This window comes from Ptychodera flava, chromosome 9 (genome assembly GCF_041260155.1).
Source record: "Ptychodera flava strain L36383 chromosome 9, AS_Pfla_20210202, whole genome shotgun sequence".
Classification (NCBI taxonomy): Eukaryota; Metazoa; Hemichordata; class Enteropneusta; family Ptychoderidae; genus Ptychodera; species Ptychodera flava.
Window position 1 is genome coordinate 11,545,097 of NC_091936.1, and position 72,089 is coordinate 11,617,185.

General features: G+C 36.8%; 3 protein-coding genes across 5 annotated transcripts in view; 1 reads left to right on the forward strand and 2 right to left on the reverse strand.

Moving 5' to 3' along the window:
* The window catches only part of LOC139139993 (ferroportin-like), a 9,212-nt gene extending 3,640 nt beyond the window's left edge, over positions 1–5,572 (reverse strand). Inside the window, exons 1-5 of the mRNA XM_070708973.1 lie at positions 4,949–5,572; positions 3,688–3,758; positions 3,196–3,355; positions 2,388–2,630; positions 1,094–1,306 (exon numbers count right to left, since the gene is read on the reverse strand). Of these exons, the coding sequence (XP_070565074.1) occupies positions 1,094–1,306; positions 2,388–2,630; positions 3,196–3,355; positions 3,688–3,758; positions 4,949–5,195 (934 nt within the window). The 5' untranslated portion in view covers positions 5,196–5,572. The remainder of the gene's footprint in view (positions 1–1,093; positions 1,307–2,387; positions 2,631–3,195; positions 3,356–3,687; positions 3,759–4,948) is intronic.
* A 12,820-nt stretch (positions 5,573–18,392) lies between these two features.
* LOC139139994 (ferroportin-like) lies at positions 18,393–30,410 on the reverse strand. Of its 3 annotated transcripts, none has more exons than XM_070708974.1 (7): positions 29,644–30,395; positions 28,561–28,643; positions 27,460–27,619; positions 26,011–26,253; positions 25,295–25,507; positions 20,293–21,075; positions 18,393–19,707 (listed from the first exon to the last, which is right to left on the reverse strand). In XM_070708974.1, exons 1-7 carry the CDS (start codon positions 29,864–29,866, stop codon positions 19,379–19,381), a joined length of 2,034 nt encoding a protein of 677 aa, XP_070565075.1. In that variant the 5' UTR covers positions 29,867–30,395; the 3' UTR covers positions 18,393–19,378. The 3 variants fall into 3 exon arrangements, with proteins under 3 accessions (XP_070565075.1, XP_070565076.1, XP_070565077.1); XM_070708975.1 differs by having other exon boundaries at positions 28,561–28,637; positions 29,644–30,389; XM_070708976.1 differs by lacking the exon at positions 26,011–26,253 and having other exon boundaries at positions 29,644–30,410.
* A 121-nt stretch (positions 30,411–30,531) lies between these two features.
* LOC139139995 (actin-related protein 2/3 complex subunit 2-like) lies at positions 30,532–46,995 on the forward strand. The gene is given in 10 exon segments (XM_070708978.1): positions 30,532–30,730; positions 34,351–34,385; positions 35,605–35,717; positions 39,456–39,645; positions 39,648–39,687; positions 40,111–40,204; positions 41,131–41,257; positions 43,061–43,161; positions 43,562–43,662; positions 44,315–46,995. Coding segments are annotated over 10 exon segments (900 nt in total). The 5' UTR covers positions 30,532–30,656; the 3' UTR covers positions 44,340–46,995.
* Positions 46,996–72,089: the final 25,094 nt, after the last annotated feature.

Genomic DNA, 72,089 nt, shown 5'->3' on the forward strand with positions numbered 1-72,089 from the left:
GTACCTCCTGATTGCCGGGTAGGTCTGAATCCTCTTTCAAGTGAGATAACCCCCACATACACAAGACCTATGAAAGGTCCTTCGCTTGACTTGATACCTGTACTCGGAATTCTCGTTTGCACCCCCAAACGGGGTAAACTTTGTAGTTGAGTTGGATTCTCCACACCGAGTGTAGCGCGCCATATACCCGGTTTGACACGGACGTTCATACAGACCACGGAACGGAACAGATGCAGAGATGCTTCTTGCTGCAGCGGGCATTGCTCTGCGAGCTGTAGATTTCTGTAGTTTGGGTTGTTGTCTTGTACTCCTGTCGGGCCTCTTGAAATGAAAGCTCTCGTCCTTGCTAGCGATGTCGAAAACTAGAGCCCGGTTGTTGATAGTCTGTTGGCGTATACATGCGTACACATGTGTACGTCTAGCTCTATGGCTCGAGCGATAACAGTCACTAGCCGAGCCCCATTCAACTGATTCAAGAAAACCATGAGCAAATGTGATCTCAATCCAGCGTGCAATTATTGTTCAATATTCAGCAGATGTTTAACTTAGATTAATTGACCTTTTATTGCGTGTTACATTTGGTTAGTTGGTATGCTTGTGACAGATCAGCCGCCATTTTAACAAGCGGCAATATCGCGCGCAAACATTACAATCAACCCGTTACATGTGCGGCGTTCTTGGATTTGTTTACAACAGAGGGGGACCCCCTCAGGAGGATGCGCAGCGCGACGACCACTGCGCTTTAAATATCACCTTCCTGGAAACTGTTTTCGGAGTCAGGTTCGATATTAATTGTTGACACACTCGGCCAGTATCTTCTCTGAATCTCTATGCTACAGACACACGTCTGGGTGTAATTGACTCTTTGAAACTATTTCTGCCTTGCTATGAAGTTGTTTATGTTTTGTCCTTCGCCGCTGGAAAAGCATGATATTCACAATAATAAATGCTCTTCTCCCTTTCCAGACGAAATAAAATAAGAACCGGACTGTATATGCACCGATTTTAAATTAACACTTTGACCGTCATGAATATTTTCTGTACAGGATAGTTTTACTTGCAAATCCCTCATACTAAAACGTTGTTGCCTTACCAGAAAATGTCTTCTGTTTCTTGAGGCTCAAAGCTGGAACCGCCGCAAAGATTTTCCACATAAGGAAATACTCCAGCAGTCCACCCAGCAACGCCCATACTGCAATGACGAGAGTGCCGGCCAACAGTGATCCAAAAGTCATTACCCAACCAATGAATATGGGTGCTGCGATGTCACTGACGAGGTCGATACGAAGCAGAATGGCGTTCAGACCTACAAAATTCGAAACAAGAAGTTTTTCCAGTCCGCTTGGATACGAAAAGAACACAGAATTTCACATTTGGCAGTTGTATCACACAAAAAGCATTATTTCACGGTGAGTTTCTCGACGAGTACTTTCATTAAAGTTGAGATACCAAAAAGAAGCAAAACATGCATGGCCGCGAACTCTTGTACACTATTCAAGTTGTACTGCTTTAAATTTGGTCAGAGCGATGACTTTACTCACAACACAAAAATGTTAAAATGATATTTTACTTAAAACAAAGGAGTGTCTGAGTAATCATCATAAATTTGGAATATATTTTTCTCAGACTCTTATCCATGTTAGAGCACTTTTATCCGAAATTGTATTACCACTTTTGCTGGAATGCTGTTTTGATCTTTCAACTTGCACTTGATGTACGCACTTCACGAAACAGAAATTAACACAGTAATTACTCCTTGTCTATCCTAACATCCTAGCCAATATATATTCCAATTTGACCACAACTCGTTACAAGATTGTTTGTGTATGCTAATTCCTTATGAATACAATTTACCTAAATAGTTGGGAGATGACGTATCAGATGTAGGGATATCAGCGATCGTAAACAACTTTGGCGATCGACACAGTTGCCCCAAGCACGTTACTGTTATAGAGTCATCTCCATTCATTCCAATGCCATTGCTCTGTATGTATTACGTATTAAATATGAGAGGCAAAAGATCTATTTATGATAACCATAACAGTGTGAGCTTTGTAGTGTCGAGAGGAACCAATGATATTCCGAATACCCCGAACAAAGACTTTTACTTTTCGAACTTCCGTAAAATAAATCCCTGACCAATTTGGCAGATTAGATTTTGTGAGGGTCAAAAGAATTCAAGCAAGATTTTTTGAGATCAAATAAGCACGACTTTTGATAGTGAAATGGAGCATGGGGTTTGGGAAAGGGCGATTGGAACGACAACATGCAAAAAGTTTAGAGACGTTTTTCAGAGTCTGAAAGGCATGCATTATTTGCCATACCAGTTGCTGTACTTTCCAGACAAAAAATACCACGAATAGGGTGAGAAAATCAACGATACTTACTAGCTAGTCTTGCCTTATCCGTTCCGGCCAACACTACAACCCAGTCTTTCTGAATTGATATTCTCTCAGCCTGGCCAGACAGGTGAGCTAGATCACCGAGTACAATGATCGCGAAAACGACCATCAAGAACAACGTTCCGTGCCACAGGACAACGAAGTCGCTCCCCAGGGAGATAAGCATCGTCAGTAACAAAGCACAGAGGATCAGGGAAGAGTTTTGCAGTAGCAACGACCTTCGAATAACTAACAAAATAGGAGGAACGTTGCGTTTAGATTATTTGTTCGAGGTTCCCGAATTTACAGCATTTCTGGAGGATCGTATTAATTTTAGTACTCAGTGTCTCTGCCCATCACTCCGTTGATCCAACCATCTATCTATCTATCTATCTATTTATCTATCTATCTGTCTGTCTGTCTGTCTGTCTCTCCATCTATCTACCTATCTCTCTATCTATCTGCCACCCGTCTGCCTGCCTTTCGTTCTGTTTGTTTTTTGAAATCGGAGCCGGAGAATAGGATACAAATTCAAACTTCGTACGTTGATATGGAAAATTGCTTATCTTGATTTAATCGTTGTAAAGTCGATTTACAACTGTAATTGTCGATGTCAACGTTTTAAAAAAGCAATTTCGCGTAACAATAAGCAAAGAAGAAAATTCAAGAGCAAATTTTTAAAAATCGAGACATGGTGATAAAGGATAAAACGTGATCTAGGCCAAAGATTAACTATATGACATGCATAGTCATTGCTTAAGGCCTCCTTACATAAAATGATGTCATTAAAGAAAGATGCATGAAAGTAATTCACCTTTTAGACGCTGGGTTTTGTCTACCCAATTTCCGATTGCTGGTCCCATTATTAGCGTAGAAGCACACAGCGTTAGACCGTAGAGGGCGATCACTCTCAGTGAATCCCTGTCAATTGCTACCAGGTAAAATCCTATCGCAAATGACCACATGCGATAACCCTGTAAGATGTTTGAAGACGGGTTGTCAAAATAATTTTCATGCGTTTATTTTCAAAGATCTTGGGTTCACATGAGAAACGCCAGATTCTGTGAGATTATGAAATACGAACATGCATTATCAGCTGCCTCAAAGAACACTTTATTTGAATTTTAGTGTGTTGTCACCAAGAGGTCGATATCTGGCAGTGCTCAGAGCATACAAACCTACATTGTAATCTTGCACATCTTTGCGGCGTCACGATTTCTGCATATCATTATAGACAGTAGATATCATCTTTGATATAATAGATGAACCACAAAAATCTACATAATTGGTTAGAGAGAGACCTTACCCAAGTTGATAGTAGTTGACAGCAATATATGAGGAAAGCTGGACTCTTGAAATAAATACAGCATCCTGTATCTGTTACAAATAGAAAGCATCAATGCCATAAGAACACCAATCAGTACAATAAAGTGATATTTCGATCATGACGTATGGATGATGGGTGGTTCTCTAAGAGTATGTAACGCACGTTCATGGGATACCTCTGACCCTTTTGAACGGCGGATCGTATCTGTCAGATCATAGATGTACAACATACATTGATACCAGGGTGTACAAAAAGTAAACTTCAAGCAAGAGTAACCTAAGATATCGTTTTGCCCATGTGATGATAATAACCTTTCATTTTAATATTTAACGGGTTTGTAAAGAAATAACCTTTGCCACTGTATTCTTTCCGCGATGTTTCGTCTGCACGAAAATCATGTTTCCTAGGGCATCCTTCAAACTGTCAAGTCAAGGATGTAAATGGTTATGGTTTGAAGTTCGGCAAAATGCCGCCGGTATTATTTACGACTACTCTGTTAATGGTTTATCAGGTGATATACTTAGACACGATTATTTTTAAAAAGGTCGCAGGATCAAACTATTTAGGTTACGCACGAAGTTGCGCACTCTCACGGCTTCATTCTTTAAAGGGCAGGTTTTATATCAGCTTTATCTCTTATCTACTTGGAGTAAGTGAACACAACTTTCAAACAGTCGATGTAAACACGCCATTGCGAGAAACAGGGATTGAGGACTGTGGATGCCCAACCAGGTGTGAGGTCGATGAATTATTAGTATTATTTAAATGACTAGCGTGACGCTAAAAATTCAAAGCCTGGCAAAACAAAACAGCAATTAAAAGGCACAAGTGACAACATGACTAACATATGAATGCAGGGTGTGTGCTCGGTCTGTGGGCTGTGTGAGCTTGCATACCCTTAGAGTTAAATAGGATGCCATTGAGCCTCAGGCCGGTGAATGAATGAATGCTTTTAGGTCATTCAATGGCCGTGGAAGCTGCCATGTGAACTTTGAGTCGGTGATCTATTTGCAAACTTCATTTTAACTCCTGTGTATCACCCAAATCAGATTATATCATAGGTATTCACAGATACGCTAATTCAAATACACATTCCATGTACTTGATAAACACATGGTACTTGGGTTGTCTAGGGGTATATGTCATGTGTGGTTAGCCAAGCGGTCATTACACTGCTCTCTTCGATCACTTCAGAGAGTCCTTGAACTTTACGATCATGGATTTATAAGAGTTGATTTACCTGGGAAAACTGTGTTTTTAGACTTTCTCTGAAATTGCAACTGCATATTATTCAGCAGGACTTCTGTGTCGGCATGGTTTGATGGCACTTCGCCCAGCGGCGTCGACTGCCGAAGATCCAAATCCAGTATATCGTCTTCGCTGTCCGAACCCAGACCCCCGTCTGCAGCGTAGTACTGGTCGCCCGTTGCTGTCACTATGGTTGCGCCTCCCTCCCGTGGACTGTAATGCCCGTGAGTGTCAGCCATTTTAAAACGAAAATCTGATCTGGCCAAGTCAGAAAACTGGAGACTGACCTTCGTCCTTCGTCACGAATTACACCTGCGACCAAGATTATCAACACTGGCCAGATTCAGCAACAGGGCTCCACTGGTTTCGCAGTCCAGAGGTGTTTACAAATGTTCCTACATGTCTCGTTCGGTATACAAACAACACTGATTTCTACACGCAACAGATCCGTTGTTTACAGACAGTCCCAATTAAAGTTATGCCGACGAAGTTTTGACCGATGAAGAGAAAAGAGGACGAATTTCTACCAACATGTTTTCGGTGTACATTAACCACACACTACTGTATTGTTTGCTCACTGGTCACGTGACTCGTCCAGGTATTGTTTGTAAAGTGATCTTTGATCACCCTGTTTTCTAACCTTTGGTCAGCGATCATCGCATTACTGTGTATATAATCTAAGTTAAAGTTCCACAGAATGATTAATACATCTCATATGCTACTAAATAAAAATACCTTTTCTCTCAAGGAAAGGGACGTCAAACACAAAAGACACTGTGATTGAGAAAAAACACAAAAAAACTGGACAGATGTGCAGCGTCTCGGAAGCTATTATCCAATATGATGGATGTATCTTACAGTTATAATTCAAAAATAAAAATTGACTCCCTAAGTTGCTGTAAATAATGACAATTGACCAATCAGAGATAACCTTCCGAGCACGCTGCACATCAGCAGAAAAATCTAAATTACTACAGTGACAACCTGTTGCTTTGTGTGTGTCATAGCGCCAACACACCACTGTAAAATTGATCGCAGATCGATCGGCACTCGACTGGCTTTTAAAAGTGCATATTGTTGAATTTCTTATATTTGTACAAAAAGTTCAAAACAAAGTAAAAAAGTAATTGTAAAAACTTTTGACTCTCAAACTTTAATTATTGGTTTTTGGTCTACAAGTAGTTGGGCTCATTGTCATTTTGAAGCTCATGGAACCTCTGGATTTTGTTTGTGAAAATCGAAATCTTAGTTTTCTCCATAGAATTAACACCGCGATGGCGGCCATTTTGAATTTCAAGAGTCGGTAAAGATTTGGTTATTTGTTTCTCTAGTACCACAGTTTGCACAATGACGACTTACCGTTATTCTCGCTTTCCAAGGGGACTGGTTTAATTCACATGTACGGAAAATCAGTTGAAGACTTTCAATTTCGAGGCGAGTACTATCTTCAATCTAAATTTCTTTGAAACTGTTTAATAGTATCGGGGACGCGAGGCCTTTACTCCCAATAATCAATGACCGAGAAAGAAACACATCGGGATCAATTTAATAAAAATGGAAGCATTCACCTTTTATCGAACTAACCTCTTTTCATCCCCTTCCCGAGATGACACTCTTATCCGACTGACTAAAAAGCAACCTATCTCTGAGTATATGATTGAAACGGATTCAAATATGCAAAATATGCAAATCTTTCTGAGAAATCACGGCACAAAGACGCCGTATGAATACTTTCTTTGCAATTCTAGTTATTGGATGGTTGTCTGACGAGTCAAAAATTATATTACCCCCACCAACAAAAAAACAAAAGACAAAACAAAAAAAATTAAACAAACAAATCCAAACCTCAAAACCATCGAAAATGGTATAGGTCTGAGTTGAATGATACCATCGTTTCTGTTAAAGTACTTTTTGGAGTTGACTTAAAATATTCCTAAAGGACAATTTTTTCCAAATTACTGGAAATACCTAAGTACAGCTATCGGCTATACCTTGACAACAATGATGCTAGCAACAAAATTCATACCACAACGGCAATAGATATCAAGTAATCAAATTGTCAAAAATGGAAATAATACAGTTAAGAGAAACCAACACTTGCTCCTTAAGGTCTGCTGTTTCCAAGAAAACCAATCGTAGCGTATAGAAGGAATTAGAATAAAGTCGAGGCGGAAGCGATTCCCCCCCCCCCCCCCCCCCCCCGGTATGACTTAGCTTGCCTTGTACTTCCTGATACTCAAGCGATTTCGGGTTTCCTCAAACCTTTAGTGATTGTGAAATTTTCGTCGTTTCCGTAACAGACTGTTCATACGCAATTCAACGCTCGTTCAGTTTGACTTTGAATTTGGAATTGAAGAGAATTTGTAGTACCTTTCAGAAGCTGTTCTTTATTGCAAAGAAGAATGACGTCAGTACCAGTCGATTTTCATTCATGATTGCTAATGACATTTCACCTGGGAAATCACATAGCCCTTGGTTGTAGACTGTTGTTTGTTGAATGCGCCAGCAAGTGATCAGTTGTGCTCAGTATGTCCAAGTGTTGCTCACTATCATGCTAGGTCTTGAAAAGCCAAACGTATATTTTTAAAAAGTGGTGAACAATCAGATAAGTTGAATATATTTCAATCTGCAATTATAAAAGAAAAGCAATGGAAGAAAATTTGATTAGAGCTGTCATTATCAGTTACATGAAAAATATACACTGTCCAATAACTTCCAGCCCCCCCCCCCCCCCCCTCGATGGGACAAAGTCTTTCACTTTTTGCAAGATATATTTTCATGCTACGTGAACAAAACTGGGATGCACCATGATTTTCAAATAAATACGCCAACTTTTGCTCAAACTTTCCCCAATAAAAATTTCAACCATTCTTTTAACAAATCGAGATCAGAAAGCAGGGATCACCGCGCAAATTTCGGTACTAGAGAAACAAATTACCTACAGCGCATTATAGTAACCCGTCCGATATTTGAAACTTCAAAATGGCCGCCCCATGATCCCTGTGTTAACTCAATGGGGAAAATAAGATTGTCGGTTGTCATTAAATTGAGTCAGTAATTTTTTTTGTTAATCCAAGGGCTAATAAATCACTCTAAATTTACAGGAATGGAGTAAAATACTTAGCGCAGTAGTCGGTATACCTATCTCGCTCATCAAACACTATCTGCACTACCAAGACAACGACTGTTATTCTATGATAGCGTTGTAGAGTACATTGACACTAATGTTTGGTTTTCTGTAAAGACCAATTGCCATCTTTATCTACACAATCACTGTCAAGGTGGGTATACAGCCAGTCATGAGGTTTTCACTGTCTAAAGTTGGTTTTATGGAAAATACAAGAAATATTTTTCCCGTAGAGTGTTTTTTTTTTTCGAATGTCAAACATAATTAATTTCAGGAAATTTACGTTATCGAATTCCAAACTCTGCGGGAATATCCCATACTTTTCTTGCCTATTATGAAAGACATTGGATCAAACTTTCCCAGGCGCGTATTATTACTGACTTTCTCCAAAATATTTCATTTCTCGTCCGTGTACCTGTTGTTATTCTATTCTGAGCATGCGTATATAATCCGGAGAATTCATTAGAATGCTAAAGAGTTATCATTGCACGTACTCGAAGGACATCTTTTAATTGTCAAAATAAAAGTTAGTTCGACATCAATTCCAAATTCATCGTCACAGCACGTTGGTCGTGTGTTATTGAATGCAAAATGTTGTTAATAAAATGCAGGTACCAAGAGAAGAGATTTTACAGCATTCAGAAACGATATTTAAAAAAGAGCATTCAGTCCTGTAGATTCAAGAGAGACGTGGATGGTCAAAATGGACTGAGTCACTGTCTAGCTGTGAAATAAATTTCAGCCAATAGACCACATTAAACTGAACAAAACAAAAAGCGCAAGCAGGCACAAACGGCATTAAACGTAGAACTAGAATTCAACAGATATGCCTATATCTGCCATGCAATAAATGAAAGTCGATGAAACACAACAATTTCCGATAAACATATACAGACATGTCGACGGACACAGCTTGCTGTAGAACCAACGATGTTACAATCATGATAGTTGTGATAAAAAACAAAACAAAACAAACGACAAACAAAAAGCGACTGGTTTAGACAACACGTACCTATAGGTTGAAAATATGAACTAGGATGTAAATTATTGGCTTTGACTGGTGGAGCTGGTCTGGCCATCCTTGTTTACTTTCCAAAGGCATATGGGAGAGACGAGATGCAAAGAAAAGCACACGATTCCGAGTTAGGGACGGCCAACTACGATGTTTGTCACGGTGGAAAGCTGTTCTTGGTGAGCAGGCTGGCAATACAATACAGTGTGATCCGGTCACTTTTCGGCGTTTGCCATTGAGTATGGGTAAAGCATATGGCAAAGAGGCGACGGTGGCTACTTTTGTCACGGTAACGGAGAATGGAAAGTGGCAATATTTATAGGGCCTATTGGTAGAGCGAAGAGGGAATAGAGGAAAACTTATGGGAGGGGGAATTTTCAAACCTTAGCAGAGAAGTCACGAACAGCTTTCAACTTTCCCCTCCAATTTTAAATTTGGATTAAGTATGTTAGATAAAAAAATTACATGCAAAACACCAATGATTACAAATTTCTAAAATTCAACTCGTTTTTAATCGCTTTTCAAGGAGGATTCAGTTTTGATGGCACATGACCCCGACCACGCAATATTTTGATTCCCATGAAACTTAACAAAACGTAACTGGCTTTTACACACCGTATTTCAGTAACAACAACAACAATTACAGCAGCAACAACAACAACAACAAACACCTACTTTTAACATGTTTAAAAACAGAGTATGCCGTCAATCCACTTTTCACCACCTGTCCACGGCAGTGGAGACAGCGCCTCTACTGTCTGTGACTGTATGCTTTATGAAGCTGTTGTCGCTGAGGGCGCTATAATGCATTTCCCTCAGAGCCTCGAAACTTAGGCCGCGCGTGCAAGTGGTGCTTTCGTGCTGATCTACCGAGTTTTCCAGGCTAGTTTGTTCGTTAAAGCCACAGGATTTCGTGATCGTTCAAAATGGAGTCAATGGCAAGTATTCTGGCATCTCTCAAACTTGAAAGTCTTATTGATACCTTCGACAAACATATGGTCACCCCTGATATTGTTCACTTGTTGTCCGCGCATGATTTCACCGAAATTGGTGTACACAGTCGGGCAGATATGATAGCTGTGCGAGATGCATGCAAGTTTGCGAGTGAAAATTCTACTACTCTCCGGGAAGGTTCCAGCTCTCAACGATTCTCTATACCACGAGATGTGTTAAAAAACCTACTGGACGAAGGATTTGCCGTGAGAGAAGTAGCATCCATTCTCAGTGTTTCCGAGAGTACCATCCATCGCAGAATGTGGGAATATGGGTTAGCAAAGATGAGTTTCCTGCGAATATCTGACGATGAGCTATATGAAATTGGCAGAGCTTTATCAAGGGAGTTTCCATTTTGCAATAAAATACACCTTGAGCGGGCTCTTCTTGAAAGGAGGGGCGCGCAAGTGCAAGGCTGGAGATTAAGAGATTGCGTAAACAGATTGAAACCTTACCAGATGAAGAGGCGGGAAAGGTCCACTGAACGTCAAGCAGGAAGTCTTCGAGGGAATTATTCACGTGATGTGAACGGGCCCAACCAACTCTGGCATGTTGCAACTGACTACAGTTGCTTAATTCGATGGCACTTGGTCGTTATTGGAGGGATCGATGGTTTTACGCAGTTACCTGTTATGATACAGTGTACCGATAACGTCAAACCGTCCACCCTTTTGGAGTGTTTTAAAGCCGCCGTGGAGGTACACGGCCTTCCAAGCAGAGTGAGATCGGATATGGGCATGGAGAATGGTGATATCGCCGATTTCATGATATCGAAGAGGGGGCCCGGCCGAGGGAGTATAATCACCGGTAAAGCCTGCCACAATAAGAGGACAGGGATACTGTGGAAAGAAGTGTACCCAGGTGTCATCCAATTTTACAACGAACTCTTTACTTTCATGGAGGAAGATATTGGTATTTTGGACCCACTTGATGAACTTCACGTCATAGCCCTTCACTATGTCTTCCTGCCGAAAATCAATGAGCAGCTTGTAGCCTGGAGGAGTGCATGGTCAAAGCAAAGACTCAGATTCACGAAATCGACACAGCTTCAACTGTTGGTCACAGGACAAGTGCAAGACCCCGTGGATGTTGAATTGAGCCGCAGCGACATACCACACTACGGTATTGATGGTTACGTTTATCACTTTGAAGGAAGAGACTCTACAAAGGTGCCTCTTCAACCCCTCTCAGTTGAACTTAGTGAAGCATGTCTGCAGGAACTTTCTGCCAAGATACCTCTGCCGTGGACCTCCACAAATTTTGGTATCGAATTGTATAAGCGAGCATTGGAGATCATCAAAACACATTTGCAAGAGAAGGAATGAGCAGTGAAGCCTGATGAAGTGGGAGGCATGATGAATTTGATATACATGCAGCATTTTTCCACAAAGATGTCCACCAAATATGTTGGCGATAGTATCCTATCTTTTCCATTGTTCATTTATTGCCTGTTGAGTGTCGACTCCTCTTGGTTAAAATTCCAAATCTCTCAGACTTGAATTTTGAATTGAGCCTCAAATACTGTATGGTATACGACTAGAAAATTTACCTGAACTCCAACTTTGTGGTATAGAATCCTCTGGTCACCACAAAAACCACATAAAATATATTATCATCAGCTTCGAATTCCTCAGTATTGTAATAACAGTTGGTATACGGAACCTCCACCTCTCTGCAGGTGTATAAATAAGTTAGCATGATAAATGCTCACACAAAATATCACTGAAATATTTCAGAGTGCCATTTTGAAACTTATCTCAGATTCTTTACTATAAGACAACCTTCCTAAGTTTGTATCTTTTGGGAAATGATAACAATAATCAGCCAGCCATGTTGTGTTATAAATGTCACTGTGTAGTTTGTATACTTCGGTCTTTCCAAACTTTACATATCAAAACACTCTCTGTAAATTTGACATGTACTTGTGAACTGTTGAAAGGGACCTTGTTGTTGTGAAAACAGAGTTTTAGTTTAAAGTGTTAACACTAGAAAATAGTAAAATGAAAGGAAGAATGCTCATGATTGCGATGTGGAAAATTCAAGATACAGCAACTTCATAATTCAAACCCAGTTTGCAAGACAAGACTTCTGCTTCTGCCATTGAGAGCTGAAAAAATATTAATCGTTTGTGTATTAAGGTAGTATGGACATCTAAAATGAAAGACAAACTTTTGCTCAAACTTTCTTGAATGAAACTTTCAAACAATCTCTTCCCAAATCAACAATAAAACTTAGGGGTCACCGTGCGACGTTTGGTATAGGGAAACAAACAGCCAAACATTTTGTGATATTTTAAATTCAAACTGGCAGCCATCCCTGTGTTAACTCTGTGGGGAAAAATTAAATATTGGATTTTTGAACAACTGAGATAGTGAAAGTTTTTCTTTCTGCAAGAGCTTTATAATGAGCCCCCACAAGACGTTTATCAGAAAAGAATTGTAGAAATTTAGAGACAGGATATCTGTCCTCGAGGCGCATTCTATCTTAATCCAAGTCTTCATGCTCTGAATGATCAGAATAAATAAAATAAATGGTTTATATAACCTAACCTAGCCTCTGTGACTCTTTATTTATTTTACACTCCATTACAAGGACGTATATCTCTCATACACACATGCTGTAATTAATTAGTCAACACAACTAATTATGCTAATCCGTGGACTTATCAGGGATTTTACGGGTTGGTCAACATCGCGAAAGATAGGAATGGTTACTAAAACATTAACATCACTATCTTTCCGATGTTGACCAACCTCTGATAAGTCCACGGATTAGCATAATTAGTTGTGTTGACTAATTAATTACAGCATGTGTGTATGAGAGATATACGTCCTTGTAATGGAGTGTAAAATAAATAAAGAGTCACAGAGGCTAGGTTAGGTTATATAAACCATTTATTTTATTTACTCCGATCAGTCAGAGCATGAAGAAAGGAGAGAAAATGATAGAGAAAACAGTGTGAAAATCCCAGTAATACTTTATGGGTCGCCTGTGCCCAGGCTAGAAATCAGTTGTCAATAATGACCTTTCCCATAGACAGTCGTCTTGCTTCTACTGTCTATGCTCTTCCACAAGAGTTTGGGAGTAAAACTAGAAACAACCACAAACACAACCAAAAATGCTAGCAAAGATAAGAGTTGCAGGTAAATGCAAGTTGACATGATAATTTTCAAATGATAACTATGAGCACACTACATGTATATTTACATATAACTACATACAAAGCTTATCTCACCAAGGTGTGTGCCTCCTTGAATTCAACTTTAGACATGCCTTCCTTGCAAGATATGTAACTATTCAACAATCTACTGATTGAACAACCTACCTCTTATATAATGGGAGGGGTCATCTGAACTGCACTCAAAGGTCGTGTGGGACCCACTCAACCATGGTATGTGAATTGGTATGTTGGAAAATTTAAATGTGGCCACTTCATTGATTTGATGCATCCAGATATTGTGCATGAAATACATTGTGTGCAAGTAAAAAAGTCACACAGGTGCAGTTCCAATGACCCCTTCCTTTAATAAGTCCAGTTGCCCACCTGTACGTCAGTCAAGCTATTGTGTGGTAAAGTCACACAGGTGCAGTTCCGATGACCCCTTCCTTTAATAAGTCCAGTTGCCCACCTGTACGTCAGTCAAGCTATTGTGTGGTAAAGTCACACAGGTGCAGTTCCAATGACCCCCCCCTTCCTTTATTAAGTCCAGTTACCCACCTGTACGTCAGTCAAGCTATTGTGTGGTAAAGTCACACAGGTGCAGTTCCAATGACCCCCCCCCTTCCTTTATTAAGTCCAGTTGCCCACCTGTACGTCAGTCAAGCTATTGTGTGGTAAAGTCACACAGGTGCAGTTCCAATGACCCCCCCTTCCTTTAATAAGTCCAATTGCCCACCTGTACGTCAGTCAAGCTATTGTGTGGTAAAGTCACACAGGTGCAGTTCCGATGACCCCTTCCTTTAATAAGTCCAGTTGCCCACCTGTCAGTCAAGCTACTATTCGGGTATTTCATCCAGTCCATCCATTCAACCAATACAGCATTCCCATCCACCCAGTCATCCACTATTGTTCCCACCTCTAGTTTGTTCTTCCTTCTTGCACTTATTGTTATACACAATCTGTTCACCAACCCAATCCCATCCAATCTAGCAAGCCATACACCATGCCAACCCACCACCCTCTATCTATTCACTTGTCTGTCCATCCCTTTGTCTATCCACTCCACAATTCAACAACCCAGTCGTGTACCCATACATCCATTTATCTGTACATCCTGAGTACGCCCATGTTGACAGAAGTTGTACAGTGTACAAATAGCGTACACAAAGAAGTTTTGACATCACTGTTCAGTCTATGAAATCTGTATGGACAGAAATGAGGCAGAAACATTGGCGATAGCAGTATTTTAGTCTTTTCATGAGAGTCTTATGTTTACACATATTGCATTCCTCTTATTTTGTAAATATTTTGATAGAATAGATCCATTGACTTTAGACTTTCTGTAAACAAGTTTTCTTTCATACATTGATGATTTGTCTTAAATTTATGCCCAGGCTATGTAGCTGACCTGTGGCAGGCATCACTAATATTTTCATGCTGATATGTATGTACGGACTCTCCCTGTTGCTACATCTGATATGTTGGCAGTCATCAAGTTTTATTTGTTTTTGAAGTTTGCTCATTATGTTGTTTTGTAGCTTGTTGCTCATCTGCAAAGTGGCAATATTTTGTCAGTTTCCTTTAACTTGCACAATCAGTGATGAAAAACAGCTGTTGATAAATACTTATTAGACATCCACATAGAGTGATTATAATCATGATAGTACATATATTTACATAAGATTAAATTTTAAGAATTTTGTTATTTTGTATATTATTAGTCTCGTTCAACTGCGATGTGTTACATTTAAGATAATGCCAGACTAGTAAGTGCGATAGTTAGGGGTAGGGGTTGGTGTTGAAAGGCTTCCATGGAAGGCTGATTTCACACACTTGGCCAATCTTCAGAAGAACTGTATACACCAGGCCGTTTACAATCATGTTCCCTTATGGCACCCCTGTATAGTTTCATTCAGCAACTGGACCCCCTAGGAGTATGTTTATTTGTAAAACTGTTCCTGTGGTCCTTGGGACGTACTTCAGCCTTGCTGCTTGTTTTTCGAAGTCTGATGAATTGTATCAGAAAATCGGTGCTTGTTATATTTTTAATGTAGGATAGTCAACTTTAGTGAAAATGTTATCACTGGCAGTGCAGTGACAGCTGATTGTCAGCATCACCAAATGATAACTTTGTAGTCCCCTATCCTTTGTATGATACACAGCATAAAGTCGTACTATCATACAAATATTACCAGTTTTGTTTCAGATATATATATATACATTACTTGTATTCAGTAGTTTTACAGGTTCTAATAGAAGAGTTACTTTTCTGTTCTTTGCCATAGCCAACTTATTTCCAGCTCTGGCTCATTGAGGGTGTCGTTTCACATAACACCTTATTTTGCTCATAATCACTTGTTTGCAAAGATTCGTTCAATTTTCATAATCTGTGTTTCCGCTGCCACTCTCAAATTTGTAAATCACTAATTTTTTAGATGATTTACTAATTTTTTTCATTGTTGATTCGTAAATATACGAATGCAAGGAAGCAGCTGTTGATTGAGAGCTGAAGGCCCCAACCTCAAATAGTTCTAAGCACATTATTTGAATTTGATTGAATGATATTCCGTATTGGAACGGTTAGTTTACTTATAATTTTCAAATTTACGAAAAGTTTCCATACCCAATTCGTAAATTTACTAAAAAATTTCAGAAGCCAGAGGAAACATAATGCGTTATGATTAAATGTTGGTCAGGTTCACCTTTTAGCATGACAAGCAGTTGTAAGTTTGCTGAGAAAGAAGTGTAAATTTATGCAAATCAATAGATTTCCTGGCTTCTTTTTTTTTCTGTGTTCACATTGCAAAAAATTAGCTCCTTTTCTGGCTCGGTCAAATTTTGTGAAATTTGCACATTATGTTCTTGAAATACTACATAAGAAAACAAGTATTTTGTTATGTAATAAAGTGCTTATATTTTGAATAAGAGTCATTTCAACTTTGCTTATCATGATTTTTAATCTCTGCAATCTCTTCCATTTAAGAATGAGATATGGTAAAACAAAATTTCGTCCTATGTATACTCGTTTCAAATGAGATACTATGTTTCATATTGTGTGAAGTTTTTGGCTTAATTTTTATCATTGATACCAAAAATGAGTTTTTTTATCGCAAATATGTACCCTCTTCATCCTTCCTGTAAACTGTTGCTACCATAGTAAGAAAATATATGGTATCAGGGGGTTTTCAGGTCATCTTTGATGAGAAATATTGCTTTGAAAAAACTTGGTGTTTATAAGTGCAACACTACCTGAAGAACTTTATCAATCAATCTGAAAAAAATATTTTGTTCGTGAATAAAGTATCAGGCAGAAACCACAAACTGCACATGTCAATGAAGAGGTACACTTTGCAATGATATGTACAAACATGGTCACTCCACTTTTGTGGAGTGACTCACAGTAAGTGAGGCTACCCACAATTCCCCTTGATCTGTTCACTCAGACATTTTTTGCTAAAGGCTTTTTCAATTTTATTAGTTTCTTAACAATTTTTAACTTACAATTTAAGTTCAGGATTATTTGTTAAAACTATGTTCCAAAATTATTGATTATGTTTAAAATTCAAGAGTAAATTGAATGAGAAGTCGATGTTTGGACGTACTAAAAATTGAAAACTTGTCAAGATAAAGTTATCAGCAACTAAGATGGTCTCATCATACCACCTGTCAGACATGCAAATTTCTTTTGTTAGGAACATTAAAAAAAATCAATACCCTTTCTTTTGCCAACACAGATGCAACTTATTCCCTTAGTTTCCTTGAAAATATTGTGTATGGCTGTCAAAAATCTATGTCGAAAAAATTACAAAATTGCTATCTCCTCCGCGGAAAAGGGTTTATCTTCTCAATATTCACAGTGAGAAATCAGAAAATTATGATTATCAGAACAATGTTGCCAGAATTTTGAAATATGGACCGAATTGTTCTGTGTACAGAAGAAATTTGCTTCAGTTCAGTGAGTGATCTCCGTGTGTACAGATCATGGAGAATTGTGGGTAGCCTCACTTACTGTGTGACTGTGGTGCAAACGGTGTCATTGACCTCCCTTGTATCCTTGTTGATCCAAAAATGCCTAGTACAAAATGGTGACACAGTTGAAATATTGTATCTAATTAAACCTACCCCAAGTCTGTGAGCATATAAATATCAAAACAGAGTAAACTGAAGGAATAAACTTCAGCAGACTATCACGTTAATGGAAATTGAAGCAACACACTTTGGGAAGCTGTTGCATAGATCGTAAAGGTGAATGCCAGCCAGTAGCTGCTGCTGAGAAAAGCCAAGTGTCTACATGGGGCACGCCTTGTATCTAACCTGTAATCTGACGTTGCTATTATCACTGACATCACTGCTAGTAGCTGCTGCTGAGAAAAGCCAAGTGTCTACATGGGGCACGCCTAGTATCTAACCTGTAATCTGACGTTGCTATTATCACTGACATCACTGCTAGTAGCTGCTGCTGAGAAAAGCCAAGTGTCTACATGGGGCACGCCTAGTATCTAACCTGTAATCTGACGTTGCTATTATCACTGACATCACAGCCAGTAGCTGCTGCTGAGAAAAGCCAAGTGTCTACATGGGGCATGCCTAGTATCTAACCTGCAGTCTGAAGTTGCTATTATCACTGACATCACAGCCAGTAGCTGCTGCTGAGAAAAGCCAAGTGTCTACATGGGGCACGCCTTGTATCTAACCTGTAATCTGACGTTGCTATTATCACTGACATCACTGCTAGTAGCTGCTGCTGAGAAAAGCCAAGTGTCTACATGGGGCACGCCTAGTATCTAACCTACAGTCTGAAGTTGCTATTATCACTGACATCACAGCCAGTAGCTGCTGCTAAGAAAAGCCAAGTGTCTACATGGGGCACGCCTAGTATCTGACGTTGCTATCATCACTGACATCACAGCCAGTAGCTGCTGCTAAGAAAAGCCAAGTGTCTACATGGGGCACGCCTAGTATCTAACCTGCAATCTGACGTTGCTATTATCTCTGACAAAATATCCTTTTTTCACAAAATTGCTACACTTCCATTCATCTGTTCAATTATCTATACACAGTTATACTCATTACCATTATATATTCTGCTCACTCACCTCTGACCCAGGTGTTCAGAACTTAAATATTACAAAAAAGACAATATGTATAGGAGAATTAGCGCATTTATTAGCCATTTCAGTCATGATATAGATACATCTCATGTATAAAAATATCTTTGGAATTAACAAAAAGTGCACAAATGACTAAAAATTGTACATCTCTCACAATACTTTTAAGGAACTGTTAAAAGTTTGGTTCACTTTTATAATTGTCATGGCATGCTTTTCACTAAACAAGTTTGCCGTTCCAACCCAAATGTTGGTTAAATTTGGTAGCGCCTGAAAATTTGGACTCAAATAATATGTCAAAGCACAAGAAAATGTTCACTCAATTGATAGTACCATTGTGATATTAATTTAGGTGGCTCCCACTGAAAGATCCCAATTCTGAAAACAGAGATTATCTAAAAATAATCATATACCGGTATGTAGATAAACAATTAACAATGAGATATGGTAATGTTTGACAGGACAATGCCACATGAAAATAAAAAATTCACAATGTACTGTACTCTAAATCTTTGCTCATTTATGAGATAAAATGCTTTTTGAACAATACTTCTTTGGTCTACAACTTAAGTGCTCATTTTGAAGCTCATTGAGTAAATAGAGTTGTAAATAACTTATTTTTGTGAAAATTGAAAATTTTATTTTCCCTAGAGAGTTAAGGATTGTGGCCATTTTGAATTTCAAATGTCTGTAAACATTAGGTAATTTGTTTCTATAGTACCCAATTCGTATGATGACCCAATTTTTATTCTTGATTTTAAAAAAGCCTGAATGGTTTAAAGTTCTCTTACAGGAATTTTTAGCAAAAGTTTAAGTCATTCAATTTCAAGGTACGTACCGGTACAACATTGATGCAAGGAAACGGTACATATATTGGTATATCTGACTGACTCATAGAAATTTTAAGAAATTCAAAAATTGACTCAAAGAGTTCAAATGTTTGAGAGTCGAAGGGCACTGGTTAGTGCATTCATCACTTACATCAAAATGTTATAAAGATGGAGCTATATGACCTTTGACATCTAGGCAACTGAAATACTCTTATCTTTGGGACTGCTGTTCTGCTTTCCAACGCCACCACATTGCTTCAGTTGATGCAGTGGTAAGATATGCCCTCTCACTCTGTAGCAGTAAACCCAGTACAGAACATCACCGGTGAAAACAAAGACAAAAGAAATGATGATCAGGAGTCCAAATGTTTCGGGTCGCGGAGCAACGATGACCAGCACGAAATGTAGCATTTCCATGAAACTATTGAGTGAGTTCTGTACTCCATTGAAGACTCCTCGCTGTGTCTCTCGGACATTCTCCTGAATGATCTGTGTCACTGTCAGATCAAACATCCATAAACCTAAAGATGGATAAATGATAAACTGGGTCAGTGGGAGTATCTTTGTAAAAAGCAAACAGTTTGTATGCAAATACGGTAGTCTTAAACCGTCACCGATTGGTCAAATGTAACTGCTAAACAAAATAATAGGACAATGAGAACATTTGCCACAATAAATGTATTGCAATACTAGCAAAAGTAACAAGAATGAGTTGTAAAATTACCACAGGCATTTAAAACAGTTTGAATGGATTTTGAAAATCATGTAGCATACATAGACAATTGGTAACTTTTTCTACTTGGCCAATCATTTCTTCATCAAATTTCAATGCAGGGTTTAGCTTGATATTACCTCAGCAGGATGTATGTCATAATCCTTTATTAGAACCTCTACTGACTGACATGATAATCCATGACTTTGATCAAATGGAATTATTTTATTCCAGAAATTTCTAGATCTAATTAAGATTTGATCTGTAACTGAAAACTGACAGTCAGAAGATCAATAAACGTATGCTTCAAGTACTCGGGTTCAAATCTAGTCAGCCCCAAAGCTGTTTGCTGCATAGTAAACTATTTCTGCAACCTAACAATTTGTGGACTTACCAAGTCTTGCACAGATGATTCCTGTAAAGAATATGGATATCGATATACGTGACACTGGAGTTTCATTAGGTAGGAGATCAGTAGGTAACTCAGTCATAATGTTCACAGTTCTTGACATATTTAAGGCCACTTCAGTGTAATTCTCAGTAAGTGCTAAATATGCTATTTCTGTGGATTTATTGAATGCAGTTCTCAGCGAATTGTCACTTTCGTCAAAAGGGATGCTTAACATCAGAGATGCACTGGTTGCCATGGTGGTTGTTGTCATGGTAGTATTTGTAGAGATTTTATCAGCATAGTGCAGATCAAAGGGGCTTCCCGGAGCCCAAATACTGACAATACAGAAGATGAGGCTGAGCAGTTGTTCTGTTATTGCCCACAGACCGGTTCTTTCAAGGCCTATCTTCTTTCTTAAAAATGGATACAGCAGAGTTCCTAGAATGCCAACCATAGAGCCAATACCACGGAATACTCCTATCATCCATTCTGGAATTCCCTGGGAATACCCATATCCGGTAGTTATATAATCAAATCCAATGACAGTCATGTAGAGGAATGCCATGCCCAGCCCTGCAAAACGTACTTGGTGATCCATATACACTTTCCATCCATTCACAAAGTCAAGAACAACACTGAACATTTGGTGAAGTACTTTCTTTTCCCTTTTAGACTTTTCCTTCAGATCTTTGTCACTGACACTTTCTTTTTCCTCTTCTGCAGGATCTTCATGAAGGCTGATAGTGTTAAGTTCATTATTATCCTCATCAGCCTGGTCTTCACTTTCTGTGTGATGCAACAGAAAATTGTGAGAATAGTTCTGGTGTTATACTGTGGGTATATCCACGTGTGCAGATCCAATGAGCATCCATGGTGATTTCTAAGCCACTCTCCTACACAAGAGTGTGTGTCCATGGATATAGGCTATGGGTACACAGAATCACATAGTACTATATATTACCTTTAGTTCTCTTTGTTTTGTACCATGGAAGGTTGCCAGTCCAATAAGTTTTTCTGTTGTACATATTGGCAATAATGTGAAGCATCCCCTAATATTACATATGTACCACAGTTTACTTGCATCGAAGCGCGCGCGTACTACCGGTATTTGCAGTGCAGTGCAATACCAAAAACATTATGCCATTCCTTTATGTTACTGAGTATTTACCAATTTTGATCCGGAACTATTTTTGTTTGTAAACACAAAAAATATCGTCGACAAGATTTCATTTCACTTTGGTTCGATGCTCGTTGTTGTAAAATGCATGGCATTACCGATTACAAACTACGACAAAGAAAATTGCATGTACTTATTATAGTGTGAGGATTATTTTTATTATCCGGAAGAGCAGTTTGTTTGTCAGCGAAGCAAAAACATTGACAACGGGTGACGTCCGTTTCTGGCTCCATGGATACACGGTGGCCGCCGTACCACGGAAGCCATCATACATCGAAACACAAGTAACTGTGGGCGCAGCTTAGCCAATTAAACAGTTAACATTTTCAGAGACGTTTTTGCCTGTAGTTTTCTCACCGGACATTCCCTGTTTACAATATTAGAAAGTCACTTTTGCATGCAGTTTATTCTTTGCTTGTGTGTCCTGCACGCTATTGATAACAGTGAGCGCCTTGTGTGCCACGGTGAACACTGAAATTTGATCGTTCAACAAGTTACGTTTGCCGTATCTTACTCTTAAATTTCCCGTAAAAATCTTCAAAGTGTTAAAATGAAAAAATCAAAAGCGTTCCATGAAGTTCTCTTCGTTTGGCTATCTATGGCATGTTGCTACGTATGTGTGAGCGATCGCAAGCAGACTTTGAGCCCTCCGACGTTCCTCTTACGTCATCCTTGATAGACAAGTAAACAATAGTTTAGCCAATCAAAATAGAGGGTGTGGCAGTATTGACCAATGAAAAGTCATCGTTGATGACACAGTCCCCACTTGTTAATGGGTGCCTTGATTACAGGTCCTCAGAGAGGAAAGAGTCCTCTTCATTAGGTCTGTGATAAAAATACTTTTGAATAAATTTGCTTGATACTTGTCTGAGTTGTAGTTCAGGACATGAAAAAATCGTAATAAAATGGCCACATGGTGGCCATATTGGATCGAATCACAAAACAAATCAATGTGCATATGTATGACACAGGTCAATGTCCTTGTACCAACTTTGATTAAAATTGGTTGAAATATGCCTGACTTATGGCTTTGTACATGAAAAATCATAACAAAATGGCCGCACAGCAGCCATGTTGGATCGTATCACAAAACAAATTTACATGCATATGTATGACATTGGTCAATCTCCTTGTACCAACTTTGAATAAATTTGCTTGATACATGTCTGAGTTATGGTTCTGGACATGAAAAACGTAATAAACTGGCCACATGGCGGCCATATTGGATTGAATCACAAAACAAGTCAATGTGCATATGTATGACATTGGTCAATGTCCTTGTACCAAGTTTGAATAAAATTGGTTGAGATATGCCTGAGTTATGGCTCTGTACATGAAAAAATCATAACAAAATGGCCGCACGGCGGCCATATTGGATCATATCACAAAACAAATTGATGTGCATAGCTATGACATAGGTCATTGTCCTTGTATCAACTTTGAATAAAATCTGTAGAAACATGCCTGAGTAATGGCTCTGTACATGAAAAAATCGTAATAAAATGGCTGCCTGGCGGCCATATTGGATCGTATCACAAAACAAAGTGACGTGCATATGTATGACATAGGTCAATGTCCTTGTACCAATTTTGAATAAAATCGGTTGAGATATGCTGAGTTATGGCTCTGTACATGAAAAAATCGTAACAAAATGGCCGCACGGCGGCCATATTGGATCGTATCATAAAAAGGATTGACGTGCATATCTATGATATTGGTCAATGTCCTTGTACCAGCTTTGAATAAAATCAGTTGAAACATGCCTGAATTATGGCTCTGTACATGAAAAAATCGTAATAAAATGGCCGCCTGGCAGCCATATTGGATCGTATCACAAAACAAATCGACGTGCATCTGTACGACATATGAAGTAATCCTTGTACCAAGTTTGAATGAAATTGCTTCTGGCATCTCTGAGATATCTGCGTGAACGGACGGACGCACAGACGGACGCACGCACGCACGCACGCACGCACGCACACACGCACGGACATGACCAAACCTATAAGTCCCCCCGGACGGTGTCCGTGGGGACTAAAAAGTAAAAGCTGATTCGATGCCTCATTATAGTGATCTCAATATTATATAACTCCGCAGGGTCGCCCTGAAGCTTTGATAGACAAGTAGTACGCACAACTAATCGTCGATTCTCTCGATAAATGATGCAAATAAAAGATAGAACATATGTAATAATAACAGAACTCCATGGCCTGTGAGTGCAAGCCCGCCGTACTAGCGGTATTTGCACTCGTGCTGCGGTGACAAAAGTCTACATATACAACAAATGTCATATTTGTGGGAAGCAAGTAATGATCAACTGAAGTGGTCATTCTCTAACAAAAACAAACCATATGTAAATTTATTGACATATCCGTTGGAAAAAATCAATATATTTTTGTTTGACAAAACCTGTGCCATAGTCTCCTTATTTTTCCTTACACTATTCTATATGGCTGAGGACACAGTGGTTGTAAAATTTTATGAAAATGCTGCCTCCTCTCTCAATGATACATATTTTGTCAAAATAATCAAAATGGAAAATAAGAAAAATGGTGTGCTTAAAAGTGCATTTTCAGAATTCATACAACTTGTCTACAAATTTGTCTATACGTTGGAGACATGCCAGATTTCATCGAGGAATCTCTGAGAGTACAAATCATAATGAATCATGGGATAGCTCTAGTCTCATTTCAGTGTTGATGAATCTCATCATTCAGTATTTGTAGTCCCTTGATGGGTATCGGTATTGATACTAACAGTTTTATAAATATCTGGTTTTGGGCAGTTGATTGTAGGTAGACATGACACTGTACCTTTGATGGCCCCAAAACCATTCCATCAGCATTAGCTCAATAATTTATTTTCTGGTCCTGCACTCATTTCGATTACATCATTCACATTCACTAGTATTTTCAAGAACAATGGCAAATTCACTGGCCTGAGCACACCATTGCTGCACACTGGATTTACACATTCCACATATGATGTAATTTAAATAAATGGGACCACGGGGAAGCTTTCAAGTTCTGGTCACTGGCACAAACATATCATTAATAGCAAGAATGGCAACCAGCTTCACGATTTCTACATGCTATAGCTTACATGTAATTTTCCTGATACAAATAATCGATGATTAAATGAGCCTGCTTGGTTTGCTTTCAAAACTTTTTATCCATATTTTGTGAAACTTTTTATTAATTCAAACACTATAGAGACAATTACCGTTACTTTGATACTATTTTCAATACTGGCACTGTTGTTTCATAAAACATGTTTGTCTTTATTGGTCTCAATAAGACACATTTATGTCTTTATTGTCTCCCTAAACTTTGCTGATATACAAAAATATTATCTTTGCTGACACAATGCATTATGTATCCAATGTTGCTAAATGAGTGCTAGTCTAGACTTAATTGTCGTTGGCCTGACTTTCTGGTGACTTAATAGGAAGAACTCTTAATCAAAAGAGACGATATATGGAGGGGTCCCTGGAGACTATGGGAACACCAAGGATAGCCATCTGAGCGCCAGTGAATATTCATGAGTTGCTACACATATTCATGATTAGCCACTCATATTCATGTGGAAAGGTGTGAAAGATTCACGATATGGCCAGTGTTTACCTCTCCATATAGGGGTTTAGGCATGATAAGTTTAGTCGGTAAAATTTGATATTAGACAGGCTGTGTTGACAAATTGGCACTTTAACAAGATCATGCATAGTCCCCTGGGGAAGAAAAGGAAAGTAGCATATTTTACTAATATGACAAAAAGTAATAGAAGATACATCAGAAGCTTAATTAACAATTTATGATGCTTTATACATACCACTAAGAGTTTTATCTTCCTTGACAGCCAGGGCAGGAACTTTTTTGTATACTGTCAGTAGCAGATAGTATTCAACAAATCCTGAAACAATATTCCAGGACGCGATGAAAATGGTGCCAGCCAACATGGATGCAAATGTCATGATCTGGCCCACAACAATTGGGGCGATGATATTGACCACCAAATCAATACGACGAAGCACAGCATTCAGATCTGTAGAAAGTGATCATATTAAAAAAGACTATAAGAAGAATGCGCCTCAGGAATAGATACTAGTATTCACACTCCCAAACTATTACGACACTTTTGGTCTACCACTTATGTTGGCTCATTTTGAAGCTCATTGAATAATAAACTTTGTAATACTTATGTTTGTGAAGTTTATTAGAGTTCCCACAGGGATGGTGGCCATTTTGAATTTCAGGTTGGTAAAAATAAGGCAACTTGTTTCTTTAGTACTAAAATTTGATACTTGATTGTATTCTTGAATTTGAAAAGGAATGGCTTAAAGTTTCTTCTTAGAAAGTTTAGTCTTACAATTTCGCGGTGCAAACATAACATAACATAACATAACCTAACATAACATAACCTAACATAACATAACAAGGCAACCAGAAACTTCAATGGTAACATAGAGCTGTTGCGTATTGTAATTTTTGTATAGTCTAAGCAATATGCTTTCCTGATGTCATGTCGTGCACTTGATCATGACTCACTAGCAAGCTTTCCTTTACTTGTTCCTGCCACCACAACCACCCAGTCTTTCTGTATAGCAATCTTGTTGCCTATGCTGGCAAGGTTTGCAATGGCGCCAAAGCAGATGATTAAAGCATGGAACAGAGCTGTCAGACTATCGTTCCAAATTTGACCGATTTCTGACTGAAATGCGATCAGCAAGCCAAGCAAGGATGCACATCCAATGATGAAAGCGTTCTGGAAAAGCAAGCATAACCTGACAACTGAAGAAGATAAAATAATGTTACAGGTATGAGAACAATATAAATTTATTTGCTGTACTCTTACTCATATTTACCAAAACAAATTCAGTTTTTTTTTCAATTCAAAACATTATTTTTGTAAATTTTGTGACAGTATAAAATTCTTCACTTGTTATTGAAACTATTAATGTCATGCAAGTTTAAATCATGCAGCAGAGATTTTATTCAGCAGATGACAACTTACATCGAACATAGAGAGTAGAGAAACAAGCTACATGTCAGAATTACTTTACATATCAACTGCTGGTCTCTTGGCCACAACAGCAAATAAAATGACGAAATAATTTGAATTATCTCTGTATATCAAAGAAAAATGTTTAAATACATGAGTTTTACAAAATAAATGAAATAATTGATTAAAAAACTGAAAAATCTGAAAGTTAAAATTGAAACCACAAAAAAGATTCAAACAAAGAAATGAACTCATGAAAATATCTGAAATAATAGCAGATGGTAATGAATTACTGTAATAAATCATAGATAAAAATAAACAATAGATATGAAATAAATATTCAAAAAAAGAAATGAAAATAGATTGTAAAAAAGATTGGAAAAGAAATAAAAATAAAAATGTAATAATCATGAAATATTCAAATAACACATATGAAATGATCAAATAAAGCAATACAGCGAAGAGAAGTAATTTTGTCAGTGACCTCACCTCACAGTAATATCTATTTTTTTTTGCGAGTTGGTGCAGAGTTATTGCCCTGTTATCTATCAGTATTGATACCATGTACCTGCAGTCTTTTTACAGTTGCGCCCCTGCTATACATGTTTAAATAGTTTGCATCAACAATCAGATGGCCAAGGATGATGGTGCGACAAATACAAGAGCGATGAACCCAGGGAGCAACAGATCTTTGATAAAATATAGCTTCAAGGTTATGTATGTAAATGGCTTTCTAAGTCCGCACTTAGTAATGTGATTGTGAACTATGACTTTAACATCATTTGCAAGTTGTATTTTAATTGTCCATTAACTGATATAAGAAATTAAAGTCATAGTTCCCACACAGTTGCTCCCAGGATGCATGGCTCCTGACCTGTACGTTTTTAAATGAGAATTCCGTAGGCTGTGGTAGATGAAAGTCCCCAGGTGCAGTCTGGGTAATCAAGACTAATACCAGTAGTACCCTTGAAAGGTTCCACATGATTACGACTTACCTTTGAGTCTTGGGTGTGCATCAATCCAGTTTCCAATGATAGCACCAAACATCAACGCTGACAGTCCAAGCACTAGACCATAGATAGCAGTCAATCTCAGGGAGTTCATCTCTATGGCAACTAAGTAGAGACCCACAGCAAATGTCCACATGCGATCTCCCTGAAATGTAAAGTTTGATCAGTACATGAAAGACATGTTTGTGACATATGTTTGTTCAGAACTTTCAACACTTTGCTTGTAACCTGTCAACCGAAACCTTTCCGAATCAATAAACAGCAGTTAAAAGCCATAACAAACTTGGTAGATTTTATAGACAAGAATATTATACACTGCAATGTGTTCAGCGTGGGAGTTCAAATCCCCTCAACCCACATTGACATGGTGTGTGTAACTGGACTGGACTTACAATCACAAGAATGGCTGCTGAATGTCAGCTTCTTGGCACCTTGGAAACCAAAGTTAAAATGCGCTGGCTGGGCTGGATTAGGATTATGGTTTATTACATTTTCTAGACTATACCTATGCTACTAAAACAAGTAAAAAATTAGTAATTTCCTGGTAACCAAACCTACCCTATTTAACGTCCTCCACCCCTAAACTTGTTTCTCATTTTTATAAATCGCAAATGATTTTGCAGAATTTTGCTGTTTTTGTTGAGTCACAACAAAATAAAAATAAAAAAAGTTATTGACTGACCTACCCTAATTCCTGGGGGCTTGTAAGTTAGCGGAAACACAAATTTTTTGCATCTAAACACACATTTTGTTAGTTTGAACAAATTGTTAATAAAGCAATTTTGCTGCCGGCAAAGAGCTTGAAAGGTAGAGTGTCATCAACAAATAAACAATTAGCACATGATGATTCCCATTTAAAGAGGCTTTAATGTGGTGGCACGGAACTCTGTAAATGCTGTAAATGTGCAGGCTCATGGCTTTTGATCGGTGCTTTTCATCACTGATTTTTCACTACGAATAGGTCCAACCATATCATCAACGGTCATGGGTTGTGTTAAAGGTTGGCAATAACAAGACGACAACTCTTGGAATTATACCTCTGGACAGAAATCTATCAAATGATGTTTCACATTTCAAGTTTCTTACCCATGCTGACAGTCCTTGAGAAGTAAACAGAATAAATGCTGGGCTTCTCACATAGGCTTTCCAATTCTGTTTGTCATCTTTGGCTGAAAAAATGAAAAGAAGAAGTATTGGTTGATAAAACATATTTTGTGAAATTAATCTGAAGGAAAAAAAAATTTAATACACTTAAACAAGAAAAATACCTATTATCTGAGAAAGCTAGGAAATCTGGTCCTGATTGTTAACAAGAGTTATTCACAATTCTTCTTTCTCATAGACGATGTTTACAGGTGTATACATACTTTCAATTGTGTTGGTTCAAATTTTCTGACATTTATCAATTACGGTAAGAGGCTGTTTTAACAATTCTAAATTGTAAATTGTTAATACTTATTGTAAAATAAAGTAGACTCCATAAGTAGAATGTACGGTAACTAATATCAACAACAGGCCTCATTTTACAAACTATATATCCAGAATTTTTGGATTTTCAGGATTCAATTTTACATGTCTTTACCCTGACATAAATTATTGCAAATTTTATAAATGTAATATTATGGTTCTGAAATGAATGTCATTCTTTCAAAACCCTTAATTGGGTCAAACAGATGTATCGAAATGATAGCAGATTATTTAACAAAATTGTAAATATTAATTTGAACTGGCAGAAAAGAGATATCCTTGTTGGGCTAAGATAGTTAAAGATCTTTTATTTACTATAGGTTATGATTTTGCATGGAAAATGCAGAAAGTGAGAAATGAGTTTGTTTTTTCTTAATGTTTTCAAATCATAACATGTGTTTTGAAAGCAGACGGGCTGAGAGTACAGCTACAGAAAACAGAACAAGTAAGATGTTTCTTCCTACATTCTTTTGTGAGTTTCCATCCTACAGAAAATTTTAAATTTCATCAAAGTGTCATCAAAGTAACATTTTCGTGAAGTAACATTTTTAACTAAATGATCAAACCACCATCACAACTTCCACTAGTACTATGAGTAAGAATAACTTATTAGTAAACTTGGAAATTATGGCCAAATATTGGGAAAGCAAACGCAAATTTCAATGAAATAATTTTCTGTTGAGAAAAAATTAATAGTCTTACCAACTGCTATGAAACTGTCTCCAACAGCATCATCATCTTCTTCTTCATCATCATTCTCATTGCAACTATCATCTCTTGGTTCTCCAGCTCGTTCTAGTAAGGTTTCATCACCTTTCTCATTGTCCTCATTAGTGACATCAACATCGTCCAGCTGATTTTTCTCTTCGACACTACAGTCCGCGGAATGGTTATCTTTGTCGTCTGCTGCTTCCGAGTTTTGCATACTTTGATTTCGTGGTTGTTACCCGATGTTGTACGACTACGAGAGCTTTTCTCTGATCTTCGAAGCGCATCGCTAAAAATATTTATCAATCATCTGCTGTTCCTCACACACTGACTACCGTCTTAGTTTTCTTGTCTATGGTATCAGTGTCATCTCTTTTGTAAACACCTATACCGTACACGAGCACCTAGTACCTATGGAGCTTTCTGATGGCGTGACAACTGTATAACAGGCGTTCACACGTGAGATGAGCACTGTTTGATGTGGATGAATTTGTTGACTTTGAGAGAAAATGTTACTGGGCCAAAATTAAGAAAAGAAACCATGGAAAAATTCGGTTTTAGAGATGCTATCAGCACCACATATACGCCTACCTGTAACCGCAAGCTCAAGTGAAGTCGTGAACCCCTGGGTCAGGCTGTAGGATGAACCCCAGCTGTGAAACGAAGTGAAATATCACATACTACCGTTGGTGGCGTAGTATATTTTAGTCTCGTACATTCCTGTGATTTTGTGACTCTCAGTTTATGGCAGGCAAACCATTCATACAATTTTCAGTTCAACAGAGGACTTGTGTAACTTCTAAAATAAATTAATAAAAACATATCAATCATGTAAAGGAATATGCAAGTGTCTCGTAATGAACAGGTGTACAAAGGTTCGCGAACGAACATCAGTCGCCATTTTGGAAAGCCATTACACTTCCGTTTGTCGGGTGTGATTTGGTCTTCCTGGTATGGTAGAAAGGTTTTCGACCTAGGTATTAATCGCTGAAGACTAGAAGGACAAAATGATTATACTTGAAATTAACAACAGAATCATTGAAGACACTCTTCAAATGAAGTTCAGCAATGCCTTGAACGGGTAAGTTTCGTAGGTTTGTACGGGGTGGGTGAGTTACCTTCGACACTTCAGTGACACTAGTTTAGAAAGAAGGAAGGTGTGTTCGCGTTCGCCAAATGTGGGTGGGTCTGCTCAGCTGTATATTCATTTGATTCAACACTTCAATTTATGTCTGAAAGAATAGAAAACTTCGGGTGGTATGTAACTGGAAACGGTTTCTGGCTCATGAGGCGAAACTGTTTTTTTGAAAACGTACCGTAGACCACGACTACGTACCGAAACATCACCAAACCGGAAGTTTAGTCAAATATCCACTGGAACTGCAAATAAGATTTCCTCGTCACTTCCTCCAAACATGCTCTAACCACGGCCCCTCAATCACTTCAACGCCCGCCTGCATGCAAGTAATAAACAAAACAACCGTGAAAAGAAATTCATATGGTTTACAACTGGTATCATGATATTCTCACCATGCACCTGTCCCCAGTCAATGCGGATCCATACGAACGGGTGTCAATTTTCAAGGGTGACAGTGACACCACCAGTTATATTTTATCCCATAAATCAGAATGGGTATAGTTATTTATGAAATACTTATTTTGTCACAAATGTGAAACTCAAATGTTTTCACTCTTATGTAATATAGTAATCAGGTTTTTGCACATAAAAAAATAAGTGAAATTATATGCTTACGCAAGGCAGCAGTTACAAATACTAGTGGGAAGGGGGGGGGTGCTCAAGGCTTTATGATTGAAATCTTATTGCATTTTAGATCCCCCTCAGTACTCTCAAAAACATTTCAAATGCCCCATTGTATATGATCAAAAATATTCAAATCTTCCCCAATATGGCCAAATATATTGGACTAAAATTTTGATATGTTTCTTTTTTCAGTATTTTTGCACTTCTGAACTCCAATCTCTTGCTTTTTCTTCCAATTAACTCCAGTCTTGTTTCCAAATATGTTGAAATACTCAGTATTCAGTGTATCAGCTCATCCTGCATATGTTTTGTGTACACTACATTGCAGGGAGTTGCATTTCCGTCAAACCATAAATTGAAATGTCATAAGTACAATAACACTGCTGCATATTCATATTGAGGCTGTGTTTACAAGCTTAAGGCACTTCAATATGATTATGAAAATTGTAAATACAAGGAAATGATGTTGATACACAAATGTCGAGAAAAATATCAAGTTTAATACAGCTACTGGTGATACATATCTTGATTAATACTCTCTATGGACAATTACCGTACATGTTCCTTCAGGGTTTCATTAAGAGCCGGCAGCCGGCGAAATTGACCGGTTACTCTCACGATTTCGCCGGCTACTTTTTTGGAAAATTGGGACGCTTTCATCGCTAAAATGTTTTTTACCTTCTGAAATGGTTCGGACAAGTATCACAAGCTGTGCTATCAAATATTTAGCGGGTTTTATGTGAAACAAAGACAAGTTTAGTAGACGAGCACTGCGATCGCCGTGTAACACGTCTGGGGTGTATTGCCTGAGTAAAAATCGGCATTGCAATGGACAATTCTATTGGCTACTGCAATTGCTGACCCCAATATAGTGACTTTTATATTCGCAAATGCAAACTACACCTGTCGGCCCTCATAAACTCAATTCAAAATGACCGGAACAGAGGGAGAAGCGATCGCGAGGTCAAGCTTTAAAGCGCACCAAGGAACGAAGGAGAGTGTAATTTCGTGGGTTTAAACTGTTTTCGATGGTAATGGCCTGAATTTTTCTTACGGAAAAACTTCTTTTAGTAGGCCGACCTGCGTTGCGGGCGTTGCACTGCCATAGGCGTCAATGTGTATGTACAGCTGGAGGTACGATATGTGCTGCTTTTTGGTCTATCCACGCCGATAAGAAAAATAGACCTGAGTGATAATTAAAATACGAGCAGACCTTCGAACTCACTTTGAAAACGATCGTCAGGTTTAATCCATTATGTGAGCTTCTGAACGTACAAATTTTTATATCCCATATCAAGGTTCTTACTTTTTTTCATTTTGTGAAGTATGGTCGCCATAATAAATTTTAATCATTGATAAATAAATTATCATTTTTACCTCCTAAATGGTATTAATTTTCTTCATTTACCTATTTTTATACCCAACATCAGGGTTCTTAATTTAAAGCACAACATAGTACAAGAAAGTTTATCGTTTTTTTGTGTTTAAAATATCAGTGTTTCATCCAGGATGGCATCAACAGGGGGGATTTTCCCCTCTTTACCAGAAAATGTAGGGAGGACTTCACCAGATCACGTGTTCTACTTGAATCTCTAAGATATGACTGACACCATTTCATGGGAGGCTGGTCCCCCCTTGACAAATTACTTGGGGGTGCCAACATGTCAACAGAAGGGGGATCCCCCATCCCCCTGTCTAGATGAAACACTGTATAATATCGTCTACAATATCAAATTTATATCATTAATAATAATGAATTATTATAGTTTACCTCCTAAAAGCAAATAGAGGTTCTTAACATACCAATTTTCATACCATACATCAAGGTACTTTACTGAGCAGTATTGTCAAATTATTTCTAGATTTTAGTTTTCTTTCTTCAAAATATATTCAGCATTACCCAATTTTCATCATTTTTATTTATGAATTATCATATTTAATCTCCCAGGTAAATAGCTTTTATGATATATGAACACAAATTGTCCTGGAGCACTGCTGACAATACTCCTGAAAATACTATAATTTCAAGTGACTTTGAGCTGTAAAAAGTGAATTTTTAGCTGATTTTTCAGGGCTTCCGGCCTTCGGCCGGGAGGGGGGAACACCCCTCTCCCGCACCCGCACCCTCCCCCGAAGACCGCTTGGCGGTCATGGTACGCAGCTGCAAAGCCGCCTACATTTTTATTTTAGCCCCCTACTTCAAAACTTAGTGAAACCCTTGTCCTTACGAACATTCTATTCACAAAGCATGCTGAAATGCTAATTTATTCACCTTGTTGAACACAGTCTATATGAGATGTTTGCTTTCATTGTGAAATGTGGAAGGGAGAGCAGCTGCAATTTTTGTCGACATGTTTCGATATTTGTGTGTTTTGACAGTGTCTTGTTTTACTGCCTAAATGTCAGTATTTGGCTTGTCAATAGTTGGTATTATAGACAGTCAGCACTAGCCTAGACTGCAATTTAGTTGTTAAAATTACGATATTCAGCTGTTGTTGGTGAAGAAAGTGAATATGTGGTCTTTCAATACATGTTACAGGGAGTAGGACAAGAACCTTTGATTTATACACAGTACAAAAGTATGGAAGATATAAACAGTTGTCAATGGCATTCATACTATTTAAGATTTTTCAAAATAAAAGTCATGACATGCTATAAAATAATTCCAGAATTTATTTTATTATTATTAACATTGCAGCCATTGGATGACATAACAATATTGTTTGTTTAAGTACGTACTATAAACTCTGGAATCTGAATATGTGAAAAAACCAGTCACCAAAATATTTTCAGACCCCCTACATGTACATTGTATATCCAGTGCAAACTGTTCAAATCCCCCTTTATTCCTTCAACTGCCCCCCCCCCCCCCACCTTTCCCTCCAGTATTTGTAAATACAGCCTAAATAAACCTTTGTATCTCTGTGTTTTTCTTTCAGAGGAAAGCCAGATAGTATAGACATAAAAATAGCAGGTAAGTGTATTTTGTTGTCCATGTTATGAATGTTAAGGTACGCTAATAATACAGAATACAACAAGAAATAAAGCATACTTTCATGTATTGTGATCATTTTAGAAGTCATTTAACACTGTAAATGAATCATGATGATGAATCTTTGAGTATAATTTTGTTCTGCATTTAGTGGTATGGGTCTGACTCAAAGAAATTGCCAAATTTTCTCAAATTTGCACAGAGACTTCTGAATTGTCATGAGTCTGAAGACACTCTGGTGAGGGTCTGTTGTCAGGTATACATCAAGGTTGAAATGGTCACCCTCAATGACACTTACATCTACTTCTTATTAGGTCCATTGTGTTCATATAAGACTGATCTCTCCTGTTTGCAAAAAAGTTATGTTTGCTAATCTGAGGTGCCTTTAGGTATTTATTTAGACATTTCTACAAATTTTTCATGATGTGTGTTACTGTGCAGTCTGTTTTGAATGATAAAGATGATATAGAGTTTCATTTTAATGTTGAAGTAGAATTCATAAATCAGGTATATCAGTTAGATAGGCTTCATCATTACTAACTACATGTACATACATGTATCTTTTATATTCCATTTTGACAATCCCTGCAACACAAAATGATATACTGCCCTCTCACTTGCTACATTGATGCACTGGGATATTGAAGTCACAGAATCACTACCAGACACTTTTAGACCAGGCATGTTGGATGTGGCTTGCTGTAGCACATGTCACTGATATATTTTGGCCACCTTGTGATATTGTTTACATAAATAAATATTTTGCCATAAATGACATTGTTTCTCATAAATGACATTGTATCTCACAGCCCTGGCAAGTATTTTATATTCAGAATATGTAAATCTTAATACCCTGTAAATCTTTCATTCTGATACGTGTAGGTACCTGGCTGGTTTAGTTAGAGTAAAAAGGAACTTATGCAATGTGGAACAAACTCTGCTTACAAGTACCGGGGGTACATGTCGACTCTGTTTCAAATAGAAGATTTATTGACATTTCTGTGTTAAGCTCAATATGAAAGATCAAACTTTCATATGTCATGTAGCTTGTCATGACACATTTTTCTCTCTGTGGCTATTCAAAAAAGAGGCAGTTCTTGCTGTGAATTTTATTCCTCATATTGGAAGAGATAATGCTTCACAGTCTGTAACAGTTCCTATAAATTTACAGCCTTTCATGTTCTTTGTTTTGTGTCATCAGACTTTGATGGAGTATTGTACCATATTTCCAATCCCGATGGTGACAAGACGAAGGTGATGATCAGCATCTCACTGAAATTCTACAATGACTTGCGCAAACATGGTGCTGATGCGGTAAGAAGGAGTTCCATATGAAGTTCTGTAAGACAGTAAAATGCTTTAGTAAAAAACACAGAATACTTCAACATGGTAGAACTTAATTGTGGATGAGATTAGTCATTTCTACAGAGCATACATAAATTTATCACCCTTGCATGCAGTCTCTGCATTTTGATGAAAGTTACAACTGCAGGAAATGTGCGGCTGGTAGATAGAAATCGGTTGTGTGTGCATATAGGATGAGATATTCAATATTTTTTCTCTGTTCATTGATAGGACATGTAACTGGTGTGATTAGATTGACTTTGATAACATTTTTGCATCCTCCTGTAAAGCTGTTTCTCAGATTTCTGAAACATTCCACAGGGAAGTGAAAGACAGCAAATTTCTTTTTGAATGGGTGTCACTGATAGCAGAATATTGTTACAGTTTACAGGTATGCAATGTACTCTGTATAGTGCCCAAATCAAATTCTTAGGACCGTTGCTAATGTTATCTCGATTCTGTTAGAGTAGCTTGAAACAAGTGTATCCTATCCAAATTAATACAGACTCTAATGTTAATGAAGAATCTAAATAACTCTGTGACTATAGTGATACACACACTGAACCAACAAGAAGGAAGGCTGCGTTTGTCGGATGAGGGATATGAAACAAAGCACCTATTAATCACAAAGTCTCTCTTTGCTCAATTAAAATAGCATTGATAAGGATTTTTAAAAAAGGTTGAACATAGGTGCAATGTGGCCTGGTTTACAGTCAGAAAGAATGCTCTATCCTTGATGATTAGCTGACTGCTAACTGGTTATCATGTGCCAACATGTTCTTTTGGAATTTACTTGATATGTGTCAATGCATAAAATTAACAAGCAAAGGAAAAACATATTTTTGATGTATTGGGCGTGACTGAGAGAGGGCAGTAAATTACGAAATTTATTTATCTGTACAGTGCTAGTGATTCCCATACTGTCGTGTTTTTATGCCCATACTGTTCTGTTTTCTAACTATGAAATAGCCTCCTATTTCTTGCACACTTGATTGCATATTTTTTCAAGGGCTAAACTATGAATGTAATCCATCTAGTTTAGATGTGCTATGTTTTGGATTGCTGGTACTTGACAAGAAACTACGTCACAGTTAATGAAGTAAATTGCAATTCGACAAGTAAAGATATAAAATGTATAGGTCACTGTTGGTTATGAATCCATACATCTATATGTATAGTAAATGCTTGATATAGTGCTAGATATAGTGCTAGATATAGTTTTTACATTAATGTAATAATAAGTAGGAGGAAACATTATAGAGGAATATCTACAACAAATATTACTGTACGTGAAATTATGCAAATTCATCTATCTGGTATTTGTCCCTACTTTCCTACATGCATGTTCCTCAGTCCAATGATAGACATGTCTTATCTGTGCATGGTGTGCATGTCTGTGTATATATGCAAAGGTTTGCAAGTATGAAGATACACTAAATGAATTCCACAGCTATGTACATGTATTGTCAAAGGACTTAACACTTAGCAACTAGTATTATGCTTTGTATGTCTTCAATGCTACCTAAGTGTGTAGTACATGCCGCTACTATGCCATTGAAACCATTTTAGGTAACTGAATGTCCTTTTTTTAGCTACTATAGACTATAGTCTATAGAAGCTATTGGGATGGGTATCCGTCCGGCGTCCGTCGTCAGTCTGTATGTATGTATGTATGTATGTATGTCCGTTTGTGAGGCGTCCGTCCACTCAAATATCTTGAGAACCGCAGTACTTACTGATTTGATATTTGTTGTGTAGATGAAAAATATGATTTTGAGAAACTATTTTTTTTAATTTTTTGATATTGTCGAAAATAGGCAAATTAATGCCAAAAAAGGTGTTTTTGGTAAAAAATCTTCTTGTTCATAACCGCTGGTCAGACAGCTTTGTTATTTGGTATACAGGTCCCTAGGGATAACCCAACTTAGATTTGTTCAAATTGTGATGAAATATGCAAATGTGTATTTTTAAGGAATTTTTTTGTCATTTTTGGTCAAAATTTGACTTACATTGTATGTAATTCTTGTACTGTATAAACCCTATCAATTCACCCAGAAAAAAATAATTAATATGATTTTAAATAATTGAATTAATTAGGAAATCATCAAAGCCAAAATAATTTTAGTGTGAAATTATCAGAAAATTCAACTTTTTTTGACAGTTCATAGTGAAATGCTTACCATCTTGGAGGATTAAAACATGTAAAGGCAACTTTCCTGAATCCCAACTTTGATATATTCTGAACCACCATTTATGTTATGTAAAGAGAATTGCTCATAATAGTTTGTCATGATAGGGTGGTCAAATAAATAGAGATAGAGAAAGTTCTAATTTCCATTTATGGTTGACTTGTAAGGATAAAATAAGATTATTTTTTGAGGAAAAAAATAGAGTGGTCAATTAAAAGAGTGATCAAAGTGATAGGGGTTTTATGGTAAAGCTGGGCTGTAAGATTTCTCATGTGCTATTTATAGCATTATGCAATCTGCGTAAACAGTGCAATGAAAGTGTAACATGATTCCTTATAATGCTTTTGATGACCTTGAACTTCTTAAGTTTCAAACATTTGTCTCTTCAGTGTGCTTTCTCTTAGTACGTACAGTCTCAACTTATTCAACAGAACTTACTTACAATGTTAATTTGAAAGTTAAAATGTGCTTGGTTAATAGGATGAAAATACTGATATTAAAAGATAACCAGCTCAAGATTCTTTATAACCTGACAGATATGCTGTTTTTTTATGACGTAAATCTTGATTTAAGCAAGTCTTGTTTACTTTAATTAGAATGTAATTAACTCTCGTTTATTTGCTATTATAGACTAATTAGTCTGATGAAATATGCAAATCTGTATTTTTACAGAATTTTTTTCCATTTTTGGTCAGGCCATCCTGAAATGAGCTATCAAGATATCTACCTTCTTCATCAATACATGTGTCACAAAAGGTTATTCTCTACATAACACAGCAGAGCTCTGTCAAATGTTGAGTCGCTTGTTTTTTCAAAACCGCTGGTCAGACAGCTTTAATATTTGGGTTACATGTACATGTCCCTAGAATGGCCTTAGTGAGATAATTTCATGCAGTCAGGAAATACTTAATTTTGTATCCATGTCTATAGTAGCTTCAGGGACTTTGGCCCTATGTTTTCCATTTGTGTCATTTTCTCTCGACAAAGACAAGGGCAAATCTCAACATTTCAGTTACTTACTCTTGCCATGTTTCAAATCATCGTTAAATTTTCTATTCTAAGAATAAGATTTAACTGTTTAGTTTGGGAACTTCTCAGGACAACAGAAAAAGAACCTTGCCTCAATGTTTGTTACAGACAAGGATACCTATCATTACTGCAATGTCATCCCATAGACACTCAGCACCTGGACATTTCCCACCTGCCAGGGAGGACTAGGGATGGGGTGATGGTTAGTGTCAGTGTCAGGTGGGGAAATGTCCAGGGATTGTCTGTCCCAGAAAACCTGTACCCAATCTGAATAATTATGCCATCGCTCTTCTTCCATTGGATGTGAAAATCCCTCCATGATTTGTATACCCTCTTTGAAAACAATCTTCCTCTACCAACAGAAGGTTTGAACAACCTATGTAGCAAACCTTTAAAATCTAGAAGCCATTTTAATTATGATTAAGTAAACATTATAAACTTCTGCTTTGCAATTGAAGTATTTTTTATGTTTTTTCTTCCTTTTTCACAGCTACTCAAACGAGAATATGGTGACTTTCTATGCACCCCAGAACCAGATTATGATGTAAGCGTGTTGCTTGATCTAGAAAACCTCCCAGCAAACAGAGAGGAAGTTATCAAAAAAGTTGGTCTTCTCAAGCGCAATTGTTTTGCATCCGTCTTTGAGAAATACTTTGAATTCCAAGAGAAGGAAGAGACTGGTTTGAGAAGGCAGTGGTGCATTACAGAGATGATGAAACTATGTGAGTTTGTGCCGTATTTTTAATGAGTATTCTGAAGTCGTCTGCACTTTCTTGTAACTTTCATATTCATGAGAACCATGCTGTGAAAGGTCGAGCATCACACAGTCACAGGAAATGTTCTACCGATATTCAGTAATCTAGGATGTAGGGAATACCCTTGTCTTGTCGAGTTCAATTCAGTCCAAGTTTTTGCAAGTTTACAGTGCTGGCTGAATCCTGTTACAATTTGGTGACAGAGAACGAATAAAGGATTCACCAAACTAGGTCATTAGGCCATAGGGTTTACATTAACCCTTTCCAAGCAAATTTTTGTTCAACCATATTGTTTAAATGGCAGGGTTTTGAGTTGAAATGATGAATGCAGAGTCACTGTAAGTTGATGTTGGTATTTACCATTTGTCATGGTGTGTTGTATCCATGTAGGTATGTGCAAGCCCAGCCAGACCGTGTAACAGTGGTGTTCAGCACAGTCTTCAAAGATGATGATGATGTTATCATTGGAAAAGTTTTCATGCAGGTAAGATTTGACTTGAGCCCTGCTGATGTAATTGTCACACTCAGGCCATTACTCAAAGCACTGCTAATGTTGCAAAGTTGTAGCAAATTTCATATGTACATGTACATGGCAAGTCCACCTTCCTTCTGCTGTGTGGTGTTTTGCTCTGTTTTTTCAACATGTGCATCGTAAAGAGGCTAGACATCCACCACCGATCCACCACATATGTTACATTCTGAATAAGTGATTTGCAAATATTATTAGAGAGAAGAAAATCAGATTAACTCTCTCCAGTCAGCTGTATCTCAGATTATGTGACGAAAAGTACCCTCAAGAGTGTAAGTGCAGAGCACTTTTAATGAACCTTTTATTATATTACCATGATTGAACAGAAGTGCAAAATAAACTGACATGTACTCATGCAGGCTACAGTGACATAAACTTCCAATAAAGCTGGATAGACCACTGTTCACATGAACTGAATCACCCAATCATCTGATTTATTACATGCCTTGATGTGAGTGCAAATCAGTGCATTGACATATGGGGAGTTAGCGGACCGGTGAACGATTTACTAACTGGTTTTCATGGCTACCTGGTCTAGTGAAACCCTTTGACGTTTTTCGACGTCAAAGTAGGTGCTTAACACTAGATGTAAATATCCATATGTGCACTGCTATTTTGACTTTCGTTAAATCTGTTTGATGCTGGAAGATCATGGTAAAACTGTTTGAAAGTGCCCTGCATGTAACTAAATGTCATATAGCATTAGCTGTGAAGAGGCATGCAATAAAAATATTATTGCCTGAATACATTTAGGCAATAATATATAATACAACAAACTACTGTGATGTACTATACTGTTTGATTCCTATAAAAGCTATACATCAGTGAATAGATGACATGAACCTGAAGTCTTTATGTTCTCTTTTGCGTATGTGCCATAGGAATTCAAAGAAGGTCGACGTGCAAGTCAAACAGCTCCACAAGTTCTTTTCAGTCACAAAGAGCCACCACTTGAACTCCAGGGCACTGATGCTGCAACAGGAGATAACATTGGATATATTACTTTTGGTGAGTTCTAATATTCCATCATTAAGTTTCAGTCTCAAGCTCACTAGTTTATTTCAAAATCCCAGTGCAACACAGTGCAGAGTTCCTGCCTCATGAAGGCCATGGTTGACCTGGTAATAATGACCTGTGCATGATCCCCCGACAGACCGCAGCCAGACCACAAAGAAAGCTTGCTCTTCCCATGCTGATAGTTTAGGTAATTGTATTGGAATATAAAAACATCCACAGCAGCTTTCCTAAGAAAATTGGAACTTTGGTGTATGTACTAACATTGTGCTTAGAATACGTACCTACTACTGTTACTGTTAGAATGTTCTATAAATTTTAAAGGTAGTGAAAAGTGAAAATTTATGTAAATTCCTCCTAAATATTTGTGGTATTTTTACATGTTCTTCAACAAGAAGCACACTGCCATTAATGACTGTATTCTTAGTTGTTAGTCCCCACGGACACCGTCCGGGGGGACTTATAGGTTTGGTCATGTCCGTGCGTGCGTGCGTCCGTCCGTTCACGCAGATATCTCAGAGATGCCTGGAGCGATTTCATTCAAACTTGGTACAAGGATTACTTCATATGTCATACAGATGCACGTCGATTTGTTTTGTGATACGATCCAATATGGCTGCCAGGCGGCCATTTTATTACGATTTTTTCATCTACAGAGCCATAACTCAGGCATGTTTCAACTGATTTTATTCGAACTTGGTACAAGGACATTGATCAATGTCATAGATATGCACATCAATTTGTTTTGTGATACGATCCAATATGGCTGCCAGACGGCCATTTTATTACGATTTTTTCATGTACAGAGGCACAACTCAGGCATAACTCAACCGATTTTATTCAAACTTGGTACAGGGACATTGACCTATGCACATGCACATCGATTTGTTTTGTGATACGATCCAATATGGCCGCCGTGTGGCCACTTTATTACATTTTTTCATGTCCAGAACACATAACTCAGACATGTTTCAAGCGAATTTATTCAAAGTTGGTATAAGGAGATTGACCAATGTCATACATATGCACATTAATTTGTTTTGTGATACAATCCAATATGGCTGCTGTGCGGCCATTTTGTTATGATTTTTTCATGTACAAGCCATAATTCAGGCATATCTCAACCAATTTTAATCAATTTGCTACAAGTACATTGACCTATGTCATACATATGCACATTTATTTGTTTTGTGATACGATCCAATATGGCCACCATGTGGCCATTTTATTACGATTTTTTCATGTCCTGAACTACAACTCAGGCATGTATCAAGCGAATTTATTCATAAGTATTTTTATCACAGACCTAATGAAGAGGACTCTATCCTCTCTAAGGACCTGTAATCAAAGTACCCATTAACAAGTGGGACTGTGTCATCAACGATGACTTGTTACAGTTAAGCAGCCACTGCAACTTCCGCCTTACTACCGGTACATGTGTATATGTACATTTATGATATGGTATCAGAGACATGTCAGCCATGTTTACATATACCCTTGTTCATATATGGCCACCAAGGTGAATTTCTGTGATTGGCTACTATACATATGGCGATTACAGTAATACATATGTATAAATCTTTCCAAGGCTGAAGCACGCAATGGTTAGAGGCAGTGAAAATACTGTCAAAATGTTGTTTAGATAAGATTCAAATGCAAGAACTGATGTTCTTATGATAAATCAATTACGTTAATTCATATACTCATTCCAGTTATACATACAGTCAGGAATGAAATCTTTCAAGTATAAATCTCGCTAAGTCTTGCTATTTCATGCTTCTTTGCCTGTCTTTACAGTACTTGAACCAAGACACACCAATAGAAAAGCCAGAGACAACACCATTAATCTCATCCACATCTTCAGAGATTATCTTCACTATCATATTAAATGTTCTAAGGTAAGTCTGCTGAGAAACCCAGCAATTTGAGTCCATTAGGAAACCGTATCCAAGGAAAGGTTGTAAATCTCCTTTCACTAATATTGTCCTTGTATATGACCAACTCATAGTGAAAAGTACTATCTCACATGAAATAAGCGTAAATGAACGAGAAGAAATTCCATACTACTGATGTGACTTTCTACAATCCTTCACACTTCTTTGTATTCTGTATATATACGGAGCTTGATCAACGACCATGAAAACAGAAGAAAGCTAAATTTTTTTCAGGAAAAAGAAACCACCACCCAGCACAGAGTATCAGGACAGACACAGTACCACTTGTGCTACATTAGAATTGTTTAATGCGTAGGATCAACATGGTGTAAACTTGTATGGTTCTGTTTGCATCTAATTTCAGGCATACATTCATAGCCGAATGCGTGCAAGGACATCAGAATTTCTGAAAGTCCTGAACAGGGCAAGACCAGAGGCAGAAGTCAAAGAGAAGAAAACAATAACGTAAGTTTACAAGTTTGTGTCTTTTGTTGCCGGAGGTTTCAGAGAATTTTCTGATTCCTCATATCTTCAGTCCCATGATGGATAATTCAAAGTCACCCAAAGGCAAGCCTTTTGAGGAGGGATGGTACAGTAGAAAATGTTGGAGAGTGTGTGAGAGCAACAGCCATACCATAGATGTAGACAGAGGCAGAGAGATAGGAAAGATTGTTATTTCCTCCTTGGCAGATATTGAGTCAACTGAATTTCCTCCTTGGTAGATATTGAGTCAACTGCAAATTTGTAAGACACATTATCTGTATTGCATTTTATCTGATCTGTAAAATGGTGATCATGTAATACTGTAGAGTAATTATTAAGGAGGTAGCTGTAAGAAGTATTTTAAGATGCAGATTCACAGAATGATGGGCATATTGGGAACTCACTTCTGACTGCTGCCAGTCATTCATCGTACAACTGTTGCGAAAAAAGGATTTTCAGACATTACTGATGTAAAAGCATAATATGGTTTGTTATCAGTGTTCTCAAAGTCCATCATACCTGTGGTGTGCAACACAATGTGAAAACAACCATACTAGAAGTGGTTGTAAAACTCAAAAATTTGCCTGTGATGTCCTCTTTGCTAACTTTCTTGAAATTTTCATTTTTTTTCCAGGGGAAGAACATTTGTGCGAAACTGAAATGATGCATTGCCACACTGAAGAATCATGCATACATGAATTATTGGGAGGATATATTGTAATACATTTTTTTGGAATATTTAGTGCAAAAAAATAAAAGGGATGAATTTACCCAATGAAGCCAATTCAGAGTTCTAATGATGTTTCAATACTACTTTGTAGGCATGCTAAATATGAAGGAAATTAAGTAATATAATTGGTAAAAATTTCATGAGTAATGTCCCATGGGTTTTGGATTTCAACAAATGACAATGAAACAGCTTGTCAGCATGCGGTACTTAATGTGGGTAAAACCTGTCAAGAATCATTTTACACTTTGTATTTTGGAATCCACAAGCTCTGTACATTGACTTCCTAATTATATAAGGGACAATTTTTCTTTGGGGTCATGGTCCTAATTAATTCCTGTCAGGTTCTCATAATTATCACAAATTCCAGTTAATTTAGATTTATGCAATGAATGATGACATGAATGTAATTGATCAATGTGGCATACAAAGAGCCATAGAGAGAACTGAGGGAATGAAAGTTCCTGCAACATTATCAAGATTCAGGAGTGTTTGTCTGTAAATCTAGTGATCCACAAAGAAATAGTGGTCACAATATTCAATGCTAAATTTTACACTCTGAATAATAGTTGAGATGCACATGTTGTATGCCGGTACATTGAATAGATTGTTGTCCTTGCCATCAAGTTGTTAATTTTGACAGGCCTTACACACCATGCCATGTAATTCTGGCAAGTATTTACACAGCTTACAGCTCTGGGGTTTTTTAAACATCCAACCTTAAACGTCCATTAGCTGTAACTTATGATGATTTCTTTTCACTATTTATGTTTCTAATGTCAGCTACAGTAGTTTCTTTTTCTACTCCCCAAAGTGTGTTGAGATATGCAGTATTCAACATGTCAACTCAGCCTGTACATGTGTAGATTGTATTGGTATGAGCAAGTTCATTCTAGTCAGGACCAGAATTCAAATGTAAACCAAATGTAAACAATAAAACCGCATTTTACATTTAGAGAAGCTGTGTTGACAAGTTCGTTGTGTGTTGTCAGTGTGTTGATAGTTCGTGTTTCAACATACTTTGGGAAGTAGAACAAGAATATGCTATTGTCATATAAACCAAAAGAGAAAAAATCATCAAAACTTACAACAACTGGCCCTGTAAGTTTCACCAAATTTCACTGTATGATGTATTTGATTTTACCATATATTTTATTGTTAATTTGGAGTTGTAATTGGTTCATTTGGATGTATTCAGATATGCCAACACTTTGGTGAACTTAACGTGTTATTCCATTGCAAGATTTAACAAGATACCAGACCAGACTGTTAGACTTTCCTTTTTTATACTACAGTTGAAAATTAGTCCATACCTGCACATCACTGTAATTTTTTATGGTCATTAGATATTAGGTTATCTTTAAATCAAAGTTACTATGAAAATCTTAATCATAGAAAGGTAAAAACGCATAAAAGCGATGTTTTTTTTCTCTGCACTGATATTTGTCCCTGCTCTGCTCTTCTTTCTCATTCTTATGTATAGCCATTGTGTCGTACATGCTGGCAAATTATGTCAAATCTCAGTGACTTTTAGCTGCGTTTTATTAAATTCAGAGCACATTCGAGATTTGTAGTAGCCACTCTGCATACTATCATACATGCAACTGAAAGGGTATATGTATGGTGTCAAAATCTTCTATACTCAAGTAATGCCATCAGTGTAGATGATGTAGAGGTCATTCCCGAGCTTTAAACATATTTGTCTCCCCTAGGCATGATTAGACACTTATGTTAACCTTTCATTTACCCAATCTTCCTGTCTTCTTCGAATGCCTATTGTTTCCTTTGGGGAGAGAAATGTGGAGAGAAATGTCTTGAAACACGGACATGCCTACAGTGTGCACAGTGCTGTGAGGCATAGATGTAGATACCCAGTCCTTCAAATGGTGCTTTTTAATCAAAATCTAATTCAACTTCTGTGCCAGTTGCAATCCTGTTAATTTAGTAACAGCGTCTTCTGTTGCCATTACATGTACAATTTACACATACATGGTCATTGTATGGCGTAGCTTGTTTTTTGTTTGCTACATTTGTGTGCAGTAAGAGGGACAAGGAAGCTAAATTTTGAATGTTGGTGAAAGCAGAGTAGCATTCTCCGAGTTTTACTTCTATTCCATGGAAATTTAATCTGAAAGCAGACAGACCTTAAATCAGTCTTCATATCAGATTTCGTAACTGTACAAACGAACATTTTTTGAAACATTTGTTGCATATTTTTGAAAGGACGCTCTGAACTCCCATGTGAAGCTTTTGCTGCTTCATATCGTATATTTGTGGATTGCCGAAAAAAAATCTACAAATGGTTTTACACAGACAATGCTTAAACCAGTAATTTGACAATGAAGAAAACTTGAAATTTTCAGATACAGTATCTCAGTAGTTTCTGTAACATGTTCTTAGTTATATTTTGCCCTGTTTTGTCACCATTTTGGATATGTTTTGTCCGTAATTATAATTTTTGCCCATATGACTTCTGTTTCCTCCTGAGATGTCTGGCAAGATTTAAGTGATAATGCTCATTTCTTTCAATACAACTTTTTCATATACTTCAGGAAGTAAAATCTGAATAAAATACTACATAAACAACATTTGAGAAGCTGTCTTTTGTCATCTGTTTTGTATGCCAAGTATAAGTGAAAAGTAAGCAAGTTTTGTATATAGAAGGCCTAATACATCTCTATTTTTGTCAGTATCCATCTTTAAGTATATGACAGTATGTATGTATGTATGTATGTACATGTATGTAGGAAATGTATTATCAGTGAAAACTGCGTTTCTCTAAAGATTTGTCTAGTCTCCAAAGTAAAAGCCATATTGATAGTGATGAGGTTGATGAAAATGATTCTTAAAGCAACATATGGACTTTGTAAATGGAAGCTGGTGTGATATGGATTTCCACTTATGTTTGATGAATATGATACATTGCACTAAGAAGTGGAGCTGCTATGAAAAAGAATTCACCAAAAGATTATGTCCTCATAGTATTGCTGTTTTATCAAGAAAAAGGCTGCCACAATTTTTTCAGAGTGACCCCTAACTCATGATATTAACTTTGCCTTCATCATACTGTAGTGCATAGTGGCCCAGCTCTTTCTCACCCTCAGTTATGAAAATGGCAGTCCATGTGGTCAGATGTGAAAACTGATCTGAAACTTTGTCTGATTTCAATTTTGTTTGGGATGTGTGAGCTCTTAGCTGTCTTGGAAAGACACCACCATATAGTGATAACAGTTTTCATGAACGTGCACAATTTGCACTATCAGCGGAACACACAATTGGAACTAATTTATGATAATTGGATGGTGAAGTAATGTCGGGTTGATCTCCAAATATAAGCTTATCTGCTTTTCTTTTTAAGTTACACACTTGCTTTTATGAGTAATTTGTAATACTGCAACATTTAGCCATACAGCACCTAACATTTTTGAGGAATTTGAAAAATATGAAGATCCAATTATCCCAAATAAATTCCAATCGTGTTGGAATGTAACCCAATCACCACCCTAGTTAATTACATGACAATTACCAAGAATTCACAAAATGAAAAGTGATCATCTAATAGTACCGGTATTCAGTATCTGCGGTCTATGACGGATCCGTACCCTTGGCTGTATATGTAGCTTCTTGGGAAACTTTGACATCCACAATATAATGGATGAATTACCATGTCAGAGAAGACCATAAATACCCATCCACCTTGTATTGTAATTACACATAGCAACACTGATTGATTATATTCTGATATCATAAAAGAATTTCCAAAATTCAAGTGAATAAACAGAATGTACGCTGTTATTTGGTCTAAACTTTTTATTGTGACTCCAAAATGTAATAGTACCAGTAAGGACTAACACCTTTAAAAGATAACATGATTGGAACTAATTTGGGATAATTAGATGGTGAAGAAATGTCTGTTTAATTTGCACATGTAAGCTAATCTGTTTTCTTTTTACGCTATACACTTGTTTTTATGAGTAATTTGTAATATTGCAACATTCAGCTATACGGCACCTAACACTTTTGAGAAATTTGAAAAATATGAAGATCCAATTATCCCAAATTAGTTCCCATCGTGTAAATAGAGAAGTTGGGAAAAATACCAAAAATTAATAGAAGAGAAAATAATAAGTAAATTTCAAGGCATTCACACAACATGAAATTCAACACAAACAAGACTGACGTTTTTCTAATGCCTTGCCAAAAGGAAGAAATTCATGGGGAAAATTCATGGGGAAAATACTCAAGGTAATACCAGATACCACTTCCTTGGTTGATGAATCCAAAAACTCCCTAACATGCAAAAATTTAGTCATTACATTCATTTTGCACCTTGTGTACCTTCCAAATATTTGCTGAATTTCTTATGGCAGAAATATAAACAACGAAATTTCCTAACCTTAGTCATCCACATACGCATCATAGAAAGTACTGTATTATTTGCCTTGATTTTACAAATTGGTGAATTCTAATACAGAAAATATTAATTACCTTTGTTAGCATGGTGCAAGTGAAAATTTCACAGAACACCCAGATGTCTCTTTACCTGGAATGTACAATTTCTTAACTGGTGGAATATACCATTTCTCACCTGGAATGTAACAGTACTGAACTTGAATGTACCATTTCTAAAGGGAGCAGTGCTGGTATTTTAGTTTTGCACACCTCTGCGAAAATTGCCATAAATTCATTTCATAGTGTGAACACAAGTCAAAAAATGCCATCAAAATGTCATTTTCTACGTCAATCTCTTCTGGGCTGATATTTGACTTTGACTCCTCATTTGTAGCTGTGGGTGCATAGCTGTGGTGTTTTTGTACGGGATTCTGACTTTTACAGGCTGGTTTTGACTTTAAACCTTTTGATCCGCCACCACCATGGCATGGTCAAAAACGTAAAAGTCAAAACTAGCCCGTAAGAGGCAGAAATCCCGTCCAAAAACACCACAGCTATGGACCCACAGCTACCTCATTTGTAGCCTAATCCCCAGACTCTCTGTTAAACATTAGAGTTACAGACTCTTGTAGTATATTACACTTTTCAGTTTTCAATGCCTGCACAAAAGTGTCCCCTCATCCCTGGTAACTATTTTCCAATATGATCCAAAACACTCAATGCATTCATGGCTAGCAATATGAAGACTCTTTGTTTAACCACACTTGTCAGATGCAGTCAATACTTGCAAATATTGTATGTTGACCACTTCTTGTTGAAGTCAAATGATTTTCATGATCACCACTGTAACATCCACTTATCTGCTTCAGAAAACTGGGACTCAGAGAAGACTGCATTAAAGTAGAGCATCTCTACTTCTGAATCTGATTTTACCTCTAATTCCAAATGGTGTAGTCCTCTTTTTGGCAATTTGCACATGTCATGCCAGTCTGTTTTGACATTCAGGGGAATTCTGGTGAATTCAATTTGTATTCCTCTAACTCTTTAACAAGTGAGAATACTTTTAAAGATTTTAGCTGGTGCCGTCCATTGAAATGATGCCAATCCTACGTCAACATACTTGTCAGTCTCAAATATTGGCAACGATATCGATGATAGTCATGAAGCCAAAGGAATTTGATTCACTTTGCGAAAACCCTGTGACGTACCACTTTCTTGTTGCATTATCACAGGCCTTTCGCACAGTAAACCCGTGGTTGTAGATGTGAATCAATAGTACAGATCAGACAGATGGTGAACGTAACATGTAAAATGGAGCATGCAGTATGGAAAAGAAAAATGTTTACCACACACGTACACATGGCCTTTGAAACGGTACGATTCAACGAACAGCTTCTTTCAGCGAACCATGCATGGATGGTACACTCATAGATTAGGCCTGCCTAGGTGCCCTTGGCGTTATTTGATTAAAGAAAAAGAGGTTCCCCATATTTGTTTTAAATATCAACCTCCCTTGTGATGAAAATTTTCAAACATGCCCCGGACAAAGAGAAAAAGTGAAGTACGTACGTACGTGTGTACCGTATGCCCATGTGGAAAATCGACGTTTACCTTCCCTTAGCAACATGTCGACCTACGCTGGCTCGATCGATGTCGCATTTCTCTTCATACATTTGGGACGTATTTTGAATGATTATCTGGTTACTTCTACTTGATCGGTCGTCTATACTTCGACAAAAATTAGCGTTTACATAGACTGCAACAATTTTGACCCTGTTTGGAGATTACTGTTGTTTTGCGTATAATTATAATTGTGAACGAGTGACACGATAACTTTTAGCCAATGAGGTTCAAGGGGTGATGACGTCACTTAGCAACCCTAGTAACAAATATTCAAATTTGTGACAGCCCGCAGCTCGCTACGCAGCACGACTAATGTAATCCGACAATTTCAGTAAAATATGTCTGCGAATAGACCACATTTAGCTTTTTCTACACCAGGATCACGAGGATGTCCCTCAGGAAGCTTCAGGGAAAGTCCTAACGTGGTGAACGACAATTTGAACGCAGCAACATCGCGGACAAAGTCGTCAGCAGGAGTCAGTAGAAAACGTAGTCATGACAGCGACACTGCCGATATCGAAGGCAATCGTCGACGTCCCAGAAAACAACGGAAAACCTATAAAGCCACCAGACCACACCCTGACTTGGTTCACTTTAATGGTTACTTGGCTGAGGTAAGTTAACTGCTGCGTTAGCGTATTGCTAAATATTATTGCGAACGGACGCAACTGTCATGTCAGAGAGTAGTGTACCCACCAGGCCTATGATTACTGCATGCACCGCATGCCGCAGTCACTGCAGTTTGCGATCACTACTTCTCAGACATTCACATATGCACATAGAAGACTACATAGATATACATATAGAAGTGGACTTTTTGCCGATATGTAACTATAAGCTTAATCTCCTTTCTTGTAATAAAACACTAAAAATGACTCCCGTCACTACAGTACAGACGTAACATAATTTACTATTCCTGATGTTCAACTTTAACCCTTAAATTTGTCTGAACTCTGTTCAACTCTGTATATATATATTATTTATATTGTGAGAACTGTTTTCGTTCACGGAGTAATATTGCGTGAATATTGTAATATATAAATTGCATTTCAGTACAAAAAGGTAGGTTTTTGTCAACCGCGAAGTATATGAGCATTTCCAGCAGTTGTGCCATCGTTAATTTACATTGGTCTATAAAAATAAATTCAACCATAAGACGCGTCTACTGTGGGTCCATAGCTGTGGTGTTTTCAGACGGGATTCCTGCCTTTTACGGGCTTGTTTTGACTTTATTGACGATTTTAACCCCGGGATTAAAATCGTAAAAGTCAAAACAAGCCCGTAAAAGGCTGGAGTCACGTCTGAAAACACCACAGCTATGGACCCACAGCTGGTAGTGTCTGTGATTCTGCAAAAAATATGATAAAATAATATGAATTTTTTTTCGTAGATGGTTTGACCTAATTAAATCAAAAGCACACTATCTGTGTCTGTATCTGAAAGGTGAATTTTGTTTTGCAAAAATGACGTCTATAACTATGGTTATTGTACATGAGAAAGTGATTTACGTTTTTATGCTCTCCAGAAATCTTCCACCTCTGAGTCTGAGAGACAGAGTACTGATGGAAAGCACCAGAAGTTACTTAGTCCTTTCGATTCATATGATATTGTAAGTACATCACTTTTATTTACTTTCTATGACCCTTATTGACGTTGACAATGGTATATGTTGGGCAACTGTTGGCAACAATGTGAACATATTTCATAAAGCCATTTACATTTTTTGTACATTGATGTTCATTCACCCCACTACCTCTATGAAATGTTGCTGTTATTGAGCCCTCTGGCATTCAATTATACATATGTGTGACCGTGAGTAAGCAAAATACGGTCATTTTGCAAGATTCAGAAACATAGTATGCTGGGTTTGAACCCCTGTATTTTTACTGCAATCAAAACATTTCAAAAATTCTTTGTTCCATAGTGACTTTAGCAAACACTGTTTTGACAAAGTTTGAACTCACTTCTTTTGGGTCTCTGAATGTTTTAACTATTCATAGTAAATTTCACTTTGAAAAAAGCTAGGATGGCGAACTAATGATTTCTTATTGATTTCTGTCGTTGGTTCAATCTGACTCTGTATTTTTCAGAGTAACTACGGTGCAGAACAACAATTGACATTCTGGGAAGGGATGGATCTCATGTCCAGATTAAAAGATGGGGAAATCCAAACTTTCCATGCTGCCGACACGGTATTTACTGGGCAGGATGGAGAGAGCAAAGTGGATGACAGGGGTGGGCTGATAAGTCAGTGTGTGCCACTACTCAAAACACTGTTCCCAGTGAACTCTGAGGATTGGTGAGAGTCTCATTGAGAATCATAGGCATGATGCTATTTTGAAATATTGCTATGTTATCTTTATAATAATAGCAACAATTCAATTCTTAGTCAATTATTGATTCTCTTTGCATTTTCATTTTCCTTCAAAACGTCAGATGAAATGCTCAACACTTTTGTCCTTGTGATCTGACATTTAAACATAAAATTATCAAGTATCTCAGCACTTTATTGAATCATTGCTTTTGTTTCCACACAGCTCAAGGGCATCCTCAGATGATGGCACATGCACACCTGGCAGTCCAGTTGAACTGGCTGATGCTTCCTTGGACAATGAATCAGATCTTCTGGATTATTTCGGTTCAGATGATATTGTAAGTATATAATTGTATTGGCAAACAACTTTCTCAAACTCTGATTGTCATTATCAATGTCATCAGTCGACTATGCTGCAAAGTTCACGCAAATATCGAAATCTCAGACATATATAAATTTACAATATCCACTCCGTACAGTTGATCAATGGTTGAAGATCCATATTCTTTCAATGAAGAAGGTATTCCCTATAAATGTATGGGCTGCCTGCATATTATACTTTTCCCAACTTGGTAAATGTCTGTGTTAATGGGTTTGGAGCTGCTGTATTATCTCTGCAATACTAACACATCATACTTATTCATAGCTCACTTCATTTGTACCAAAGTTGGTAACCTTTGTGTAAGCTACCTGCTAATAGCCTTCTGCATGCAAGCTGTAATGGGTTAGGCCCAGAATTTAAATGGACCTCGGTACAAACAAAATAATGTTGACAAACCACATGTACATATTACCGGTGTGCGTTCAGAATCTCCCACATCCTTTTTTCCCCAAAAGACATTGGCAGTCAGGAGTGTGACATTTTATGCCTGTTTAGGTCCATCAGCAAAGCTTCCATATATATCCTGTTTACAGTTTGATTTTCCAAGTGTTCATGCCTTGAAACAATGGAAATAACAGGTGTTCATCATGCAATCTCTCTTTCTTTGTAACGGTGTAAATTTTTTATTGAGTTTTATCTACATGAATTATGACACTGTGCAATTTCTTTTAGAATTTTTCTGGTGAAAAACAACAACTGCCGGTGCCAGAGGGGTTGGCTGTCATCGAAAGTTTGGACAATTGTGAAATTGCAAGCTTCAAATTTTCTGATCTGGTACTCACCTGGCAGAATGGTGATAGGAAGTTAGAGTATGTGGGTGGGCTAAGTCAATGTTTACTTGAAATCCTAGAAAAACTGGGTCCAACGCAGTACTATGTTGGGTGAGTTTGACACTATTTAATTCATTTATCATAATTTCATCATAGCAGTAATTGGTTCTTTCACTATGGCAAGAAATTCAATGATAGGCTTTTGAAATAAAGATGTGAAATAGAGACTTTCATATTACTGGTGATTTTTCTTGAAAGATGACATTAACAGGTACAGATAATTTACAAAATATACAAACTTTCTGACGCACCTTTTTATTCGGATATACAGTTCCCGGGCCACATCAATGGATAACAGCATTTGTACCAGCCCCGTACCAGGTATGCCAGACTCTGACGTTGAAAATGATGCTGAAGAAGAGGTTGCAGCATATGTAGAGGTATAAAGAGGGCAAACCATCAAACAGGTTGTATTAATCTTTTCTTACATTTTTTCTTATGCATCTCCCATATTGTCCATAAGTTATGAAAAAAATTAAAATATATCTCTGTCAAAGGAATATCAGTGGCCCTTCAAAGATATTCATAAACATATCCATGATGTTTATTAGAGGAAAATATTATAAACTTTTATTATGTGTCTTGAAAATTTACATCATCATAAAAATTCTGAAATCTTTCTTGAAATCATGGTAGAGCAGCACAAAACAAGCAATGTCATAACTGTGTGTTTTGGTAACAAGAGCAAAATTTTGGAGTAATTCTGTGAGTTTTGTTTAAAAATGCCCCCCCCCCTCCTAAAATTATTTTCAAAGCATATTTTTAATAAAATTTGCTGTCATTAATTGACTCGTTTGCTGAAAGAAAAATTGTATGAGTGATATTTTAGTTTCTTCTCTTGGCTTAGAGGATGAAATCAAAAAGGAAAAGAACAAAACTAATGTACTTGTCTGTAAATCAAGTTGATACATCTTGAATAATTTGGAAAGGTATTTTTAACCCAGACATTAGGTCAAAAAGCAGCCTGAAAGAGGAAAATAGAGGTAAGACATATATCATAGAAAACAGTAAATAGGGAAGATAACAGAGGCAATTTGAAATTTCAAAGAGACTGAGTAAGAAGCCAAATGCCCAGTTTTTTGTTTACACACCTCCAAAGATATATTGTCACACTAAGAATGGGATAGTAGAACCAAAAATTAAGTTTTCACAGGACAAATTATCATCAAGAGTGAGGTAGGTAAAATTCTTATATTTGGCAGTGATATCACGACAATTAAAATATGTCTCTGTGAAAGGAATGTTACTGATAATTTCCTGTAGGACAATGCTTCAGCCAAGAGGAATGTAATACCAGGGGGATAAAAGTTTGTCATCAAAATGTTTGTATAAATTCAGAAAAAGATAAAAGTCACAACGACATGGCCAACAATAAAACTTAACAGGTAAGATTAAGACTTGCCACAGAAGCAAATGTACATAGAAGGGAACAGTAGCAAACATGTATCAGTGACATCAAGTTACAGATTGATGGCAACCAGTGCAGCAATAAATGGGTATCATGGATAAGAGCAGGGAACAGTCATGATTTGCTTGTCAGGAATCATAATGAAAACCGGAAACAGTTTGGCTAAGTACTTGAGAATTTCATGTAGTGACAGGTGGGTGAACATTTTTTTCTGTTATGTAACAAAGAGATTGTGGTATCCAGATGACTGGAAAAAAGTAAGTAAAGTATAGATATCAATGTGCTCAACAAGCAAGTGCTGAAAACATAGTAACAAGTGAGAATGTGCAAAATGATCGCCATTCAAGTTCAGCTTCTAGCAATATAGATATTTCATAAAGTGAAGAACCAAATGTGAATGGAATGTGTACCTGTGTTTCAAGGATATGGGTTGAAAAGGTAAATCATTGTGCTCCGCTGGTATCTTAGTGGGAAAATTGTTTTCATCAATGCTGTTAGATGAAACGAAAGTCCGGTATAACACTTTACACATTGTGCAGGCATCTTTAAAATTAAATAGTTCCGGTATTGAAAATTCTGTACATCAGCATCATGCTATTTCTTTTGCAACTGTTACTGACTAAATTTCTATGATTAAAATATCTGTAATTATGCAAATTTATGGAGTTGTTTGTATTTCATTGGTTGGCAAAATGGCAGTTTTCATCTCATTCTAATGAACCAGTATATTTAGATTGGAATTTCAATGGATATACCTCCATTCATACATTTGAAAATATTCAGGTCACCACAATTGTATATACAACCCCATCTGGAGATTATTTGTACAAATTTGTATGGTAATATAATAGCCCTATCTTGCAATCTTGAGATATTCCCAATATTCAGTGAATTCGAAAAATTATCTACCTAAGAACAAAACCTAACAAAATTACATAAAATTAAATCACACTCTGATGATTTAAAAGCCAACTTTTACAATATTTAATGGGTCTGCACTCAAACAGCATATTTTGCTAAACAATCACTTTTGCAAATATTCATTCAATTTTAATTAATTTGTTAACCCGAGATTAACGTATTGGTTTAGTGAACCTTTTAGCTTGTCAAGCAGTTGTAATATGCGTGATAAAGAAGTGTTAATGTATGCAAATGTATGCAAATCACCTGATTTCCTGGCTTCTCTTTTTCTCCCAATTTCAAGATTTCCAAAGAATTGAACTCCACTCTGGCTTGGTAAAATTTTCTGAAATTTTCACACTATGTTCTTTAAATGCTATATAACAAAACGATTATTTTGTTTGGAAATAAAGTTCTTACATTTTGAATAAGAGGCATTTTAATTTTGCTAATCATGATTTTAATCACTTTTTTGAGTGTCAGTCTTCCAACCCATGCCATTTTAGAATGAGGATAGATAATGCATTGTTTTTTTCTACATGTACTCTTCTCTCAAGTGAAATGTTACATTTCAGAAAATAGCATCAAGTTTTTGACTTAAATTAATTTTTATCATTAATACCAAAATTGAGGTTTTTACCCCAAATAAACACCCACTTCATTCTTAATAACTGCTACCATACTAAACTATTGAGTCTTTGCTTTTTAAGTATATAGTATGAGGGGTGTTTCCTTGTCATCTTTGATGAGAAATATTGTGTTGAAAAAAATGTGTTGGCAACATGCAGCTTCCTTTAACAACATATTTTAACATGATCATACATTCGTTACTGTTAACAGTGACTAGTTTACATGCAAGATTCCCATCAGGTGTACATCTCATCCTGACGACTATTCATTGGGTTGAATGATACAGCTAAATATAATAATAATAAAATTAACTGTCTTGTAAAAGTTCATCCTGATAATTCAACTCACCATTTTTCATGACATTTCTCATTTTCTGACAAACAGCAGTTTCTCATGTCAAAATATGCAAATCATTGACTGTCTAAGGTAAAGACCAAGCTGAACATTGCATCTAGTGTAAGTGTCACAGAAGAAATTCTAGGTACCAATTAGGGTGAGATTGAGCTGTTTTTTCTGATATTCAAATTTTAAAAAGTCTGTAAAATATATATCTATTAGTATGTAATTGATATTTATTAGTGTGACCCTCAGGGAATATGAACACGAAAACAGGCAGCAGAGTCTTGAAAACCGTATAATTGGTTTTTATTTGATCTGTAAACAATAACATTAAACGTATACAACCAGTAAGTTTCCGTTTAAACAGACAACTAAGCACAACATAGGCCTAAACTTGAGTGGCCGTACAAAACGCTCTCATTAACATCAGGAAACTGATCCGCGTTTAGTGTCCGGTAAATCTCTCAAACATTAAAAGTCTAAGTTCACTGATATGGCAGTTTCTCTCAGCATTCATAGATTGTCCGTTTTCTGCGTTGTATGCTGAATTGCATTACGCATGTATATTATTGGGGGTAACTCACCGAACTGTCCGTCACATGGTTTTGGTAAGTATGCATCAAAACATCAAATTACTGACTGAAAATATATAAACGGCTTAATAACAGTATAGATAAAGGAGTTCTAAATATTTCTTTGCAAGACTCTACTGAAAACCTTTGTACAGTTATTCAGCAAACAGACAGGAAATCGGTTGATTTCACGGGAACATCATCTGTACAGTTTAAATTGCAGTGTTACAACTGTGAACAGAGATGGCGGCAAAGCCAATAGTAGTAGACAAAAGAATCATACTGTCTGTGCGTGAGGGCGGGCTTCATGTCCCTACATGTCTATTTCTCAGCGTACCAATTAGTGCTAATCAAAATGTTATCAGATGTGAAGCTTATAGAAAATAAAAAAAAACAATGATGAAATAGCATCAATACAGTAAAAACATGCCTCAGTTGTTTCAAATGTCCATGAATAAAAAATTTCAAACAAATAAGATGATCTGATTGATCATAAATTATACGTTTAATGTGTGTTTACCCGAGCAATCATTTACACAAATTGAAAACAAACATCAGATAAAACAATCAGATAAACAAACTCCTTAATCTGTAAAACATGGTTGGCTTATAACCCTTGTTAGACCTTTGCTTTTGGGTGGAACAAGATGATATTTATAATTTGTTGTTTGCCTTCGTCAAATATTAAGTTCAATATGTGCACAGTAAGTACACTTGTTTCCCTACAAGCCAGTTTCAACAGGATCTTAAGTGCTGTAAGAAAAAGCAGTTGCCTATCTCGACACTTTCAACGCATCCTTGTGTGACAAAATATTTTTAAAAATTAGCACAAAAGTCATTTCACTTTTAAAATTAAATGAGGTACCTTTCTTGTAACTGTATTCTAAAGATCAGAGCAGACGTCTAGCACTTAATTTGTAAGAGAGTAATCTAAATCCTAGGGACCAAACACCTATCAACATAGTTGTTTCCCATAACATTAGCGGTTGATGTTCAAAATAAACTTCCTTTGCATTTTTATTGGCATTGACATGTACTGGAAATTGAAAATAATATACACAACAAAAAAAAGGAAATACATGAGACACAGCAACAAACATCAAAAAGCTGTATGTCTACAGTGCAATATAGGTTGTATACAAGATAGCATGGTACCTTTGCATCAAAAATGTTATTACAAAAAATAGTTCTCTAAATTATCACTTTTGTGTGATCTACAAAGTGTGAAATGTGTGTGCTAATGATAATGCCTTTTGTTTACCCCATCATTCCAGCTATTTGTGTCACCATCATAGCTTTGCATTAGTACCATAGTATTGTCACATCAGCTATACCAACACATCACATGATAACTTTGTACTGTACCAAATGATTACCATTGCATGAATTGTAAACTTGAAAAAGCCACTTTTGGCTTGATTGTTATCTGAAGTTGGAACTGTGTGTATAATTTTGCCCTTTCATTTGCACAAGGAAAATGCACTATTACATTCCGTATTTTAATTGTGTCCATTTACGTATCCTAGTCATACTAACATAGTAATGTACTCGCACCGAGTTCAGTGTGCATCTTCTACAGCGATCATGATAATACCTGCACAGCGATTTCTCAAATTCCCCATCAATTTCCATTGCAACATTGAACTTTGATGATAGCTTTGAAGAGAATTTATATTCTTTTTAGGCTCTGTGGTGTGCTACATTTAAATCAAGCTTTGATCAATGTTTTACAACACATATTCAACTTAGTTCCTGCGCTGGTTTGATGTAAAGCCATCTCATTGATACAGGTCTCATGATTACCTGGACCAAACAATTGTTGTAAGCTAAATGGACTCAGTCTGATAGAAGGAAGAAAAGTAAATACATGTCAAACAAAAAATACCAAGCACTAAATTCTATATTCTTCTTTGAAAATATTTGCGTTTGTATGTAAAATTTTACTGTAATGTCAAACAACAACTAAGTCGTGTATAGTTTCTTGAGTAAACAACGGGCACTCCCACTGACAGTGTATAAATGGCATCTCCTCCATTCCTATATTAGCACTTGGAAGTCAGGATAAACAAACAAAAAAATAAATAAAAACAATAAATGAATAAATGATAAGAGAAAACAATAAATTGAATAAGAATTGAAATAACTTATTAAACAAACAAATAAACAAACAAAAAATAAACAACAAACAAAAAGTAGAAAAACAAAAATTAACCAACAAAACCAAACAAATGAGTGAACAAATATACAAACAATCAAGTAAATATTAGAGAAAACAATACATTGAATAAGAATTGAAATAGTTGACTGAACATATTTAAGATGTGACGTCAGTATAACTACTCACTGAACTCCTACAAGTAATAGGGATGTGACTTCATAGCCACCCATGCCATGCAGTGGTCTATGATATAATTTTTCCTACCATAAAAAGAATGACCGTCTCACGGCAAAATCCATACTGGTTGGGAAGAACATGAACATCTCACGTTTTCACTGTGTAAAATGAATTTGCAATCAATAAGAAAGTAAATTTTGGCGATTTCTTATAGTCGTGTCAATACAATTTCACCATGTTTCTGCTCTTCTGCATGCAACGTTTAAATGCCTGGGTTGCTTATTGCTGTTGAGCGATGTTTAATAGTCCTTTTAACTTGTAAACAGGCCATTACATGCGTAACCCTTTATGCCTTCAGAAACTGGTTATGCAATCTGCCTGTTTACAATTTCAAATGACTGATGTCGCTCTACGGCAATAAGCAACCAAGACGTTTTAAACAATTAATTTATAAGAGCAGAAATAGAAGAAATGGTATCAACATGACTTGAGAAATCGCCGAAATTTACTTTTGATGGCACTTCGAATCCATTTTACATGATGAATATATGACACCCATTCATGTTCTTCCCAAACAGTATGGATTTCATTTCATTTGCTGTGAGATGGTCATTTCATTTGCCAGTAAGTCACATCCCTTACAGGAGTTTAGTGAGACTGACGAAGCAGCTTGAATATGTTGCATGTGTTGCTCGGTCAATTATTTTCATTCTTATTTAATTTATTGTTTTCTATTTTATTTATTTATTTATTTATTTATTTATTTATTTATTTGTCCATTTGTTCACTATAATCCTTGTAATATGTACTCTTTGTGTGATGTTTAACACATCTCTGGAGGATTATTTTCCAAATCACTTAATCTCAGCCAGATTCACCGACATCAATCTCCTTTTCAATCTTATGTCAAGCAGAGCTGTCAAAACTTTCTGAACTCAAAGTTTTAAGTGTGAGGGGAAGAGTCTGGAAGATTATAGTTTCTCAAGGTCAAACAAAAGAACAAACCATTTTTTATAAGGAATCAAAGGCCCTATGAAAGTATCTTCCTATTTATATCTTTTTTTCACGTTCAAAAGACTTGGCTTGATTAATAATTGATTGCATGCATGTTTAATGATGTAGAATCTGTTGTGAAATATTTAATTGCCATCGTGGCCATGGGTATAAAGAGCAGTGGCCCTCTAACCCCCCCTCCCCAACTATGCAGATGCAGTAACATTCAGGCAACTGGGAGTCTATTAATATGTACTAGCATGTAAGTTAATTAGAACTCAGTAGATTGTAATTTACATCGGTACCACACAGCTGGAGACAAATGTACTCGTTGTAAAACCCCCATTTAAAACTCTTATCAAAGTTACTGGTAATTTTCATAGGATTCAATGTTGCTATGGAAATTAATATGGACTTGAGGACAAAGATGCAAATTAACCCACTTGATATCACATCGGCCATTTCTGCAAATCACAGCTCTGTTATCAAACAAGACTTTGCAATCTCAGTTTGGAAAATGATCATTTTGTCATTTAAGGTAGTATGCACCTCGAAAGTGAAAGACTTAAACTTTTGCTCAAACTTTCTCAAACGAAACTTTCAACCATTCTCTTACCAAATCAACAATAAAAATCGGGGGTCACCGTGCAAAGTTCGGAACTAGCGAAACAAATTGCCCAACATTTTGCAATTTTTGAAATTCAAAATGGCCGCCATCCCTGTGTTAACTCTATGGGGGAAAATTAAAGTTTGGATTTTCGAAAAACTAAGACAACAAAAGTTTTTCTTTCTTCAAGAGCTTTAAAATGAGCCACCACAAGTGGTAGATCAGAAAAGAATTGTAGAAATTTGAGAGTCCCATTGTCTGTCCCCGAGGCGCGTTTTACCTTAAAGGGACAAAGTGGGCCATTTTTCATGAATTTTGTTTGATGTGAGATACTACTTATATTGTTTGACATGTTGAAAGATACTGAGTGAATGGGTGACCATGCATATATTTGACCCCAGTTTTAGACACGATCAATGAAACATCGTGAAAATGAGTTAATGGTCATGACCATTAATTCATTTTTTCCATTGTTTCGTTTATCGTGTCTAAAACCAGGGTTGAATATATGCATGGTCACCCATTCACTCAGTATCTTTCAACATGTCAAACAATATAACTAGTATCTCACATCAAACAAAATTCATGAAAAATGGCCCACTTTGTCCCTTTAAAACTGCAGTCATGGAAAATCATTTGAAGTGTTATGTAAAAACCAGAGTGGTATTTCTGCTAGATCCTGTATCTTGCACTATCACACAACCTATTTTTCAAGAGCATACTGTATATATTTGCACAATCCTGAGCCATGCAATATGAGAAAATACTTGATAATTCATCTCTCAACTAGTTTTGACATATATCATGATTGTGCAAGTTGTACATAGAAAAAAAACTTAGTTCACTAATCTCGATTACAACTCTCATTTGTGTAAACAGTTGCTTGGGTAGACACACATTACAACAAATGTAATTTGTGATCAAGAAATTGAAGGCTAAATTAGCACAAGTCACCTGTCCATCCCTTTTATACTTTGTATTCTGACAATCATTGTAAATTAGACTTGAAAATGATCATTAGGGGAAGGCTGCATTAACTTGCATGGTACCTGAAACTCGAGTTCTTGCCTGACCAACTCGGGTGACAAACAGAAGACTTTTAATCCCAATGTGTGAATGTTCCATTGTTGTGTTTATCTAATCCAGCTGGTACCATTGTAGTGCCATTGTAGGAAAGGCAGGTCTGTGAAATTGATCCTCTAGGGAAGTCGGGTATTCCTAAGTTAATGGAGCTTTCCCGTAATGGTAGTGCCGCCACTTTTACACAAAATGTAATATACCCGTTTGCTGAAAACGAAATTATGCTATGCATAAAGGATATTTTTTGTAGTTAAGATATGGGAAAGTATGATGGTTTAAGCAAATTTTGCCACAGGAAATGGGATGAGACAGGGGAAATAAGCAAAACAATTACTTGAAAACCCAAAAGAGAGAGGAGCATAGAGAGCGCCCTCAAGCGACAGATCTTCCAGTCTATAATCATATCTAGGATGAGCACAGGGTAAAGGAGGCAGTCTCCTGGGGTGGGGTTCTTTGTGCACGGGTTTATTTTATTTTATTAATTTTGACTGTCATATTTCAAGTAGAGATTTTGACTACAAATTCTCTGACTGCTTTCTCTATTACTACAGGTAATTTTATTAATTTTGACTGTTATTTAAAATATAGATTTGACCCCAAGTCGTCTGACTGCTTCTTTATTACCTACAAGTGCGTATCGCCTCTTCCTTTGTACATACCACTTTAATTGTTCCACAAAGTTGCCAACTTGCTAATCGGCTGTCCGTATCAGCGGATTAATTGATTGAGTCAACACCACAGCTGTCCCACATGCAGTAAAATAAGAGAAGGGTGAAAAATCACAGACACATAGAGTGTCACAAAATAAACGCAAATCTAAGCAGGTAGAGAAAGTCCATTGAAATTTACCGACTATCAATGGTATCACTTTACTGATGAACTGCTGCATGCCAATTTACAGAGTCTAAAATGGTCATCTTGAGCCAGAAAACCAACCTACACTATTGAGTCGACCATGGTCTGATGTCGTCCGTCAGGGCGGAAGTCGGAAGTACAATCTTTTGACCTCAAGCCTGTTTATTTCCAGTGTATTTCCAGTTGAGTAGTAAACATATTTCCTATGATACTTTGGATGTTCTCCAAGGTCAAAGTGACGCATCATATGTCTGTGCTTTGATGACAACTACAAGTTTTGACTTCTCATTATTCTTTAGACGGAACAGAGAATTTTCATTGACATATACATGTAGTACACATAAATGTGAGTGAACATTGACTTGCAAAGGACTGTCGCTTTAGATTTCCCGACGTACATAGTTTTCCATGAAGACGCCACTTGCACAATTTCTGAATTCCGGATATTTACCATCTTGTATCAAAATTTGGCATATCAGCAATTTCGGGACGCTGATATCTATACTAAACGATACTACTAGAATGACTTGCCTTGTGCCTCCACTCGCCAGGTCTGTGAAATCGCGGACAGATCTGAGACGGCCCGATCCCGACTTCCGTGGTTTGACTCTAACTTCGATACAAAACGATACTAGATTTGTCAAATCGCGGATAAATATCCGAAAATATTTCACCACAGATCTGACCTTACCAATCTAACTTTGATATTATATAGTCTCGTAGCTGTAAATATCTGATATGATATAAAAATGCGATGTCGCGGTGTCCTCCAATTTTCTGTGTTTTACTGATCGATCGCATCTTTTTGAGCAGCGTAAATCTGCACATTTCTCCTCAATCCCCTTCCCTTCCCATAGACATTATTTCTTCAACATGCACACTTTTCCCCGGTGACTGGTGAAATGTTGGTACGGCCTGTAACGGATACCCAAAATAAATCATAAGACACACACGTTATTCCGCACTTAAAAAATTAGCTGGTGTAGGACTTTCATGAAAACTAAACACACGTCGGGAATCAACACTTTAATTTGCTCTATAAACCCACATTTCCATGGAGGTAACTTCCATGACATTTCTACGCAAATATTAAGTTTAAAATGCAATTATCTTAATTTTATATCCTTTTCCACTATGGTTTAAGATATAGGTCCCCATTAACAACGGGTTCACGTTTCAATGGTTTTGTCACAAAAAGCCTATATTTTGGTAGTTGTACGGACTTTAAGCCGGCCAAAGTCGGACAAACCATGGAGGTTTTTCTTTCAGTTTCTTATTTACCACATCATAAAAGAGCCAACTACGTTACGATTGTTTGACGGCTAAGTATCGCTGGTCGACACTTTCCCTAAAACATTTGAAATGTCAATTAGCGCCAAAGGTGCCAGTCAAATGCACAGCAATGGCAAAGCCAGTCTAGCATTATGCAATTGTCAACGGCAAGCCCATTTCCCGTTTATTCATACGAATATTGAATTGTGTACCTTCCTGTTTATTTATGAATTCATGAATATTTTAAGCGTCCACTAGTTTTACGAACAACATCGTGACACTGTGTCTGCGATCTTCACCCCTTCTCTTACTTTACTGCGTGCGGGATGGCTGTGGTGTTGACTCAATTAATTAATCTGCTGATATGAACAGCCGATTAGCAAGTTTGCAACATTTGTAGAACAATCAAAGTGGTGTGTACACAGGTTTGAGAGGAGATAAGGACTTGTAGGTAATAAAGAAAGCAGTCAGACGGTTTGGAGTCGAAATCTTTATTTGAAATATCACAGTCAAAATTAATAAAATTACCTGTTGTAATAGAGAAAGCATTCAGACAGATTGTAATTGAAATATTTACTTGAAAAATCACAGTCAAAATTAATAAAATGAAATAACCCATGCACAAAGAAACCCACCCCTCCCCATCCCAGGGGACTGCCTGCTTTACCCTGTGGGATGAGATGCACACCTAAAGGGACTATTGCAATGTACTATACGTGGTTTAATTTCAAATATCACTCCCTGAATACTACTTTTACAGTACAATAGAATCTTCAGCATGAACTTTGCCCTATGCTCTCAAACAACCATCCCCTTCACAACTCTTTAAAGATTATAATAACAACAGCATATACAATTTACTTGTTGGCCATTTCCATTATGCTTTGCAGATTGCGCCCTCGCTCAATCATAATACTCAACATCTAAACACATTCTTTTTTCCTGCAAATTCCAATATGGCTCAGGCACACTATGACAATCATGCCTCAACACTATTTCTTGAAATAATGTCAGACTTTCTACTTTCAGTTCAACATTTCCTACTGTATTGTGTCCTATGTAGATGTGATCATGCTTATAGCTAAATGTACCTTAAGGTGGCATTGCACTTAATCAGCACACTTTTTTCAAAGCAGTATGTCTTTCCAAAGATGACATGAAAACCACATAAAACTAGAGAATCTAAAGTTTAGTATGGTAGCAATACTTAACTTGAGGGATGAAAGGGTATATATAAATATTGCGGGTAGAAAACCTGAATGTGGGTATTAATGACAAAAATTAATTACTGTCAAAAACTACTTAAGGAAATTTTATATCTCATTTGAAACTACAGTGTGTGAAGAAAAAACTTCTCATTCTTAAATGGCAGAGGTTGAAAAACTCATTCAAAAAAAGCAATGACAATCATAATATGCAAACTTGAAATGACTTTTACTTAAAATGCAAGTACTTTATTACCAAACTACACTGTTGCTTTGTTATGTAGTATTTAAAGAACAGAGTGAAAATTTTGCAAAATAGACCCAGCTAGAATAGATTAAAATTTTTTGAAATGTTGAAACAGGAGAAGGACCCAGGAAAGGAAAATTGGGTGATGTGCATAAATTTGCATAAATTTGCACTTCTCTCTCACCCTACTGCCTGTAATGCAAGATGGGGAATACAACCAGTATTTTAATCTTTGGTGAACATTTGATGGAAATTGAATGAATCTTAGGCAAAATAAACTGTGTTACATGCAATGCCACCTTGTACATTTCAAAATCTGATGGAACTCTCAGAAGTGAAAATTTGTATTTCAAACACAAAGAATAAACAAATATTGTAAGTTTTTCATTTGATTCCATCTCTGTGCAAATGAAATACTCAAATTCTGAAGGCCAACTATAAGATGTGGTATTTCTTAAGTGATAATGTATTAAATATTGTCAATTTAAATCAAGATGCTACAGTTTGTAATGTGGTTGCTTGGATAATGTGCTTTCAGCAGAAAACAACTTACTAAAATTAATGTGGAAGGTCTGTGGTGGTTTTTTGTTAGGCTTTTGCCATAACTGATCACAAGGTGGGTGATAATGATAAATAACCTAATTATTCAGGCACGTAGCTGGTATAATAATGTCTAACCTCTTTTAGAAAAAAGTGTTTGTACCTCAAAGCTCCCTGGGAATTATAGGTAAGTACAACTATACCCTTCTCTTTAAAATTGTAGTCAAGCAAGATCAGACCATTCCATCATTTGAACTTTAAGATTTCATTATAATGGCCAGCTCTAGGACAAGGTGAAGTATGTCCTTTTTGTTGTTTTTTATTTTGCTAATGGAGTATCATGCTCACAGATTCCATTTCAAGGGAAAGTGGTAAGTATGCAGTGTGCCTGGCAGACTTATATGAATTCTATGCTGTACCAAAATATCAAACAGAACTTGTAAGCAATGGTTCATTAGATGGATAGTCAAATATGTCACATAAGAAAATCTATACTTTTCATGACTTTAATTTTGTTGTTGGCTTCACTATTTGCATTTCAACTTTACTCCCAGGGCATTACATTTGACCTCATGTAACATCTCTTTATAATTTTATCATTATTACTTCAGTCTTAAGATCAAATGGACATTTCAGATAATGATACACGTTTCATCTACACAGATTCTAGAACGCACAAAACATGATTTCTGTATGACTGTCAAATTTAATATGATGTCCCATTTACATATCACCTTTGCTGCAAATTTTGAGGATGTTCTCTTTGATGTAGATATCTGGCATTGAATTTTGAATAAAACATATTTATTGAATATAGGTGTATTTATTGAATGTATATGATATGTGATATTTAATATGGAAATAAAGACATTTTTAAACCTCACATCTTGTCTGGTCTTGATTTCTTTCTGATCCCTTTTCATGGATACTTGTACCTCTCTTGGTGATTTTTTAAAACTTCATCAGCTGGTGTGTGTCACAAGATGGTCAACCACCCTACTGTGATTAATTTCGAACTGGCCAGAAAAGTGCGAAAAGGGTCTGAGTATTGAGCACAGAGAAAAACAAACACACATAGGTTGTTTGAATTGGTCAAAAGACCTATGATATTAAGTAAATAAAATTACAAAAAAAACAAACTTGCAGTACAGAAGTTGAACTACACACAAAATAACCTGTGTGTTTGTCTTTCTCTGTGTTCAATACTCAGACCCTTCTTGCACCTTTCCGGCCAGTTCAAAATTACATCACAGGATGGTTGACAATGACAGTGACTAGGCTGAGTGTGGCTAATCTCAACTCCTTTGAGCTCTCACTCATGCTGTCTGAAATACCTTGCATTCCAATATGGTGTTGACATTTTGAGAAGTAGAACCATGTTGATCATGAGCAGTAATACACCATCTTCACGATCTGATGGGAGTCTGAGATGTGGCATATAAAATAAAAGATACATCCACAAACTACAGCAAATATTCTGCTAAATGAAGGACTTCCAGGAAGGAGACAACATGGGAAATTCCATTATTCTACACATATATCACTGATGTGTGTGCTGTCATTAAATCAGTAAAATAGTGGAGAGCTGTTATGAGTAAAGCTTGGGTATCTTCTGACCAATGGTAGTATTAAATGAGCTGGAGTTAGATACCTGAGTCTGAACTGTAGCATGTGTATCTGATGCCCTACAACACTTTTAGTAGAACATGCCTAAAAAGAGACAGATATTTGGAATCAAGTTTCTTCAAGTCTTAATCTACCGCTTGTTGGGGTTCATTTCAAAGCTCTTGGAGAAAGAAAAAAATTTATCTCCTTAGTTTTTCAAAAAATTGCTACTGTTGATGCTGATCAAACTGCACATATTACAAGTGAAGATAAAGTACAAACTGAAATGATTTTTCTTTATGTACTCTGAATTATAACCCTACCAACCCTACAGGTTAATTAACATTGTCCATGTCTACCAATCCTCACTCTGCTATTGAAAATCTTTCATTTTAACTTTTAAGATTGAACTGATATTATATTGTATGTGCATAAACGCCGTATGTTTGATAAGAATAATGCAATGCAAAGTATTCTATCAATATGCACTGCTTTTTCAGTTTGACTCCTTCAGGTACAATCTTTCATACACCTCTAAATTCTTACTTGCAGGCAACAAAATTCACTCCTATTTCATGCTTATGTACTAAAAACAGTGTTATAGTTCCATACAGCTCAAGGAGACAAAAATTATAAACTAGAGCGGCAACTCCAACAACCTAAATTCAGCATCAATTTTGTTTGGGTTACTCTCATTTAAAGTTTGATAGTCAATGCTGAGGTTGAGTTTCTTTACAGTTTATGAAAACTTGGTTCTAAAACGACATCATTAGGTAACTACTGTCTTCTTAGGTCATCATGTAAGCGACATGCTAAGAGTAAATTAGACTAGTCTTCGACGGAATTCAAAGTATAAAATTTACAAGCTCTGGATGGTACGTCAATATTCTGCCTCACCCTTCTCTATATATTGTGAAGGGGTGACAGCGCAAGGGAAACATGCAGACTGGAATAAATGTGCAATTGCAACGCAAGTTTAAAGCCTAAGTAGCTGTATCTTATTGCATCTTTTCTCGATAAGGTGGTTTTAAATCAAAAGCAACTTATGTAAAATGCTTACCGAAGTGTTATATTGGCAACGATTGTACAACTTAGATTTATCAAGTAAATGCATGATTTTCGATTCGCAACTCATCTGGCAAGTGAGCATACTGTGACAAAATCTGTTGCCAAGAATAGAAATAGTGTCTTTTAAAGACATTATGGCATATAACGGGAATCTAAAACATCTCTCCGAAGATCGGATGGTATTTTAGTCTGTGAGCAAAATTACAAAAAAATAAAACTGACGGGACTTAAAAATACTTTTCTTGTTCTAATATGCTTAATGGATCTCATTTAGGTTTGCTTCAAGCGTGATGAGAGGAACGTGTGCGTTACTGAATTTTTGTTAAACAATTGATATCGAACTGTATCTTAAAATATATTTTCTTATGGCTTGTGATAGTTTGAATAGAAATGATGCGTTAAAATACCTTGCTGAGACGAGAGTTCAGGAGCGCCCAGCCGCATACAAACTCTAAAAAAGAACGTTTCAGAACGCGCGCGCGTGCACAGTTGAATTCATAAAATACGGTTATGCAACGCATCGATATCGCGATTAGACATCGAACTTGAAGAATTTTACTTCAAAAAAAACGCTCAAAAAACTTTTAAAATTATGTTGTTGTTTAACATAACCTCCACTGCTTACAGAAACTCTTCAATTGTTGGTTCGTCAAGCTGCACTAGACTAAAATTTAACAATCAAAATCAATCTGAAGCCATAGACTTGTTCGACATTACGGCGCGTTGAGCTCTCAAGTTGATGTTCGAAATTTGCGCGAGCTCAAAAATGTTACGTGGCGCGCAGGTCTTCTTGTTGAGAATATAAACCCCGGCTACAGCCAATCAGATTGCCGGATTCCAGCAAAGCATATTATAATAACCAGTAAAGTGATTGTTTAATAATGCAACGGTATTTTATCAATTTTACTTAATTGCTAAATTATGTAATATTTTTGATAGCAGGTATAGTGTTCGTAGAATTTACAGAAACTAGTTTGGGTATAGAATGCGCCTCGGGGACAGATATTCGGATTTTCAAACTCTTACAATATTCTTTCGGCTGACCACTTTCGGGGGCTCATTTTGCATGTAAATAAATGGAGTAAATGAAGTTTTCACCGGCTTAGTTTTGTGAAAATCGGGAATTTTAATTTCCCTCAAGAGATAAGACAGGGAAAGTGGACATTTTCAATTTCAAATATTGGTAAATATTCGGTAATTAGTTTCTCTATTACCAAATTTCCACGGTAACCCCTAACTTTTACTCGTGGTTTCGAAAGAGAATGGTTGAAAGTTTGTATTAGGAAATTTTGAGCAAATGTTTCATTTTCGAGGCGCGAACTAACTTAATATAAATTTTTTTCTCATACTGTTGTATTAAATAACATATAGGCTAATCACACGAAAAACTCAAAAATATAATTTTTTTAAAACAAAACATCTAAAATTTGCAGATATTTCAATATGAAAATGCGGGCATCATCTATATATGGACAACAACAAATTTTTGGACATGTAAAGTATGATGGTAAAAAAGTCAATTTTGAATTCAGGTTTAGTTTAATTTCATAAGTTCTTGGTCGCAGGTCTACGAAAAATGGTAAGACTTCCATAGTACGAAAATTTGACAGCAAAGAATCCTCTTTCTGTAACGCTACCTTAATAAAATCGCTTGTACTGGAATAGGAACGGGATTATCTCGTGTTTTTTGTCTGTCGAATTAACAAGAAAATCAACATACTATATCCTGAATAAATCTTTCAAGTTTTGGTGATATCTCACACACACACTTCTCCTCTACTATTGTTCATAACCTTCGAATAAAAAACGCCATGATGCAGTCATTGCTTAGCACAACTTCACTGGAGCATTGGATTATGGGCGGACGCAATGATTGTGAGAGAGATGGACGTCTCAAAATGATGTTATCCATATAGACAAGATTAAACAACAATGGCAACGCATCATGAGAAAATCACAGGTAATTAGGTTATAAAGAGCTCAAAGCTGTTCTGCTGAGCTTGCAGCGACGTAATCGGGTTTTCCCCGACACACTTTGACTTTTATAGCTATAGGCCTATACGATGACGCACAACCACATGCGTGACCATTGATTTACTGTGCAAATCTTGGACTTTGCTCACTTCGTTAACCATAGACAGTAGAGAAGGGTTACTGTCAATGCCTGAACAAAGTAATCAATTGGTGTTACGTTCAGAGGAGGCCGAACCGCTTTGCTGTAAATACACAGGTGGGATGCACGTTGTTTATTTATATTTTAAGGAAAATAGTGGGGAACGAGTAGCAGTGGCAAGTCTTGTATGTGTCTGTAGGTATAGTGCATGCATCGAAGGTTGCCAGTATTCACTGGTGAGAAAGGGTAACAATGTCGCACAATGCGCGACGCAACTCTAATTGAACAAATTTAAGAAAATCAGAGTTCTCACTGAACGTTACTTGTGCCTGTGAGTTTGAAACACAGGCGCTCGTGAGCTTAGTAGTGTGC

Coding starts and splice junctions, on each gene's coding strand:
- LOC139139994 (XM_070708974.1), bottom strand. CDS start 29,866: ATGCAAAACTCGGAAGCAGCAGACGACAAAGATAACCATTCCGCGGAC. Junction 26,254..27,459: donor TGCACACCCAAGACTCAAAG/GTAAGTCGTAAT, acceptor TATCTTCTTCAG/TTGTCAGGTTATGCTTGCTT. Junction 25,508..26,010: donor AAGTAAAGGAAAGCTTGCTA/GTGAGTCATGAT, acceptor CACTTTCTACAG/ATCTGAATGCTGTGCTTCGT.